The sequence below is a fragment of the Salmo salar genome, chromosome ssa09 (assembly GCF_905237065.1).
Source record: "Salmo salar chromosome ssa09, Ssal_v3.1, whole genome shotgun sequence".
Classification (NCBI taxonomy): Eukaryota; Metazoa; Chordata; class Actinopteri; order Salmoniformes; family Salmonidae; genus Salmo; species Salmo salar.
Window position 1 is genome coordinate 130,169,589 of NC_059450.1, and position 72,089 is coordinate 130,241,677.

General features: G+C 43.3%; 2 protein-coding genes and 2 pseudogenes across 2 annotated transcripts in view; all 4 read left to right on the forward strand.

Annotated features, from left to right (window-relative positions):
* The window catches only part of LOC106612753 (odorant receptor 131-2-like), a 1,114-nt gene extending 1,068 nt beyond the window's left edge, over positions 1-46 (forward strand). Inside the window, exon 1 of the mRNA XM_014214231.2 lies at positions 1-46. This exon is cut by the window's left edge and continues 1,068 nt beyond it. Coding sequence (XP_014069706.1) covers positions 1-46 — 46 coding nt within the window.
* Positions 47-27,561: 27,515 nt separating this feature from the next.
* On the forward strand, positions 27,562-28,581 carry LOC106612752 (odorant receptor 131-2-like). The gene has a single exon (XM_014214230.1). The coding sequence runs from the start codon at positions 27,562-27,564 to the stop codon at positions 28,579-28,581; it is 1,020 nt and encodes a 339-aa protein (XP_014069705.1).
* Positions 28,582-29,557: 976 nt separating this feature from the next.
* On the forward strand, positions 29,558-38,055 carry LOC106612751 (odorant receptor 131-2-like; annotated as a pseudogene).
* An 11,379-nt stretch (positions 38,056-49,434) lies between these two features.
* LOC106612750 (olfactory receptor 13C8-like) lies at positions 49,435-50,855 on the forward strand (annotated as a pseudogene).
* Positions 50,856-72,089: the final 21,234 nt, after the last annotated feature.

Genomic DNA, 72,089 nt, shown 5'->3' on the forward strand with positions numbered 1-72,089 from the left:
CCCAATACTTGTTGATAACTTAATTACTGGTCATATGAAAACATAACACTTGCTTAACAGGCAAGGCCATTGGTATTGTTATTATTTATCACATGATTTTGTGGTATTGAAATGCATTTTGGTTTTCAAAGACCACAGACAATGATATATTGTGTTAATCTTAAGGTATATTTCAATGAACAGCTATGTTACATATGCTTATGTGTTTAAGCTAATTATAGTATATGCATTGCAGCGTGTCTTCTAATTAGAAAAAATGTAAACGTCTCAAACAACATTAACCATGTGTGTAATTTCAAAGATGACCTGATTGAGAGAAATAAAACATTCCTTCCACCTCCCAAGCAAAGTTGCAAAAAAGATATTCTGTAATAAGTGGCTTTTGCAGTGAGTTACAGTTGTGATTAGCTCCAGGAAATGTACAGTAACTGTATCAATGACATGAACCTTGACTGTGGTGTGCCAGTAGATGCATCTAAACAGACCTGTGAAAACCTGCAGTGAGGAGCTATAGACAGGTTTGAAAGATTACAGTAACAAAGTATGAGCTGATACTCAACTCTGCCGATTCTGAAATTCACTCAACGGTTATTGTGAGAAACTCTTGGGGTTCTATTACTCACTGGGTCGTCTTCCCATTTCCCATCAAACTACATTAGTTTGTGAGAATTATGTCATAGGCCGTCATGTGTGTTCTCCAAATAACATTCCCACAAGGCTGTCATATCAATCCATTCAGAAGTGGAGAAGGCCTCACAGCAAGAAATATAACAGCAAGTTGGAATAGCCTATACTTTTAAAGCATATTGAGAATATCTATAGTTTGCACTTTTCTCATTAACCGTAAATCACACTTATCCTACAATACATTCTCCTTGAAAGGGACGAGAGCATGCATCTGTGTTTAAATGAGTCACAAAGTTTCAAGTTGTATTGTCCCATGCACAAGTACAGTGAAATGCCTTTCTTGTGAGCTCTTTTCCCAACAACGCAGTAATCAATATCAATATATATTACTATAAATAAAGTAAAGTAGAACAAAAACACATGAGAAATTGACATTAAGAAGAACATGAGAAAGCTAGTAAGCTATATACAGGATTAGTTCCAGGGTTAGTGCCAATACCATATTTATAATGTTCAGGTATACTGGAGTGGTAGGGGTAGATATGTACAGTGCATTTGGAAAGTATTCAGACCCATAGACTTTTTTCACATTTTGTTAGGTTACAGCCTTACTCTAAAATTGATTAAATTGTTTTTTTCATCAATCTATAAGGTGAATGCACCAATTTGTAAGTCGCTCTGGATAAGAGCGTCTGCTAAATGACTTAAATGTAAATGTAAATGTAATCTACACACAATACCCCATAATGACAAAGCAAAAACAGGTTGTTAAAAAAATGAAATAAACTGAAATCACATTTACATAGAGTACCAGTCAAAAGTTTGGACACACCTACTCACTCAAGGGTTTTTCTTTATTCTTACTATTTTCTACATTGTATAATAATATTGAAGACATCAAAACTATGAAATAACTCATATGGAATAATGTAGTAACAAAAAAGTCTTAAACAAAACAAAATATATTTTATATTTGAGATTCTTCCTTTGCCTTGATGATAGCTTTGCACACTCTTGGCATTCTCTCAACCAGCTTCACCTGGAATGCTTTTCCAACAGTCTTGAAGGATTTCCCACATATGCTGAGCATTTGCCTGCTTTTCCTTCACTCTCATCCCAAACCATCTCAATTGGATTAAGGTTGGGTGATTGTGGCAGCACTCCATCACTCTCCTTCTTGGTCAAATAGACCTTACACAGCCTGGAGATGTGTTGGTTCCACTGAGCGCAAACCAGAAGGGATGGTGTATTGCTGCAGAATAATGTGGTAGCCATGCTGGTTAAGTGGACCGTTGAATTCTGAATAAATCACAGACAGAGTCACCAGCAAAGCACCCCCACACCATAACACCTCCTCCTCCATGCTTCACGGTGGGAACCACACATGTGGAGATCATCCATTCACACACTCTGCGTCTCAGAAAGACACGGCGGTTGGAACCAAAAATATCACATTTGGACTCATCAGACCAAAGGACAGATTTCCACCGGTCTAATGTCCTTTGCTCGTGTTTCTTGGCCTCAACAAGTCTCTTCTTCTTACTGGTGTCCTTTAGTAGTGTTTTTTTTGCAGCAATTCGACCATGAAGGCCTGAAATTACGCAGTCTCCTCTGAACAGTTGATGTTGAGATGAGTCTGTTACTTGAACTCTGTAAAGCATTTATTTGGGCTGCAACCTGCTCAATTATGATGCTCATAGCAAAGGATCTGAATACTTATGTAAATTAGGTATTTTTGTTTTTCTAAAAAACGTTTTTCTCTTTGACATTATGGGATATTGTGCGTAGATTGCTGAGGATTTATTTTTAAAGTCAAGGGGTCTGAATACTTCCCGAAGGTACTGTATAGGGTTAAGGTGACTAGGCATCAGGATATATAATAAACAGAGTAGCAGCAGCGTATATGATGATTGTATTTGAGTGTGTGTGTGTGTGTAGAGTCAGTATAAATCTGTGAGCAAGTTAAGTGCGTATGTGTGAGGGTGTGTGTGTGAGTGAGTGTGTAGAGTTCTGTAAGTGTGCATAGAGTCAGTGCAAAAATACAAATAAAATAAAAGGATCATTACAGATAGTCCATGTCGCCATTTTGTTAGCTATTTGTTAGCTACAATTTTAGCTACAATTTTCCAGGCCTACCTTTCACACCGCCTGATATAGAGGTCCTGGATGGCAGGGAGCTCGGCCAAAGTTATGTGCTGTGCTGTTCGCACCACCCTCTATAGCGCCATGTGATCGAGGGTGGTGCAGTTACCATACCAAGCCATACCAAGCAGTGACGCAGCCAGTAAAGATGATCTCTATTGTGCAGCTGCAGAACTTTTTGAAGATTTGAGGGCCCGTGCCAAATATTTTCAACCTCCTGAGGGGGAATAGGCTCTTTTTCCCCTTCTTCACGACTGTGTGCGTATGGACCATTTTAAGTCCTTAGTGATTTGGACACAGAGGAACTTGAATCTCTCGACCAGCTCCACTACAGCCCCATCGATGTAGATGGGGGCATGCTCGCCTATTTCCTGTAGTCCAAATCAAATCAAAGTTTATTTGTCACGTGCGCCGAATACAACAGGCGAGCATGAACAAACCAACATTTGTTATTGAAGTAGCAGTCCTGGGAGTGCATTCTGACGAAGACAACAAAAGGTAATCAAACTTTTATAATAGTAAATATGATTATGGTGAGTGCTAAACTTGCCAGGTGTCTAAATAGCTAGCCCGTGATGCCTGGGCTATCTTACAGTGAAATGCTTATTAGGTGAACAATAGGTAAGTAAAGAAATAAAAACAACAGTAATAAGACAGTGAAACAGTAGCTAGGCTATATACAGTAGCGAGGCAATAAAAGTAGCAAGGTTACATACAGACACTGGTTAGTCAGGCTGATTGAGGTAGTATGTACATGCAGATATGGTTAAAGTGACTATGCATATATGATGAACAGAGAGTAGCAGTAGCGTAAAGAGGGGTTGGCGGGTGGTGGGTGACGGGACACCATCAGCTCCTTGGTCTTACTAATGTTCAGGTAGAGATTGTTGTCCTTGCACCATACTGCCAGGTCACTGACTTCCCCCCTGTAGGCTGTATCATCATCACCGGTGATCAGGCCTACCACTGACCTGTCGTCAGCAAACTTGATGATGATGTTGGAGTCGTGCGTACAGGAGGGGACTAAGCACACACCACTGTGGGGCCCCAGTGTTCAGGGTCAGCTGGCAGAGGTGATGTTGCTTACTCTCATCACGTCAGCCCGTCAGAAAGTCCAGGATCCAGTTGCAGAGGGAGATGTTCAGTCCCAGGGTCTCAAGCTTGGTGACGAGCTTGGAGGAGACTATGGTGTTGAACGCTGAGCTGTAGTCAATGAACAGTATTCTTATATAGGTACTCCTCTTATCTAGGTGGATGAGGCCAGTGTAGAGTGCAATTGAGATTGTGTTGTCTATGGATCTGTTGGGCGTTATGCAAATTGGAGTGGGTCTAGACCAGGGATGGGCAACTCCAGTACTCGGGGGCCAGAGTGGTGTCATACTTTTTCAACATCCTTAGCAAACACAGCTGATTAAATTAGTTGCATTCTCAACTGAAGATCATGATTAGTTTATTATTGGAGTCAGATGTATCAGCTGGAGCAAAAGTGTGACACCAATCAGGCCCCCGAGGACTGGAGTTGCCCATCCCTTGTCAAGGGTGTCTGGGATGATGGAGTTTATGTGTGCAATAACCAGCCTTTCAAAGCACTTTATGATTACAGATGTGAGTGCTATAGGGCAGTAGACATTGTGGAAGGTAGCCTTAGAGTTTTTGGGAACAGGAATGATGGTGGTCAGCTTGAGGCGTGGGGATTACAGACCGGGACAAGGAGAGGTTGAAAGTGACCGTGAATATGCCTGCCTGCTGTTCCGTGCATGCTCTAAGAACACGGCCCGGAATCCCGCCCGACCCCGCGGCCTTGCAAGTGTTTGCCTGATTAAAAACCTTACTCAAGTCAGCCATGGAGTGCGAGGTCACCCAGTCCTCTGGGTCGACGGGCGGCCTCATGCTTTTCTGTCAAGGTGTGCGTAAAATGCATTGAGTTTGTCTGGTAGAAAGGCATCTTTGGACAGTTCACATCTGGGTTTTCCTTTGTTATCCATAATGGACTGTAGCCCCTGCCACATGTGGCGGGCGGCGGAGCCTGTGTAATAGGATTCCACCTTGTTCCTATAGTTTCCTTTTGCTTGTTTGATGGCTCTGTGGAGGTCATAGAAGGACTTCTTGTACTTGTTCGTGTCCTCAGCTGTAGCCTCAATTCAATTCATAGGATTCATGCAATACATTTTATTAATATATTTTTTAACCCCACCCCCCCACCAGCAATCTGATAGCATGTAAAATAAATAATGAGAAAAACTTAAATATTACATAGTTAATCTACTGAACAATACATCATATAGTCTCAGAAATAGTGACAAATTATTGATACACATTCATGGATGTAAAGATGTAAAGGCCCATTGGTTAAGAGTTCAGAAATGTCCACTGCTTTTTTCCATGTGTCCAGAGTGGACACCTTGGCCCTGTAGATCCTGGCCGTGGAGAGCTCCATAACTACATTCCCTTAAATGTGAGCAGCCATTGTCGCAATGGTAACTGATGAGGTGGAATCCACCTTTGTACAATAATTTTCTTAGCAGCTGTAGTTCCTGTTACATACTTAATCTGTGGTCTCTTTCTCCCCCAAATTAACTTCTTTATGACAGAGTCAAGTTTATTCCAATAGTCTATAGGAGGAGGCAGTGGTAACATGGAACTCGTAAAATTGATACAAGGGAGAACATTAATTTTAATAATTGAGATTCTAGCATGCAAATAAGTGGCCATAATGGACCATCTTTTGAAAGGTTTCTTAGTAGTTCTTCCTGCAATTAGTGTAAATAAAGGGGATATGGTAATGCCAAAGTAGGGAATTTGTGTCTTCCCTGGTATCATGGGTGGTAGTTCCACGCTTCCCATAGCTGATTTAGACCAGTTGATCTTGTATCCAGACCATGAGCTGAATGCTGTGAAAATAGACATTATTAGCTGGAGGGATTTCTGAGAGTTTGCGATGTAGAGTGGTGTCATCTGCATACAGAGAAATTGCTTGTTCAGTTTGTTTGATTTTGACGTATATGCTTTGTGCCAGTGGCTCAACGGAGAGAGCAAATAGCATAGGTGAAGCGGGACAACCTTGTTTACATCCTCGTTGTATGGTAACTTGATTAGAATGGGTAGTGCCAGTCAATATAATAGAAGAAGGATTCACAAGAAGAAGGATGTATAGATCTAGCCCCAAAACCAAAATGTTGAAGAACAAGCCGTAAATATTCCCACTCTAAGCAGTCAAATGCTTTCTCTGCATCTAATGATAACACATCATACGGGGTATCCAGATTGGAAGCCTCCGAAACCACATTAAACAGGTGGCGCATGGTATCAGCAGCCTGACGACCGCTAATAAACCCTGTTTGGTCAGGATATATGAGCTTGTTAATAACTTTTCCAAGGCGCATGGTTAGAACTTTGGCATACATCTTAATTTCTGTTCCGTTTAAACTGATTGGCTTAAAATTAGCACCATTTGTGTGGTCTTTTCCTTTCATAGGGATTAGGGATATACAGTAATAGCTGTATTGATGTCTCTGTGGAATTGTACTTTTTCAATAGCAATGTTAAGTGATTCAAGAATAACTGGTCTTGGCTCATCCCAAAAGTTGAGAATGAGTTAAGGAGTTATTCCAACAATACCAGGCAATTTATAATTCTCCATATTTAAAAGAGAAGCTTTCAGTTCAGATAAAGTGACGGGTTCCTCTAATAAAATTGTTTCTTCTTGAGAGGGTTTTGGCAACGTAAGGTTCTCCAGGAACTGCCAACAAACAGAAGTATCAAAGCTATGTCAGGAACTGTGTAAATCTGCATAATATGCTCTAAAAGTTGTATTTATTTCTGAAGGATCAGATATCAGTTCCTTAACCTGTTGGGGGTAGGGGGCAGTATTTACACGGCCGGATAAAAAACGTACCCGATTTAATCTGGTTATTACTACTGCCCAGAAACTAGAATATGCATATAATTATTGGCTTTTGATAGAAAACACCCTAAAGTTTCTAAAACTGTTTGAATGGTGTCTGTGAGTATAACAGAACTCATATGGCAGGCAAAAACCTGAGAAGATTCCTTACAGGAAGTGCCCTCTCTGATCATTCCTTGAGCTTCTTGGCTCTGTTTATTGAAGACTGAGGATCTTTGCTGTAACGTGACACTTCCTACGGCTCCCATAGGCTCTCAGAAGGCGGGAAAAATGCTGAATGATGTAATTCCAGCCCCAGGATGAAAAACATTAGCGCTTTTGGCAAGTGCTCTATCAGAGGACAATGGGCTGAGGCGCGTGCACGAGGGGATCCCATGCTTTTATTTTATTTCGTCTTTGAACCTAAACACAGATTCCCGGTCGGAATATTATCGCTTTTTTACGAGAAAAATTGCATAAAAATGTATTTTAAACAGCGGTTGACATGCTTCGAAGTACGGTAATGGAATATTTAGATTTTTTTTGTCACGAAATGCATCGTGCGCGTCACCCTTCTTTACCATTCGGATAGTGTCTTGAACGCACGAACAAAACAGAGGATATTTGAACATAACTAGGGATTATTTTGAACCAAACCAACATTTGTTATTGAAGTAGAAGTCCTGGGAGTGCATTCTGACGAAGACAGCAAAGGTAATAACATTTTTCTTATAGTAAATCTGACTTTGGTTAGGGCTAAACTTGGTGGGTGTCTAAATAGCTAGCCCTGTGATGCCGGGCTATCTACTCAGAATATTGCAAAATGTGCTTTCACCGAAAAGCTATTTTAAAATCGGACATAGCGAGTGCATAGAGGAGTTCTGTATCTATAATTCGTAAAATAATTGTTATGTTTTTTGTGTACGTTTATCGTGAGTAATTTAGTAAATTCACCGGAAGTTTTCGGTGGGTATGCTAGTTCTGAACGTCACATGCTAATGTAAAAAGCTGGTTTTTGATATAAATATGAACTTGATTGAACAAAACATGCATGTATTGTATAACATAATGTCCTAGGGTTGTCATCTGATGAAGATCATCAAAGGTTAGTGCTGCATTTAGCTGTGGTTTGGGTTTATGTGACATTATATGCTAGCTTGAAAAATGGGTGTCTGATTATTTCTGGCTTGGTACTCTGCTGACATAATCTTATGTTTTGCTTTCGTTGTAAAGCCTTTTTGAAATCGGACAGTGTGGTTAGATTAACGAGAGTCTTGTCTTTAAATAGCTGTAAAATAGTCATATGTTTGAGAAATTGAAGTAATATGATTTTTAAGGTTTTGAAAATCGCGCCACAGGCTTCAAGTGGCTGTTACGTAGGCGGGACGAATTCATAAAACACCTCTTCATCTCACTGACAATAGATTGCATGGATGTACAATACCGTGTAGGGTTTGAGATTAAGATGGCTGCAATCTTCAAGTTCTAATGAAGTGCCATGTAGCGATCAATAACAGCTCGTTCAACAGAGTTTTAATAAAAAACCTAGCTAGGTCTCTGAGGAGGCCAAGGACTCATAGAGAATAGAGGGTGTTGTTGATGAAGTCCAACTGTGCTTAGCAACCCAAAAACTGTATGCATTTACACCATGCACATTTTTAAATTGGTGTGTGTGTTTGTGAGTGTTTATCTTTCTCTCTCTCGCTCTCTGTGTGTGTATGTGTAAACTGCATATGCGTGTGTAAATCCTAAACCCAGGACACAGCGGTGGATCAAAGTGGGCGACAAACAGTTGTTGCTAAGCAACCAAATGTAACCTATCAGACGAAGCATGCTCCTGGTTTTGAAATGAGAGGGGTGTGTTTTTTTTAAAGCGGGGAACGAGGGCTCCCCGTTGGTACAGGAAGGTGCAGTATGAATTCAGACGGCCTTGTTTAGAGTTTACAGGATATATGTTGGCCTATCTTGAGTAACCTTTCTTCTCCTTTTCCTCCTCTCCTTCAGGGGATGTGAGTCTAATGGAGGAGATAAGATAAAGAACTGGAGAAAGGGGCCATCGTATTGTACCTCTTGCATAAGACAATTAATGTACTGCCAAGTAGACGATGACCAGAAATGATGCTTCAATGTTGGTGATATAAATGTCTTATTGCACATTGGAGAGTGTCACGGGTACTTAGGGCAGGAGGAAGGAGTAGAGTCAAATGCAAGAGATATCGTCCAGTAGCTCGAAGTTTATTCACACCCAAACACTAGGTGATTAAAAGGCACTGGGAGTGCACAATACCCAAAAGGGAAACAGGTAATCCACAAAGGGAAAATCACGCACAGGGCGCAGTCCGGCGAGAAAATAAATCCTCCAATATAAAAACGATAGAGAAGACACGGCCACAGCGTAAACCCGCTGACAAACAAACAATCCCGCACAACACACAACCCCAAAGGAACAAACTAAATACCCCCCCACTAAAGACAGAAATGACAACAGGTGCGGACCTAGACAGACAAAACACAATGAACACAGAAACACAGATCGGCGGCAGCTAGTAGACCGGCGACGACGACCTGCGAGCGCCGCCCGGCCGAGGAGGGGCACCATTTTCTGTGACAGTACCCATCCCCTGACGCGCGGCTCCCGCAGCGCACCGACGCCAGCCTCGGGGACGACCTGGAGGGCGAGGCGCCGGCCGGTCCGGACGGAGACGATGGAACTCCTGGAGCATAGTGGGATCCAAAATGTCCTCCACCGGAACCCAGCACCTCTCCTCCGGGCCGTACCCCTCCCAGTCCACGAGGTACTGCAGGCCCCCTACCCGACGTTGGGAGTCCAGGATGGCCCGGACTGTGTACGCCGGGGCCCCCCGATGTCCAGGGGTAGCGGAGGGACCTCCCGCACCTCAGCGTCCTGCAGTGGACCAGCTACCACCGGCCTGAGGAGAGACACATGAAACGAGGGGTTAATGCGGTAATATGAAGGGAGTTGTAACCTATAACACACCTCGTTTATTCTCCTCAGGACTTTGAACGGCCCCACAAATCGCGGACCCAGCTTCCGGCAGGGCAGGCGGAGGGGCAGGTTCCGGGTCGAGAGCCAGACTCTATCCCCTGGATTGTATACGGGAGCCTCCCTGCGGCGGCGGTCAGCGCTCTCCTTCTGTCGCCCGATAGCCCGCTTCAGGCACTCCTGGACAGCCCTCCAGGTCTCCTGAGAGCGCTGTACCCATTCCTCCACCGCAGGGGCCTCCGTCTGGCTCTGCTGCCAAGGCACCAGGACCGGCTGATAACCTAATACAACTTGAAAAGGTGACAAGTTAGTGGAGGAGTGGCGTTGAGAGTTCTGGGCCATCTCGGCCCATGGCACGAACCTCGACCACTCCCCTGGCCGGTCCTGGCAATATGACCGCAGAAACCTGCCCACATCCTGGTTGATGCGTTCTACCTGCCCATTACTCTCGGGGTGGAAACCCGAGGTCAGGCTGACCGAGACCCCCAGCATCTCCATAAACGACCTCCACACTCTGGAGGTGAACTGGGGACCCCGATCAGATACGATGTCCTCGGGCACCCCGTAGTGCCGGAAGACATGGGTGAATAGGGCCTCCGCGGTCTGTAGGGCCGTAGGAAGACCGGGCAACGGGAGCAGACGGCAGGACTTAAAGAACCGATCCACAACAACCAGGATCGTCGTGTTCCCCTGAGATGGCGGGAGATCAGTTAGGAAATCCACCGAGAGGTGAGACCAAGGTCGCTGTGGAACGGGGAGGGGCTGTAGTTTCCCTCGAGGCAGGTGCCTAGGAGCCTTGCACTGGGCGCACACTGAACAGGAAGAGACATAGTGTCTTACATCCTCAGCCAAGGTGGGCCACCAGTACTTCCCTTTCAGGCCTCGCACTGTCCGTTCCACCCCAGGATGACCCGAGGAGGGTAAAGTGTGGGCCCATCGGATCAGGCGATCGCGAACACCAAGCGGAACGAACCTCAGACCCGCGGGACATTGAGGCGGAATGGGTTCTGACTGAACCGCCCACTCGATGTCCGCATCCACCTCCCATACTACCGGCGCCACTAGACAGGATGCAGGGAGTATGGGAGCGGGATCGATGGTCCTCTCCTCGGTGTCATAGAGACGCGACAGTGCGTCGGCCTTCCGGTTCCGAGAACCCGGAATGTATGAAAGGGTGAACTGAAACCTAGTAAAGAACATAGCCCACCTGGCTTGACGAGGATTCAGTCTCCTCGCTGCCCGGATGTACTCCAGGTTACGGTGGTCGGTCCAGATGAGAAAAGGGTGACGTGCCCCCTCAAGCCAATGTCTCCACACTGTCAAAGCCTTGACCACAGCTAACAACTCCCTGTCCCCCACATCGTAGTTGCGCTCCGCCGGGCTTAGCTTCCTAGAAAAGAAAGCGCAGGGGCGGAGCTTCAGAGGAGCCCCCGAACGCTGTGACAGAACTGCTCCTACCCCAGCTTCGGACGCATCCACCTCCACTACGAATGGTAAAGAGGGATCCGGATGCGCCAGCACCGGAGCGTCAGTAAACAGAACCTTCAGATGACGGAAGGCCCTGTCCGCCTCCGCCGACCACCGCAGCCGCACCGGACCCCCCTTCAGCAGTGAGGTAATGGGAGCTGCCACCTGACCAAAACCCCGGATAAACCTCTGGTAATAATTGGCGAACCCCAAAAACCGTTGCACCTCCTTCACCGTGGTAGGGGTAGGCCAATTACGCACAGCCGTAACGCGGTCATATACCATCACCACCCCTGTGGTGGAAATGCGATATCCTAGGAAAGAGACGGCTCGTTTGGAGAACTCACATTTCTCAGCCTTGACGTATAGGTTATGCTCCAGCAGCCGCCCAAGCACTCTGCGCACCAAAGCCACATGCTCGGCACGGGTGGCGGAGTAGATCAAGATGTCATCGATGTACACCACCACCCCCTGTCCGAGCATGTCTCGGAGAACCTCGTCCACAAAGGATTGGAAGACAGCGGGAGCATTTTTGAACCCATACGGCATGACGAGGTACTCATAATGGCCAGATGTGGTACTAAATGAGGTTTTCCACTCGTCTCCCCCTCGGATACGTACCAGATTATACGCACTCCTGAGATCTAGTTTGGTTAAGAAGCGCGCCCCGTGGAATGACTCCACTGCCGTAGCAATGAGAGGTAGTGGGTAACTGAACCCCACTGTGATGGAATTTAGACCTCTATAGTCAATGCACGGGCGCAGGCCTCCCCCCTTCTTCTTCACAAAAAAGAAACTCGAGGAGACGGGTGATTTAGATGGCCGTATGAATCCCTATCTCAAGGACTCTGTGACGTATGTCTCCATACACACCTACCTGAGCACTCCCTTGACCACCCCTTAAGAGCCCTCTGTCTCCACGAAATCTGAGGGTTGTGAGTGGCTAGCCAGGGGAGTCCCAGTACCACCGGAAACGCCGGGGAGTCGATGAGGTATAGGCTGATACGTTCCACATGACCCCCCCACGTCGTCATAACCAATGGCACAGTAACCTCCCCCACTTGGCCGGACCCTAGCGGTCGACTATCTAGGGCGTGCACAGGGAAGGGGTGGTCCAGCTGAACCAGGGGAATCCCTAACCTATTAGCGACCCCACGGTCCATAAAACTCCCAGCTGCACCTGAATCGACTAGTGCCTTATACTGGGAGTGAGGGGAAAAATCGGGAAAACAAACAGAAGTGTACATGTGGTCAACAGGGGGCTCTGGGTGTGTCTGGTGCTGACTCACCTGGGGGGTTGAGGTAGTGCTCTGCCTGCCCTCCGGACTCCTGGGGGGACCCCTCCAGCACCGGTCCGCAGTGTGTCCTCTGCGTCCACAGTGGGTGCAGGAGAGGCCCCCTCCTCCGGTCTTCCTCGGAGCAGCTCCTCCTATCTCCATGGGCAGTGGAGCAGGAGGGCTGGGATTTCAAAAAGGCTTTACAACGAAAGCAAAACATTAGATTATGTCAGCAGAGTACCAAGCCAGAAATAATCAGACACCCATTTTTCAAGCCAGCATATAATGTCACCAAAACCCAGAAGACAGCTAAATGCAGCACTCACCTTTGATGATCTTCATCAGATGACAACCCTAGGACATTATGTTAAACAATACATGCATGTTTTGTTCAATCAAGTTCATATTTATATCAAAAACCAGCTTTTTACATTAGCATGTGACGTTCAGAACTAGCATACCCCCCGCAAACTTCCGGGGAATTCGCTAACATTTTACTAAATTACTCACGATAAACGTTCACAAAAAGCATAACAATTATTTTAAGAATTATAGATACAGACCTCCTCTATGCACTCGATATGTCTGATTTTAAAATAGCTTTTTGGTGAAAGCACATTTTGCAATATTCTAAGTACATAGCCCAGGCATCACGGGCTCGCTATTTAGACACCCGGCAAGTTTAGCACTCACCATAATCATATTTACTATTATAAAAGTTTGATTACCTTTTGTTGTCTTCGTCAGAATGCACACCCAGGACTGCTACTTCAATAACAAATGTTGGTTTGGTCCAAAATAATCCATCGTTATATCCGAATAGCGGCGTTTTGTTCGTGCGTTCCAGACACTATCCGAAATGGTAAAGAAGTGTCGCGTGCATGGCGCAATTCGTGACAATAAAATTCTAAATATTCCATTACCGTACTTCGAAGCATGTCAACCGCTGTTTAAAATCAATTTTTACGCCATTTTTCTCGTAGAAAAGCGATAATATTCCGACAGGGAATCTCCTTTTCGGCAAACAGAGGAAAAAATCACAAAGGCGGGGGCGGTCGGGTCACGCGCATAAGCACAGAGTCCCTTGATCGGCCACTTGAGAAAGGCGATAATGTGTTTCAGCCTGGGGCTGGAATGACGACATTCTGTTTTTTCCCGGGCTCTGAGAGCCTATGGAAGACGTGGGAAGTGTCACGTTAGAGCAGAGATCCTTAGTAAAAGATAGAGATGGAAAAGAAGTTCAAGAAATGGTCAGACAGGCCACTTCCTGTAAAGGAATCTCTCAGGTTTTGACCTGCCATTTGAGTTCTGTTATACTCACAGACACCATTCAAACAGTTTTAGAAACTTTAGGGTGTTTTCTATCCATATGTAATAAGTATATGCATATTCTAGTTACTGGGTAGGAGTGGTAACCAGATTAAATCGGGTATGTTTTTTATCCAGCCGTGTCAATACTGCCCCCTAGCCCTAACAGGTTAACCTCTATGGGCTAGGCGGGACGAATTCGTCCCGCCTACGTAACAGCCACTTGAAGCCTGTGGCGCGATTTTCAAAACCTTAAAAATCCTATTACTTCAATTTCTCAAACATATGACTATTTTACAGCTATTTAAAGACAAGACTCTCGTTAATCTAACCACACTGTCCGACTTCAAAAAGGCTTTACAACGAAAGCAAAACATTAGATTATGTCAGCAGAGTACCAAGCCAGAAATAATCAGACACCCATTTTTCAAGCCAGCATATAATGTCACCAAAACCCAGAAGACAGCTAAATGCAGCACTCACCTTTGATGATCTTCATCAGATGACAACCCTAGGACATTATGTTATACAATACATGCATGTTTTGTTCAATCAAGTTCATATTTATATCAAAAACCAGCTTTTTACATTAGCATGTGACGTTCAGAACTAGCATACCCCCCGCAAACTTCCGGGGAATTCGCTAACATTTTACTAAATTACTCACGATAAACGTTCACAAAAAGCATAACAATTATTTTAAGAATTATAGATACAGACCTCCTCTATGCACTCGATATGTCCGATTTTAAAATAGCTTTTTGGTGAAAGCACATTTTGCAATATTCTAAGTACATAGCCCAGCCATCACGGGCTAGCTATTTAGACACCCGGCAAGTTTAGCACTCACCATAATCATATTTACTATAACAAAAATGTTATTACCTTTGTTGTCTTTGTCAGAATGCACTCCCAGGACTGCTACTTCAATAACAAATGTTGGTTTGGTCCCAAATAATCCATCGTTATATCCGAATAGCGGCGTTTTGTTCGTGCGTTCCAGAAACGATCCGAAATGGTAAATCAGGGTCGCGCGCATGGCGCAATTCGTGACAAAAGAATTCTAAACATTCCATTACCGTACTTCGAAGCATGTCAACCGCTGTTTAAAATCAATTTTTATGCAATTTATCTCGTAAAAAAGCGATAATATTCCGACCGGGAATCTCCTTTTCGGCAAACAGAGGAAAAATCACAAAGACGGGGGCGGCCAGGGCATGCGCCTAAGCCCACAGTCCCTTGATCGGCCACTTGACAAAGGCGATAATGTGTTTCAGCCTGGGGCTGGGATGACGACATTCTGTTTTTTCCCGGGCTCTGAGAGCCTATGGAAGACGTAGGAAGTGTCACGTTAGAGCAGAGATCCTTTGTAATTGAATGAGATGGCAAAGAAGTTCAAGAAATGGTCAGACAGGCCACTTCCTGTAAAGGAATCGCTCAGGTTTTGACCTGCCATTTGAGTTCTGTTATACTCACAGACACCATTCAAACAGTTTTAGAAACTTTGGAGTGTTTTCTATCCAAAACCAATAATTATATGCATATTCTAGTTACTGGGCAGGAGTAGTAACCAGATTAAATCGGGTACGTTTTTTATCCAGCCGTGAAAATACGGCCCCCTAGCCATAACAGGTTAAACACATGAATAAAGGAAAAATACCTCATTGGCTGCTTATAACAGAAGGGAGGAAATCAAAAACTTCACCCTTATTATTCCTGGCATGAATTCACGCTTCATCCTTAATTATTATAACATTACCATCCTAACATACACACTTCAACCTTTACGAACTACACCCGAAGACATGAAAACTTAGCTAACACAGCGCGGGATTGCCTTCACTCCAAAGGTGTGTTGCTACAATAATGATCCCCGTTACAACAGTTATTAGCCACGTAGTTCCGCTTGTCTTATTATTTCCCCCACATAGCGAACACGTAAACAATTCAAACAAAAAAACAACGACATAGATTTACAGGTTAATTGTCAGTTACATCATTCCCCATGGTTTACAATTACTCCTTTGTTTGATCCAGTTCTGGTGTCCTATGATATAATTAGCTATAATGAAGATCAATTTGAATCTGTTTATTCAGCTTATGTTATTTTTATTCTTGCCCCTTGATTAAGGGATACGGATTGTGTGGTGGTTATGAAATATTATGCCCTGTTTGGATATTCAAAAAAAGTATTTATATGTAATATGGACAAGCCTAATCGTAAATGAAGACAAAAAACTCCCAGGGCCTGCAGATTGATTTCACTCCTGTAAAATCAAAGTACATTTTTATTTATTTAGTTTAATAGTTTTTTCCACTGATATTTGCCCTTCATAATCTCTGCTCTACCAGAAATTGCATTTTACACCTGTCACGACTCCTACCGAAGGTAGCTCCCCTTCCTGCTCGGGTGGTGCTCGGCGACGCGGCCTACTAGCTGCCACTGATTCCTTTTTTTCCCCCTTTCTATTTATTGTTTGCACCTGTTTTGTGTTGGGCTGATTAGTTGGGCTATTTTAGCCAGTAGGCCCGCCTGCTCTGTGTGCGGGATTGTTTATCTGTATTTTGCTTCTGTGCACGCTCATGTTTGAAGTGCTGGTACGTGGTTTGCTCGGACTGCTTCAGTCCCCTGTGTTAGGGGCACTTTGTTTTTGTGTGCGCCCTGTATCTCCGTGGGGTGGCTTGTGTTTGCCGTTGTGTTCATTAAAACACTACCCTGTACTCTCTGCTTCCTGCGCCTGACTTCGCACCCACTACGCCCAAGCCTTACAACACCCCTATTTTACTCCCGCTTACTGAGTGACAGACGTTTCTTTTAAACTTCAATAATTTCTGTCCTACATTTGTCATGGTCCCTTGATTCTATAAAAATGTAGTGTACATTTTCAGTAACATATTGTTTCAAACCCAATCTCTGTTGTTTCAGAAGTTGATGTCAGTGGCCATTTTTTCATGATAGAGACCCAGGGAGAACACACTGATTGGACCTGGCCCCAGCTTTCTTCATTACTGATGCATGACTTCTGTCAAGAGCAGACCAAGCCCTGGTGTGCTACTCTCAATAGAGTCATCTTGTTTGCCAAACAAAATAAAACATACGGTTGCACAATTAGGCTCTACTCAGAAGCGCTCTGTTAATAATCAACCAGTCTGTTAATTACTAATCAGGGAACAGGGGACCCGCTCTCTCCCTAACTGTACTCTGGAGATCTCTGGCAACACAGTGAACACGCCTCCCTGTTCATCAAATGCAATCCATGCAAGTTCCCTCACAAACAACCCCATCCCAATGTTTCCTTTACGGTTTCATCATTCTCTCTGAAAACAATAACAAACGCTGGTTGAAGGACATGCCTTTTACTCTAGGCCCTGGTCTGCATGCATTTCACCCAAGGTTGATAGAACACCCATTAAACAAAGAACAAGGTTTTAGACATATAAATGATACTTTATTACATATACTGATATCACAGTATTGAGGACAATAAACACATTTGAAGAAATGTTGATGCAAATTCATAAATAGCAGGCCTCCTTTTCAGCCTTAAACACCCACACCAGTAGAAATCCACTTTTTCAAGCTGAAAGACGATGGCCAGAGCTTTCCCAATGTTTTGCACAGTGATTTAAGTTGTTGTTTTAGACAAAGTATGATATATTTGGCCTTGAAGTGACAAATCGGAAGTGCCCACTTCATGCAAATCCATGTGAATGTGATGTCTTTTCCTATGAAATGACATGGATTGTGTATGTGTGCCATTCAGATTGAAATGCTTTTGAACGGGGTATAGTATAGTGGAGGCTCCTCAGAGGAGGAAGGGGAGGACCATCCTCCAGCGTGAATTTCCTACAAATATAAATAGTTATCCTTTAGATAAAACTAGACTAAATACAGTTGAAGTCGGAAGTTTACATACACCTTAACCAAATACATTTAAACTCAGTTTTTCACAATTCCTGATATTTAATCCTAGTAAAATTCCCTGTCTAAGGTCAGTTAGGATCACCACTTTATTTGAAGAATGTGAAATGGTATAGAATAATAGTAGAGAGAATGTTTTATTTCAGCTTTTATTTTTTTCATCACATTCCCAGTGGGTCAGAAGTTTACATACACTCAAATAGTATTTGGTAGCATTGCCTTTAAATTGTTTAACTTGGATCAAACGTTTCGGGTAGCCTTCCACAAGCTTCTCACAATAAGTTGGGTGAATTTTGTCCCACTCCTCCTGACAGAGCTGGTGTAACTGAATCAGGTTTGTAGGACTCCTTGCTCGCACACACTTTTTCTGTTCTGCCCACAAATTTTCCAAGCTTTATGATGGCCACTCCAACACCTTGACTTTGTTGTCCTTAAGCCATTTTGTCACAACTTTGGAAATATGCTTGGGGTCAATGTCCATTTGGAAGACCCATTTGCGACCAAGCTTTAACTTTCTGACGGATGTCTTGAAATGTTGCTTCAATATATCCACATAATTTTCCTGCTTCATGATGCCATCTATTTTGTGAAGTGCACCAGTCCCTCCTGCAGCAAAGCACCCCCACAACATGATGCTGCCACCCCCATGCTTCATGGTTGGGATGGTGTTCTTCGGCTTGCAAGCATCCCCCTTTTTCCTCCAAACATAACGATGGTCATTATGGCCAAACCGTTCTATTTTTGTTTCATCAGACCAGAGGACATTTGTCCAAAAAGTATGATCTTTGTCCCCATGTGCAGTTGCAAACCGTAGTCTGGCTTTTTTATGGCGGTTTTGGAGCACTGGCTTCTTCCTTGCTGAGCGGCCTTTCAGGTTATGTCAATATAGGACGCGTTTTACTGTGGATATAGATACTTTTGTACCTGTTTCCTCCAGCATCTTCACAAGGTCCTTTGCTGTTCTGGGATTGATTTGCACTTTTCGTACCAAAGTACGTTCATCTCTAGGAGACAGCATGCGTCTCCTTCCTGAGCGGTATGACGGCTGCGTGGTCCCATGGTGTTTATACTTGCATACTATTGTTTGTACAGATGAACGTGGTACCTTCAGGCGTTTGGAAATTGCTCCCAAGGATGAACCAGACTTGTGGAGGTCTACAATTTTTTTTCTGAGGTCTTGGCTGATTTCTTCTGATTTTCCCATGATGTCAAGCAAAGAGGCACTGAGTTTGAAGGTAGGGCTTGAAATACAGCCACAGGTATGCCTCCAATTGACTCAAATGATGTCAATTAGCCTATCAGAAGCTTCTAAAGACATGACATCGTTTTCTGGAATTTTCCAAGCTGTTGAAAGGCACAGTCAACTTAGTGTATGTAATCTTCTGACCCACTTGAATTGTGATACAGCGAATTATAGGTGAAATTATCTGTCTGTAAAAATGTTTTGGAAAAATTACTTGTGTCATGCACAAAGTAGATGTCCTAACCGACTTGCCAAAACTATATTTTGTTAACAAGAAATTTGTGGAGTGGTTGAAAAACGAGTTTTAATGACTCCAACCTAAGTGTATGTAAATTTCCCTACTTCAACTGTATATTCACGTCACCAAATAATTGTTTAAAACACACTGTTGCAATGAATGTCTATAGTAGCCTCAACAGCACTCCGTAGGGTAGCCCCATGGTGTCGCCAGAGGACAGCTCCTCTGGGTACATTGACTTCAATACATAATCTAGGAGGCTCATGGTTCTCATCCCCTTCCATAGACTTACACAGCCTTCCGTTCTGCTAGCTGACGTTCAATCGCTGGAAAATAAATGGGACGAACTGAAAGCATGTATGTCCTACCAACTGGACATTAAAAACTGTAATACCTTATGTTTCACCGAGTCGTGGCTGAACGTCAACAATAAGAACATACAGCTGGCAGGTTATACACTCTATCGGCAGGACAGAAAAGCAGCCTCTGGTAAGACATGGGACGGGGGCCTATGCATATTTGTAAACAATAGCTGGTGCACGATATCTAAGGAAGTCTCAAGGTTTTGCTCGCCTGAGGTAGAGTATCTCATGATAAGCTGTAGACCACACTATCTACCTAGATAGTTTTCATCTGTATTCTTCATAGCTGTCTACATGCCACCACAGACCGAGGCTGGCACTTAAACTGCACTCAATGAGCTGTGTTCCGCCATAAGCAAACAGGAAAACGCTCATCCAGAGGTGGCGCTCCTAGTGGCCGGGGACTTTAATGCAGGGAAACTTAAATCAGTTTTACCTAATTTCTATCAGCATGTTAAATGTGCAACCAGAGGGGAATACATTCTAGACAACCTTTACTCCACACACAGAGACGCGTACAAAGCTCTCCCTCGCCTCCTTTTGGCAAAACTGACCATAACTCTATCCTCCTGATTCCTGCATACAAGCAAAAATTAAAGCAGGAAGCACCAGTGACTCGGTCAATAAAAAAGTGGTCAGATGAAGCAGATGCTAAGCTACAGGACTGTTTTGCAAGAACAGACTGGAATATGTTCTGGGATTCTTCTAATGGCATTGAGGAGTACACCACATCAGTCACTGGCTTTATCAATAAGTGCATCGAGGACGTTGTCCCCACGGTGACTGTACATACATAGCTCAACCAGAAGCTATGGATTTCAGGCAACATTCACACTGAGCTAAAGGGTAGAGCTGCCGCTTTCAAGGAGAGGGACTCTATCTTGGAAGCTTATAAGAAATCCTGCTATGCCCTCCGACGAACCATCAAACAGGCAAAGCGTCAATACAGAACTAAGATCGAATCGTACTACACTGGCTCTGACACTCTTCGGATGTGGCAGGGCTTACAAATTATTACAGACTACAAAAGGAAGCACAGCCGAGAGCTGCCCAGTGACACGACCCTACCAGACGAGCTAAATAACTTCTAAATAACTTCTCTTCGAGGCAAATAACAATGAAACATGCATGAGAGCATCAGCTGTTCTGGATGACTGTGTGATCACGCTCTCCACAGCCGATGTGAGTAAGACCTTTAAACAGGTCAACATTCACAAGGCCACTGGGCCAGACGGATTAGGACGTAAGCACGACAAAACCTATTCCCCCTCAGGAGACTGAAAATATTTGTCATGGGTCCTCAGATCCTCAAAAGGTTTTACAGCTGCACCATAAAGTGCATCCTGATGGGTTTCATCACCTCCTGGTATGGCAACTGCTCTGCCTCTGGCCGCAAGGCACTATAGAGGGTAGTGTGTACTGCCCATCACTGGGGCCAAGCTTCCTGCCATCCAGGACCTCTATACCAGGCGGGGTCAGAGGAAGGCCCTAAAAATTGTCAAAGACTCCAGCCACCCAAGTCATAGACTGTTCTCTCTGCTACCACATTGCAAGCAATACCAGAGCGCCAAGTCTAGGTCCAAGAGGCTTCTAAACAGCTTATACCTCCAAGCCATAAGACTCCTGAACAGCTAATCAAATGGCTACCCAGGCTATTTGCATTAACCCCCCCCCCCACGCTGCTGCTACTCTCTGTTATTATCTATGCATAGCCACTTTAATAATTCTACCTACATGTACATAATTACCTCAATTGCCTCGACACCGGTGCCCCCACACATTGACTCTGTAACGGTACCCCCTGTATATAGCCCCGCTATTGTTATTTGCTGCTGCTCTTTAATTATTTGTTATTCTTATCTCTTACTTTTTGGTATTTTCTTAAAACGGCATTGTTAGTTAAGGGCTTGTAAGTAAGCATTACACTGTAAGGTAATGTTGTATTTGGCGCATTTGACAAATACAATTTGATTTGATTTGAACAACTTCCGGAGGACGTCCTTCAACCTATCAGCGCTCTTGCAGCATGAACTGACATGTTGTCCACCCAATCAAAGGATCAGAGAATTAATCTAGTAGCATAAGCTACAGCTAGCTAGCACTGCAGTGCATAAAATGTGGTAAGCAGTTGATTCAAAGGATGAGAAAGACTATGGTTGAACAGTTTTGAACAAATACATTTTTCAAAAATGAAGGACAAACAAGAGAGAGATATTTTGTCATTTTTTTTTTCAATTTCTCTTTTATTTACTTAGCTAGTAAATCAGCTAACTAGTTTAACCTGGCTCAAACACCCTGCTCAAACAGAGGGATGCTACATTAGCTAGCTGGCTATGACTTATCAACACTGGAACTCTTCCAAGTCAAGTTAAGCTTTTGGTTTGACAAATGTATTTTGCCACTGGGGCCCGCCAGTATAACTGCTAAACTGCTTACTGACTGTACACTGTACTGCTTGACTGTAGCGGGTTTACTAATGCGTTAGTTCTATTAGCTATGTAGACTATGAGGTTACTTTAGCTAATTCGATGTAGGCTGTGTGTAGCGGTCAGCGGTTAGGATATAGTTCGGTTTGGAAAGTTTTTTTTGCCTGGTCAGAGATGGCTGATGAGTTGTGTATTGAAGTCTACATGTGAAAGGAAAACGTGAGAGGAGGAGAGCGCGTAGATGCGAGAAGGAATACAATATGGCTGCTATGAAAGGGAACTGTGTTCACGTGTAATCAGGGGTGTATTCATTCCGCCGATTCTGTTGGAAAACGTTTCTTAAACGGAAGCAAACGGAACGAAACGTGGATATACGTACCTGAATTTGGCTAGTAGAAACTCTAATTTGCAACTGTTGGACTAATGATTACACTGTCTGTCACCTCAACATTTTCTCTTGACCTGTGTGCACCTATGTTGTAAACTTTAATTCATAGGCTAGGTTGTAGCAACCTCATGATGGGTATAGGGAAAAATTTTGTATCATGTATACTGCTCAAAAAAATAAAGGGAACACTTAAACAACACAATGTAACTCCAAGTCAATCACACTTCTGTGAAATCAAACTGTCCACTTAGGAAGCAACACTGATTGACAATAAATTTCACATGCTGTTGTGCAAATGGAATAGACAACAGGTGGAAATTATAGGCAATTAGCAAGACACCCCCAATAAAGGAGTGGTTCTGCAGGTGGGGACCACAGACCACTTCTCAGTTCCTATGCTTCCTAGCTGATGTTTTGGTCACTTTTGAATGCTGGCGGTGCCTTCACTCTAGTGGTAGCATGAGACGGAGTCTACAACCCACACAAGTGGCTCAGGTAGTGCAGCTCATCCACGATGGCACATCAATGCGAGCTGTGGCAAGAAGGTATGCTGTGTCTGTCAGCGTAGTGTCCAGAGCATGGAGGCGCTACCAGGAGACAGGCCAGTACATCAGGAGACGTGGAGGAGGCCGTAGGAGGGCAACAACCCAGCAGCAGGACCGCTACCTCCGCCTTTGTGCAAGGAGGAGCAGGAGGAGCACTGCCAGAGCCCTGCAAAATGACCTCCAGCAGGCCACAAATGTGCATGTGTCTGCTCAAACGGTCAGAAACAGACTCCATGAGGGTGGTATGAGGGCCCGACATCCACAGGTGGGGGTTGTGCTTACAGCCCAACACCGTGCAGGACGTTTGGCATTTGCCAGAGAACACCAAGATTGGCAAATTCGCCACTGGCGCCCTGTGCTCTTCACAGATGAAAGCAGGTTCACACTGAGCACGTGACAGACGTGACAGAGTCTGGAGACGCCGTGGAGAACGTTCTGCTGCCTGCAACATCCTCCAGCATGACCGGTTTGGCGGTGGGTCAGTCATGGTGTGGGGTGGCATTTCTTTGGGGGGGCCACACAGCCCTCCATGTGCTCGCCAGAGGTAGCCTGACTGCCATTAGGTACCGAGATGAGATCCTCTGACCCCTTGTGAGACCATATGCTGGTGCGGTTGGCCCTGGGTTCCTCCTAATGCAAGACAATGCTAGACCTCATGTGGCTGGAGTGTGTCAGCAGTTCCTGCAAGAGGAAGGCATTGATGCTATGGACTGGCCCGCCCGTTCCCCAGACCTGAATCCAATTGAGCACATCTGGGACATCATGTCTCGCTCCATCCACCAACGCCACGTTGCACCACAGACTGTCCAGGAGTTGGCGGATGCTTTAGTCCAGGTCTGGGAGGAGATCCCCCAGGAGACCATCCGCCACCTCTTCAGGAGCATGCCCAGGCGCTGTAGGGAGGTCATACAGGCACGTGGAGGCCACACACACTACTGAGCCTCATTTTGACTTGTGTTAAGGACATTACATCAAAGTTGGATCAGCCTGTAGTGTGGTTTTCCACTTTAATTTTGAGTGTGACTCCAAATCCAGACCTCCATGGGATGATAAATTGGATTTCCATTGATTATTTTTGTGTGATTTTGTTGTCAGCACATTCAACTATGTAAAGAAAAAAGTATTTAATAAGATTATTTCATTCATTCAGATCTAGGATGTGTTATTTTAGTGTTCCCTTTATTTTTTTGAGCAGTGTAGTTGCCTAAACCTATCGATGTTACATTGAATGGGGTGTATGAAATATGAATGAAAATCATCCAATATGCTGTAATAGAAATAAGGCCATGTTCCTAAAAAAATATATAATCCTCCCTCATCTTAAACAGCACCGACCACTACTGGTATGGTAGTAGGTGCCAGGCGCACTGATTGATTTGAGTGTGTCAAGAACTGCAACGCTACTGGGTTTATCATGCTCAACAGTTTCCCGTGTGTATCAAGAATGGTCCGAAACCAAAGGACATCCAGCAAACTTGACACAACTGAGGGAAACGTTGGAGTGTCCATTGGCCAGCATCCCTGTGGAATGCTTTCAACACCTTGTAGAGTCCATCCCCCCACGAATTGAGGCTGTTCTGAGGGCAAAAGGGAGCGCAACTCAATATTAGGAAGGTGTTCCTAATGTGTTGTCCAATCAGTGTATATTTGGCCTTGTGTTTTATGTTATTGCCCTGCTGAAAGGTGAATTTGTCTCACAGTTTCTGTTGGAAAGCAGATTGAACCCAGTTTCCCTCTCTACATGCCATCAAAGCCACTACACAACACTAAACAATACGTTAATTGCACTATAATGGTGACAAAACGGTGCCCACAAACTGTTAGGGCCTACATAAAGCTGTCACAACAGCAGTGCCAACACCATACTACTGCTACACCTGGCTATCAGTAGAGCCTTGTCTGGCTGTGAAACAGTTCATTCAGCCTCATTTACTGCCTTTAAAAAAAACATAGCTGATATGGCTGACTTGCTTCAACAAATGTGGATTCTACTGACAGTTGAGATGTACAAACTATGGCATAAGGGGACGACAAGCGGATAAGAGGCAATCCGTAATTTCGAATAAGACATTCATGAATGAGCTAGGACAGACATAGTCAATATAACTATTTCTTCACTTTTGAAATGTACAGAGACAGAATTCAGAACATGGGCTGTTCTTTCATTGTTCTCCCTGTACACCAAGTCAAAACCGTGTGATAAACAAAGGGGCCATATAAAGACACAATGAAAGTTCTTACAATGTTTGATGATTACATTTCTCTAAAACAGACTGTAGGCTACATGTACACCACCAAGTCAGAACAGTAGCCGAAATTAAGTGGGGAAAACAGACCAAATTATTAGGGTGAGGCACATGGGCTACTAACAGCTTATTACACAACATACACTTAGTATTACTTTCTTAGCAACAGTATACAGTGCATATTTCCCTGGCATATTACATAATTTATGCAACAGCATACAAGACATTTTTGGACTCACCTTGTTGTGCTGTGCTCACTTGAACAGGAAGGTGGCGCGGCAGTCCTTCATGGGCACATTTTGTCATCAAACTTTATCATCAAAGTCTGGCATTCTCTGGATTTATGGTGCTTTCAAGACAACTGGGAACTCGGAAAAAAACAAGGTCGAATCTTGATGACGTCAGTGATCTTCAGGTCGTAGCTGTAGGATGCCCGAGTTCCCAACTTACAATTCTAAGTTGGATGACCGTTCAAAACGTATTTTCCCAGTCGGAGCTCGTTTTTTCCCGAGTTCCCATTTGTCTTGAACTCACTGAAGACAGATTTCCCAGTTCCGAGTTAGTTCCAGAGTTTTATCTATAATTTCTCTTCATTATTTCTCTTCTTTTGACAAGGATTAAAAAGGATTTGCCAGTAGATTGTCGACTTCATTAATAATGAAGACTGCTAGCTAAGATTTTGAAAGTATGATGTTGACATGATCAGTCCAGTCAAAGCTACTGTACATGTCACGTGATTTGACGTCATTTTATCTGTGGCCAATGACCTTGAGCCTTTTTGGAATGGCACTTCTAATGTAACTCTATGGCAGCACCCAAGGGGCTTGAATTTTCGAGCTCTATCCTTAAATTTGGCAGTGATGTTCTGTCCCCATGAGTGACACAACCCCTACGCTTCGTATTTTGCCCCACCACCACAGAAAGCACTGAGCTAGGCTGAAACACCTGCATTTTGGAGATGCCTTACTCAAGAAAGCAAAAAAGAGACCATGTTTGTATGGAGGCTTTATTAACTCAATTATTAAAAATCTATTTTATTACATTGTTTGCAAACTGATATGTGACCGGTATTAATGTCAAAATAACATGCAAAAAAATGTTTATTTGCTCTGCCCCACATGTCCTGAATGGCAGATCATCACTGTTCAGGACATAACGTTTTTTTTTTTACAATGTTTTTTATCAGTTTTACTTAGTGCCTTATTGCAAACAGAATGCATGTTTTGGAATATTTTTATTCTGTACAGGCTGAGTGTATTGATACGCCATCCATTCTGTCAGAAGGGTGAGTGTAGCTGGTGCATGAAGTCAGGCGTAGGAGAGCAGAATGAGTGAGCAATGTACTTTACTCAAAAAGGCACAAGGTAACAATTACACTTCACCAATAAGGTAAATATATTACGCACGGGTGAACACAGCACCAGTCGAAAACCCAGCCATCATAAACCGAACTGAACAATAAATAATCCCGCACAAAACCATGGGGGAAACAGAGGGTTTAAATATAGTAACAAATAATTGTGAAATTAAAAACAGGTGTGTGAAAACAAAGACAAAACCAAAGGAAAAAGAAAAGTGGATCGGCGATGGCTAGTAGACTGGCGACGCCGACCGCCGAGCGCCGCCCGAACAAGGAGAGGAACCAACTTCGGTGGAAGTCGTGACATATTATTGCATACTGAGTGACTCCATGAAACGTATTATGTGACTTGTTAAGTACATTATTACTCCTGAACTTATTTAGGCTTGCCATAACAAAGGAGTTGAATACTTATTGACTCAAGACATTTCAGCTTTTCATTCTCTATTCATTTGTAAAAAATGTGAAAATCAGAATTACACTTTGACATGATGTGGTATTGTGTGTAAGCCAGTGACACAAAATCTAAATTGAATAAATGTTTAATTCAGGCTATAACACAACAAAATGTAAAAAAAAGTAAACAGGTGTAAATACTTTCTGAAGGCAATGTATATGATTTTGCACAAATTACTTAAACTGAGTGAAGATGGCTCTGTTAGCTCAGTTGGTTGGAGCAAAGTGTTTGCTTCTTGCATGGGCCACATAATTGCTCAAAGCATCAAATGAATGACTATACTATGTTATTATTACTTCTAATGAGTTCCCTAAGTAAAAGTTAAGCACTAGACCTTTTCTCTGTTGAGGAATAAGCAATAATTATGAACATGATGCGTTATGACAATGGCATGAAATTAATTTATCCCTTGAGAAATTTGGAAAAAGGAAATGCCTCTGTTTTGCATCATGGAGAAAAATGTATAAAAATCCACAACCCATCCCTCCCAAACCTTTACATTCTCCATCAGAGGACAGGTTGAGGTTAGTTCATGACTTCTTATTCATCTTTGGGATCCAGTATATTGTCATGAATTGTTGTTCTGTGTGCATATCAAGTCTTTGTTTTCTTCAACATTTCAGATTTGCAAACATTGACCATTCCTCAAGCAGGCCACACTGAAAAATGCAGAATCTGACCGAACTTCCAGGCAATGCAATCAACTCACAAACGAGCCTGTCTGTAATAATCAAGGTGTGTGTGGTGATCTCTTTCTTCTGCATCTTTCTCTACTGCATCATCATCATGCTGCACACCTTCGCCTCCCACAGACAGTTCCTGGACAACTCCCGATACATCCTGTTTGCCTACATGCTGATCAATGACACTCTGCAGCTCCTCTCCTCTGTCCTCCTCTTCCTCTTCATTGTTGGCAAAGTGAAGTTTGCCATCGTCTACTGTGCCCCTCTACTCTTCTTCTCCACCGCTACCTTCCACAACACCCCTCTGATCCTGGCAGCTATGTCCCTGGAGCGCTACGTGGCCATCTTCTATCCTCTGCAGCGTCCAGCTGCCTGGCACGCTGACCGTATCTGGATCATCATCCTGAGCCTGTGGCTGGTCAGCTGCATCCTGCCCATTGTGGACTTCTCTCTGGGAAAGCCACAGCCTGGCGTCAATGTCATCTCAACCCCAGTGATCTGCAGAACCACGGTCCTCAACTCGTCCCCTGTCCAGACACTGTTTAAGGTGTCCCTGAATGGGCTGTTCTTCGCGGCGGTATTGGCCATCATCATGTTCACCTACATGAGGATCCTGCTGGAGACCAGGAAGATGCGTCAGGACCGGGCGTCGGTGGCCAAGGCCATGCATACAGTGCTGCTCCACGGCTTTCAGCTGCTTCTGTGCATGATTGCCTTCACCCAACCGGTCTTGGAGAGCCTCATCAGTATGCACGCTGGCTGGCTGGCCGAGCACATCTCCTTCTTCATCTACTTCTGCTTCATACTGCTGCCGCGCTTCCTTAGCCCGCTCATCTATGGTCTGAGAGATGAGAGCTTGAGGAGCTACGTGATGGGAGATGTACTGTGCTGCTCGCACAAACACAGGTTCAGGGTCAAGGTCAGGGTCAGCCCCAGAGCCCCGGCCACCACACAGACACTGGGTCAGGGTCAGCCCCAGAGCCAAATCCATATTTTTATTTGAGTCTGTATATTAGTCAATTAAAATATCTCAAAAGAGTAAAACCCTGGCTGGATGAAAGGGGTGTCTTTAAAAAAAAAAAATCTTCAAACACAGAAGCTTACTTTGGGATTGAGAAGATTGCTTTACAAACAGTAAACTGGAACACTAGATGTCACTATAATTCCAAACTTGTCAAGTTGTGGACATGTTGCTGGTGCACAGATACTGTAACTTGAGCCACCGGGCTAGATGACTGTGCGCCCATAGGAAGACATGCAGTTTCTTTGGCAAAATAAAAATATTGATTATTTGATATTCAGAGAGTTATTATAAAACCAGTTAATGAGACTAATATATGTAGAGTGGAAAGCCGGAGGGACTGAGCAAATTAACACATAATAATTCCAAAGTGCAAACTGTTGCTATAAAGTTAGAGCAAAACCAGTTTTCCTAATTACTATACCTACCTACTGTAACATGAATGTTCATTAATCATGCAACTTCATGTATGAGATTGTTATTAATAAATTAACAAGCATTCTCAAACATTCCTCCTGATGACAGATGATGTGAAGTAATGACTGCTCATATCTCAGCTGTCAGAGCGGCTCGTGCTCTGCTGAGATAGAACATTGGGGGAGAATCACACAGAATGGCAGGACCGGTCAAGCACAGCTTTCCTAACGTAGGACAGATTTGAGTCAATTTAAGAAACTGACATCAATGTCATAATTTTACAGCAAGACCACGATGGAGATTAGAGTCGACCAAAAATCTGCTGCAAGTTTAGGCAACATTTACATTTTAAACTTCATCCAGGACATAATGTGCGTGCAAAATGCTATATTATTTCAAATCCATTTACAAAGTCTGTGTTATAATCAATATGATTTCAATTCCATTATCTTTGGTGAGATGTATACGTCCTTATTGAACGTCAAACAAGCCATGAATGTTGAAAGCCAATGTATTGATAATTTAGAAACTTATATCGAACATGATTCGGAGAGACTTTGAACCCATCAAAAGGTGAGTGACAGTTGGATAGATACAGTGGTGTAAAGTACTTAAGTAAAATACTTTAAAGTACTACTTAAGTCGTTTTTTGGGTATCTGTAATTACTATTTATCTTTTTGACAACTTTTAATTTTGCTCCACTATATTCCTAGAGCGGACACACTAAACACTAATGCATTGTTTGTAAATTATGTCTCTGTGTTGGAGTGTGCCCCTCACTATCCGTAAATTAAATGAACAAGAAATCATACAGTCTGGTTTGCTTAATATAAAGAATGTGAAATGATTGATACTTTTACTTTTAATACTTAAGTATACTGTATATTAGCAATTACATTTACTTTTGATACTTAAGTATATTTAAAACCAAATACTTTTAGACTTTTACTCAAGTAGTATTTTACTGGGTGACTTTCACTTTTACTTGAGTAATTTTCTATTAAAGTATCTTTACTTTTACTGTAGTATGACAATTGGTTACTTTTTCCACCACTGACAGACATGTATGTTGTCATGATGCACATGCGCTTCATAGCCTATCACTCATTTGTAATAGAGTCAGTGATTTTAGAGAGAGAGAGAGAGAGAGAGAGAGAGAGAAAACGCATCAAGATAATTGTGTCTAACAATTAGTAAGCCATATGTTGGGGCTGTGTCCTTTATTATATTCTGCTCCATACAATTTCATTATACTATTATCTTCTAGGTAACTCTAGAACTTAACATTAGTAATCAATAAAATATACTATTAGCCTATCATGAACTCAAAATGCATTCTAGCAGGTTGATTTCCATGGAAAGCCTCATGCATATATCATTGCTTGGTTGTCTCCCCCTTAACCATCTATCATGGTATTACCGTAGGGTGAAGTATTCTCTCTAACTTATAACACAGAGCCTTACTCTTTCTGCAAGTTTTCTGCAAAGGTTTCAGACTTGCACAGTGAGGTGTACAATGGACCATCAGCTGTTATGGCAAACCCTTTGGTGGCATTCACTCTTATCAAGCTCTTGCAGTCCGTGTGGCTGAATCTAGTCTACAGTGATGAAGCACAAGAGAACACCAAATGCTATGCCCCTTTTAAAAACATCCCTTGTCATTATAACTGATATCCCCACTTGGTGCCTGAGGGGCTACATGAGGGGAGATGTTCTGCGCTGCTCACACAGACACAGGGTCAGTGTCAGCCCCAGAGCCCTGGCCACCAAGCCCAGGGTCAAATGAACTGGTACACAAGCAGAGCCACTGGTCAAATCAATGACTTTATTTGAGTCTATACAGACTAGTAGCCTAGATAAGTTACCTACTGTAATGCACAACCTCAACCTTTTGTATGTTAGTCAATTAAAATATATCAAAAGAGTCAAAGCCTGTCTGGATGACAAACATTATATAATTATAAAGCGTGTGTATTTTCATTCTTAGATGTTAAGTCCCCTTTATGGGGGACTTTGAGTGGTTCTGGACTGGTTCCGTCTGAATTTCTGGTGTACAAAGTGCTCTGTGAAAGTCATACAGTGCTAGAAAGTCCTATTTGTCAGCTTTCTGCTACCACTCTCTCAGTGGAGCTGGCTTAAATTGTCACATTTTCTGGCCTATCCAGACAAAGAATCGATTTGCTCTCCCTCTGAGTGATGGAGCCCAGACTGGGAGACGGCAATTGAAATGTGACAGTTCTGCAAATCCAACAGTTGTGGTTTCATCTTTCTGCGATATTCTCAGCCGGATTTACGGCTCTCAACATAAAAGAATGCTGAGCAATTTCATAGAATTTAAACAAGACCACTTTCTCTTGGTCACAGAGGAATGAAATCACACTGGGCCCGATTCCGACCTGAGTTAATCGCGCTTAAATGAAACGTAATTCCGTTTTTATTCCATTCTCTCTATGAGTATTCTGACCTTGAACTTAAGCATGAGAATAGCATGCTATTCACCCGCTATTCATTTGGGGTGGAGATCGAATAAATGAAGGTGTGGCCAGGTGTGTCTGATACGCCGTATTCTGACCTTGACTTAATTCCCTAATTAAAGCCTTGATGTTCATCAGTCCACGGTAAGACAAATTGTCTATAAATGGAGAAAGTTCAGCACTGTTGCTACTCTCCCTAGGAGTGGCTGTCCTGCAAAGACGACTGTAAGAGCACAGTGCAGAATGCTTAATGAGGTTAAGAAGAATCCTAGAGTGTCAGTTAAAGACTTACAGAAATCTCTGGAACATGTTAACATCTCTGTTGATGAGTCTACGATAACTAAAACACTGAACAAGAATGGTGTTCATGGGAGGACACCACAGAAGAAGCCACTGCTGTCCAAAAAAACATTGCTGCACGTCTGAAGTTCGCAAAAGAGCACCTGGACAGATTCAACTAAAGTTGAGTTGTTTGGAAGGCACAGCACACCAACATCAAAACCTCAACCCAACTGTAAAGTATGGTGGAGGGAGCATCATGGTTTGAGGCTGCTTTGCTGCCCCAGGGCCTGGACAGCTTGCTATCATCGACAGAAAAATGAATTCCCAAGTTTATCAAGACATTTTGCAGGAGAATGTAAGGTTATCTGTCCGCCAGTTGAAGCTCAACAGAAGTTGGGTGATGCAACAGAACAACCACCCAAAACACAGAAGTAAATCAACAACAGAAGAAAATACACCTTCTGGAGTGGCCCAGTCAGAGTCCTGACCTCAACCCGATTTAAAATGCTGTGGCATGACCTCGAGAGCGGTTCACACCAGACATCCTAAGAATATTGCTGAATTGAAACAGTTTTGTAAAGATGAATGGTCCAAAATTCTTCCTGACCATTGTGCAGGTCTGATCCGCAACTACAGAAAACGTTTGGTTGAGTTTATTGCTGCCAAAGGAGGGTCAACCAGATATTAAATCCAAGGGTTCACATATTTACCCACCCTACACTGTAAATGTTTACACGGTGTGTTCAATAAAGACATGAAAACGTATAATTGTTTGTGTGTTATTAGTTTAAGCAGACAGTGTCTGTCTGTTGTTGTGACTTAGATGAAGATCAGATAAAATTTTATGACCAATTTATGAAGAAATCCATACTTTTCTTGCCACTGTATATCATACTAAATGGGTCAAATGTGATCAAAATGTAGGATACTATACGTCTTACAATTCTTATTGTATTGTACGATCACTATTATATTTAGTACGATTCGTAAAGAAACATATCATACCAATTAAAGTGGTACGATTCTCGTAAATTATAATACGTTTTTCTCTGTGACCAGGTTGTTTTCCCCATTTCATCATAGAGTTATCCAGAGGGCACTCCTTACATGAATTCCCTTTCTCCACATTTATGCCCTAGACGGGGAATTCTGAACAGTGCGGCATCACAATGTTTGAAGTTCACATTTTGCCTTCAATCTAAACATTTGTCTTCTGACATGGGTGCCCAGGCTTGAACTCAATTCGATTCACAAGCTCCTCACATGACATGTGGAGATGTGGTTGAGTGGGTCACATTACAAATAAATGTGTCACTCTTTCTGCCCTAAAACTCAGGATTTTAATTCCTTTCCCACTTTCACTCCTTCTCTGTATTCTCGGTATAATTCTAATCTGTCTAAATAAAGCATTTACAAATAAAGTTGAAATTCCACACAGGAGAAGGTAGAATTCCTATTCAGACTTGAGATAAGTTGATTTAACATAGACTTAAGTAAAATAAATGTCCATGTTTTATTGACTTAAGTCTAGGTATCGCAAGTCTGAATCGGGCCCCATGTGCTCAGTGTAACATGGGTGGTTCAGCAGGCCAGTTAAGACTGAAGACTGGCTGAGTGGAGTAAGGCAGTGTTTTGAAAAGCAGGAGACCCAGGTTCAAATCCACATAGTCACACTAGTACTAGCTTTATACTGTACATATTACCTCTGCTATGACTTACATAACTCTAAACATTTTGATTGTAACATCATTTATAATCTCACAATTAGCCTAGCAACTGTAGTAGCCTATAATTGTCATGCCTGCTCCCGCTCTGGTGCTCGAGGGTGCCAGGTTGCCCTTCATTACGCACACCTGTCACCATCATTACGTGCAGCAGTACTCACCTGGACTCCTTCCCTTTGTTGATTGCCTCGTCTATAATTGTCTGCTCACCCGTTAGTTCCCTGTGTCAGCATCGATGTCGTTATTTTGTCCCTTGTCCAGACGCTGTTCCTGTCCTGTTTCATGTCCGTTGTCTATTAAATGTTCTCCCTGTACCTGCTTCCTGTCTCCAGTGTCGATCCTCACAGAATGCTGACACCAAAATTGGAAGCATCAGGGTGGGTATGTTTTTTGTTGGTGACGTCGGGCCCGGATGCCGTCACCGATGGAACCGGGGGTGCCTCAGCTAGCTCGTCGGGCTTCCATGCCGGCTTGAGAGGTTTTCTTGCCCCGGTGGGCTCGGCAGGCGCCCACCCCACATCATGTTGCAGCCGGCCATCAGGCTCCCATGCCTCAGCCGGTTTGTCAGGCTCCCACGTCGCAGCGGGATCGTCAGGCTTTCACACCTCAACTGGATCGTCAGGCTCCCACGCCTCAGCCGGTTCGCCAGGCTCCCACACCTCTGCAGGTTCGTCAGGCTTCTAAGCCCCATCCGGCTTGTCCAGCGCCCATGCCTCGGCCGGCCCATCATGCTCGCCCAGGTGGGACGCCGGGTGGCGCCCCTAGGAGGGGAGGGTACTTCCCTTTGTTGACTGCCCCATCTATAATTGTCTGCTCCCCCATTTGTTCCCTGTGTCAGCATTGATGTCGTTATTTTGTCCCCTGTCCAGACCCTGTGCCTGTCCTGTTTCATGTCCGTTGTCTATTAAATGTTCTCCCTGTACCTGCTTTCTGTCTTCAGCGTTGATCCTCACAATAATTAGTGCCACGTTCTACCCTAGGAACATTATTCAAATAACCTCAATACATTTTTTTAAAATGGTCACTCGAAATTAATGTATGAGAGAGACCGTGTTTTGATGCTGCCTTTTATATGCAGGCCAACTTTTGGGATTTACTATTATTAAGAGAACACTAGCTATAGTTTCCAATTTTCTCATTAAATATAAAGCACATTTAGCCTACAATTCACACAGTACTTCATGAAAGGGACGAGAGCATGCATCTGTGTTTGAATGTGTAACCTAATTAAGAGCCCGGGGTATCCACTACTGCGTTACACACTACTACACCAAACACTGCTCACAGGTAGACAGATATCCATACTTCTTGGTCAGATTACCAAAATATTTACACACAATACATAATGTTTACTGTAATGTGTGTTTTACTCGTAGTGAATGCCACACAGTCCCCTGTGAACATTATGGAAAAAGTGATATAATCCCAGGAGATTAGTGTTCGTGAATTACGTAGTTATATGGTTAGTTTAAATATAGGGATGAGGTGTTTTGGAAGATTCACGACAACATTCCTTTGAGAAACCCTTCATAAATGAATTTCTCTATAAAGACTTCATGCATAGCTCTCTGTCAGTAGATCTTTGCTTGAGGACTGAAGAGGAGAATGACCATTTAGCAGTGTGCTGCTGCTAAGCTATGAAAGTAATCTGCCGTATTTAAACTTGTATCCTATAACCAACAAGACACAATGCATCTGTCACGTCCTGACCAGTAAAGGGGCTGTTTGTTATTGTAGTTTGGTCAGGGCGTGGCAGGGGGTGTTTGTTTAGGGTGTTTTGGGGTTGTTTGGGTTATGTTCTATGTTAGTGTATTTCTATGTTATTTCTAGTTGGTCTATTTCTATGTGGTGTTTATTGGGTTGACCTTCAATTGGAGGCAGCTGCTTCTCGTTGCCTCTGATTGAAGGTCCTATTTATAGGGGTGTTTGTTCTATGGGGGTTTGTGGGTAGTTATTTCCTGGTTTAGTGTTTGTTGCACCTGACGGGACTGTTTGGAGTCGTTTGTTTTGTATACGTGTTTATTTTGTTTTTCGTTCTTCAAATAAAAAAAGAAGATGAGTATACATTTTCCCGCTGCGTTTTGGTCCACTCCTTACGACAATCATGACAGCATCAGATTCTGACAAAATTGAATTTATTTTCCTGGAACAGAGGTTTTAGATTTTATCTAAGATTTGAAATGTATTAAAGATGTCAATATTTGACACTTAAATGTAAACGTTTATATTGTTTCTATGAAATACTGTATAATTCATTTTCATTCTTTTTTACAGATATGTCTGACAACGTTACAGCTACAGGTGGTTGCAGCTCCTTTCTGTGACAGGGGATCGAGGGTAACCTAATCCCACTGACGGGATTGCTAGCAAGGCGGGAAATTCAAAACATCAAAAATCTAAAATTTCAATTTCTCAAACAATCAACTATTTTACACCATTTAAAAGATAAACATCTCCTTAATCGAACCACATTGTCCGATTTTCAAAGAGGCTTCACGGCGAAAGCATAAAGTTAGATTATGTTAGGAGAGTACATAGCCAAAAAAGTACACACATCCATTTTCAATTCAAGGACAGGCATCACCAAAAGCAGAAAACCAGCTAAAATTATGCACTAACCTTTGACAATCTTCATCAGATGACACTCCTAGGACATTATGTTAGACAATACATGCATTTTTGTTCTATCAAGTTCATATTTATATCCAAAAACAGCATTTTACATCAGCGCGTGTCGTTGAGAAAATGTGTCTCCCCCAAAACTGCCAGTGAATTTACAAAAAAATACTCATTATAAAACATGGTTAAAGTATTAAACTGTTATTCAAAGAATAACGGTTGCATTCTGAATGCAACCGCATTGACAGATTTCAAAATAACTTTACTGGGAAAGCATAATTTGCAATAATCTGAGTACTCTGGTCAGAAAAATACACTAGGCTATACAGCTAGCCGCTATGTTGGAATCATCTAAAACCATCAATAACATTAGCAATATTCCCTTACCTTTAATAATCTTCATCAGAATGCACTTCCAGGAATCTCAGGTCCACAACAAATGTTGTTTTTTTCGATGAAGTTCATAATTTATGTCCAAATAACTCCATGCTGTTCCGTGTTGTTAGCGCGTTCGATAGGCTACTCAAAATGGGAGGGAAAAGTCACGACGAAAAGTTAAAAAAAAAATCTATTTACGTTCGTTCAAACATGTCAAACGTTGTTTAGCATCAATCTTTTGGTCCATTTTTAACGTGAAACATCAGTAATATTTCAACCCGATCTCTCCTGTGTCTTGAAACAAGTTTTGAAAAATGTCTCGCCTCACATGTGCGCGCAATAATGAAGTGACGACCTCCCAGGGATGTCAACTTCCCTTCCTTCTCATTCGGTCTCTGTTCATCATAGACGCTTCAAACAACTTTATAAAGATCGTTGACATCTAGTGGAAGCCATAGGAAGTGCAAAATGAATCCTTTGTCACTGTGTGTTTTATTACCAATGACTTGAAAATAGTACAGCCACAAAATTTTCATTTTCAATTTTTTCTCAGGTTTTTGCCTGCCATATGAGTTCTGTTATACTTAGAGACACCATTCAGAGTGTTTTCTATCCAAATCTACTAATAATATGCATATTCTATTTTCTGGGCCGGAGTAGTAACCTGTTTAAATTGGGTACGTTTATCATCCGGCTGTGAAAATACTGCCCCCTAGCCCCTAGAGGTTAATGAGAGGGTTGTAATAATCCAGGTCGTAATAGTCCAGGTCCTGAATGCCATCTTTATTTACATCATCTGCTTGATCATCTTCACCGTCTTCAAAAAGGACAAACACACGCTATATCTTCTTCGCTCACACACTGCTGGTTGACTGCCTGTACTTAATAGTGGCTAACATCTTGCTCCTACTTAGTTTCTTTGCAGTCCCCATGCCAGTTGCAGTGTGTATTATCATCTGTGTGTTTATGAGTGTATTGACCTTTGCCACGCCACTGACAGCCATGAGCCTATGTGGCCATCTGCATGCCCCTGCGCCACGGAGAGCTCTCCACTGTACGCAGAGCCATTCACTGCATCCTACTCATCCACAGCATCAGCGCCATACAGTCCATCATAATGGTCTCCATCTTCCTTGCCTCAGTAACTCTGGGCTTTTACACTCCGGACAAGCAGTGCTCAGTGGAGATGCTTGTTGTACATAGGTGGCAGGGTCACATTATATCAGCAGTAAGTCAGTTCTACTTTCTGGTCATGTCCATCACCATTGTGTTTACCTATGCTAGAATAATAGCAGTTGCTAAAGAGGCATCATCAGACAGTAAGAAATCTTCCTCTAAAAGTCATAAAATGGTGATCCTCCACGCCATCCAGCTGTTCCTCTGTTTGATCCAGCTGTGGTGCCCATTCATCCAGGCGGCTGTCTTGCAGATTAATTTCAGAATTTTTATTAATGTAAGGTACTTTGATTACATTGTTTTTATTCTGGATCCACGATGTCTGAGTCCACTTGTCTATGGCCTAAGGGATGAAATGTTTTTATGTATTTTGTGGATTGAATAAGAGAATATTTGTTAATATTTAAATTGCTGATTATATGAAAAGACATCACTTACTGGAACAGGTTAACATAGATTTTTTGTTGTATTGCAAGATGTACTCACTAATAATGGCTTAATGTTTCAGATTTGGATATATAAAACATGATTTGCTACAGCATGTAACAAGGTATTGGATTTATTTATCACATGATCTTGTGGTATTGAAATGCACTTTTCTTTGTCAAGTCCTCAGACAATGATGTACTGTGTTAATGTCTTGGTATATATGCACAGCTCTGTTAAATGCACTTATGTATGTTTTTAGGTCTACAGCATCAATAATTATATGCATTGCAGTGAAATGTGTTCTTCCCCCCCCAAAAAATGTCATAACATAAACCGTGTACAGTGCCTTCGGAAAGAATTCAGAACCCTTGACTTTTTCCACGTTGTTACGTTACAGCCTTATTCTAAAATTGATTCAATTGTTTTTTTCCCTCATCAATCTACACACAATACCTCCTAATGATAGAGCAAAAACAGGTTTTTAGACATTTTTCAAATGTATTAAAAACAAAAAACTTAAATATTCCATTAACATAAATATTCAGACCCTTTACTCAGTACTTTGTTGAAGCACCTTTTGCAGCGATTACAGCATTGAGTCTTCTTGGGTATGATGCTACAAGCTTGGCACACCTGTATTTGGGGAGTTTCATCCATTCTTCTCCGCAGATCCTCTCAAGCTCTGTCAGCTTGGATGGGGAGCGTTGCAGCACAGCTATTTTCAGGTCTCTCCAGAGATGTTCGATGGGGTTCAAGTCCGGGCTCTGGCTGGGCCCCTCAAGGACATTCAGAGACTTATCCCGAAGCCATTCCTGCATTCTCTTGGCTGTGTGCTTAGGGTCGTTGTCCTGTTGGAAGGTGAACCTTCACCCCAGTCTGAGGTCCTGAGCGCTCTGGAGCAGGTTTTCATCAAGGATCTCTCTGTTCTTTGCTCCGTTCAACTTTCCCTCGATCCTGACTAGTCTCCAAGTCCCTGCCGCTGAAAAACATCCCCACAGCATGACGCTGCCACCACCATGTTTCACCGTAGGGATGATGCCAGGTTTCCTCTAAACGTGACGCTTGGCCTTCAGGCCAAAGAGTTACATCTTGGTTTCATCAGACCAGAGAATCTTGTTTCTCATGGTCTGAGATTCTTTAGCTGCCTTTTGGCAAAATCCAAGCAGATGTCATCTGCCTTTTACTGAGGAGTGACTTCCGTTTGGCCACTCTACAATACAGGCCTGATTGGTGGAGTGCTGCAGAGATGATTGTCCTTCTGGAAGTTTCTCCATAGAGGAACTCTAGAGCTCTGTCAGAGTGGCCATCGGGTTCTTGGTCACCTCCCTGACCAAGGCCCTTCTCCCCCGATTGCTCAGTTTGGCTGGGCAGCCAGCTCTAGGAAGAGTATTGGTCGTTCCAAACTTCTTTCATCTAAGAATGATGGAGGCCACTGTGTTCTTGGGGACCTTCAATGCTGCAGACATATTTTGGTACCCTTCCCCAGATCTGTGCCTCGACAAAATCCTGCCTTGGAGCTTCTATGGACAATTCCTTCAACCTTGTGACTTGGTTTTTGCTGTGACATGCACTGTAATTGCAGGACTTTATATAGACATGTGTGTGCCTTTCCAAATCATGTCCAATCAATAGAATTTACCACAGGTTATCGCGACTCAGGATATGACCCAGATCCAGACACGGGAGGCTGTTCTCAGTTCTCAGATGATTTATTAGAAACACGAGGCAGGCAGAGGTTTGTGATCAGGTCCAAGTCAGGCAGGTACAGGACAGCAGGCAGGCTCGGGGTCAGGGCTGGCAGAATGGTCAGAACCGGGAAAAACTAGGAAACAGAACTAGAGAAACAGGAAGGCGGGAGAGAACGCTGGTAAGACCTGACAAGACAAGACAAACTGGAAACAGACAAACAGAGAACACAGGTATAAATACACAGGGGATAATGGGAAGATGGGCGACACCTGGAGGGGGGTGGAGACAGGCACAAAGACAGGTGAAACAGATCAGGGTGTGACACAGGTGGGCTCCAATCAAGTTGTAGAAACATCTCAAGGATGATCAATGGAAACAGGCTGCGCCTGTGCTCAGTATTGAGTCTCATAGCAAAGGGTCTCAATACTTACGTAAATAAGGTACAGTATTTCTGTTTTTTATTTTTAATACATTTGCTAAAATAAACAAATAAAAACAGGTTTCGCTTTGTCAAGATGGGGTATTGTGTGTAGATTGTTCAGTTTCGATTTTTTTTTAATCCATTTTAGAATAAGGCTGTAACGTAACAAATTATGGAAAAAGTCTAGGGGTCGGAATACTTTCCGAAAGCACTGCATGTTATGATGACTTGATCAGGAGAATAATAAAATACCCCAGTTCCTCCCAAGAAAACCTACAAGGAAATCAAATATTTCCTCTACTAGCTTCTCATAAAGTGCACTTGATTTGATCTTTAGGCCAGTAACCCCACCAGGCCTCTACAGTGGTAGGGGAAACACTAACATGTCTTAATTAACCTGTTTCCCGGTTAGAGGCCCCATCCGGCACAATTGTGTAATAAGTGAAGAGTACCATCAACTGTTATTGGAATGTTTTCATGTCTACAGTCCTACAGTATTACTACTCATATAATGTCCTCTTTCTCTAATCGTCTGAGGTGGGTGTCTTTTGTTATTCAAACTTTTTTATTGATTAATAAGGCAGCCCCAACATTTTTCAGGTGTGTTCCCTTACAAAAAAGTCACAAACCTTTTTGGGCTGTTAAAATTTTCACGAGTCAGACATGGTTTTCGGACACATATGTGAAGTTTCACAGTTTAATTCTACACATGTTTTACCCTCATGATTTATTTTCCCTTCACATATTTATTTTTCACTACTTCCAGCTACATCTGATCTCCCATAGAGGGACTGACCAAAACTGACCATGCTTAACTTCAGAGGCAATCCAGCAGTGGGATGCAGGGTGAGATCAGGGCCATTTCTAGGATTTTAAGACATTTGGGCTTTGCCCAAAGCCAGTAGGCGATCTGGGGTTATCCTCCCCTGGCATAAAAAATAAGGAATTTTAACAGCTAAGTGCATGAATTTGATGGGCTTTGATTTGAACATTGAGAGATTAGAACATTGAGAGATTAGATATTTTTCAGGTAACTTGTCTCTTGTGTATCCTCCTCTCTCATCCTGTCCTGTTTGTAAAAAGTGTAAAAAGCAAACAATTGTTTTAATAGTAATTTCACAGGCTTTTTCACCTCACCTGCAAATGTTTTGTAAACCATGTTTTACGTTTTCACTGTATTTCACCTGTTATAATTTGGGCAAATAAATAAAACTGTCTCAGCCTCCAGTATTTATGCTGCAGTAGTTTATGTGTCGGGGGGCTAGGGTCAGTCTGTTACATCTGGAGTATTTCTCTTGTCTTATCCGGTGTCCTGTGTGAATTTAAATATGCTCTCTCTAATTCTCTCTTTCTCTCTTTCTTTCTTTCTCTCGGAGGACCTGAGCCCTAGGACCATGCCTCAGGACTACCTGGCATGATGACTCCTTGCTGTCCCCAGTCCACCTGGCCGTGCTGCTGCTCCAGTTTCAACTGTTCTGCCTGCGGCTATGGAACCCTGACCTGTTCACCGGACGTGCTTGTTGCACCCTCGACAACTACTATGATTATTATTATTTGACCATGCTGGTCATTTATGAACATTTTAACATCTTGACCATGTTCTGTTATAATATCCACCCGGCACAGCCAGAAGAGGACTGGCCACCCCTCATAGCCTGGTTCCTCTCTAGGTTTCTTCCTAGGTTTTTGGCCTTTCTAGGGAGTTTTTCCTAGGGAGTTTTTCCTAGCCACCGTGCTTCTTTCACATGCATTGCTTGCTGTTTGGGGTTTTAGGCTGGGTTTCTGTACAGCACTTTGAGATATCAGCTGATGTACGAAGGGCTATATAAATAAATTTGATTTGATTTGATTTGAAAACTAATTAGAATCTATAGAGCAGCTTGAAGTGATATAGTCTACTCTGTGCTCATCAAACCTCTGTTCTCTCTCCATCTCTTCTGTCACTTTCTCGGTGTCTTGTCTTTTGCTGTCTTGTGTCTTGTCTGTTGCTGTCTCAGGTTCTTGTTTGTTAGTGTCTCCTTTGTCTATCCTCTTCTGTTAAGGCCTTTTTTGTTCTTCTGGTGTCACTCTCCATCATATCCTATTCTTCTGTTGCTGTCTCTGTGTCTTGCCTGTTGTCTCTCTCCATCATATCCTACTCTTCTGTTGCTATTTCTGTGTCTTGTCTCGTATGTCTCTTTAGTTTTGCAATCCACAATGTTCAAGGGGATACTCCTAGGTTTTTTCTTATGCATGCCAATATATATTGCTAGTACTGTAGAATGTCATCCCAAGTCAAATCAAATGTGAGACCATACTTGCCTAGATGATTGGCATAAAAATATTGGTTGACTGCATATTAGGCCTATCAACCGCGTAGGCTACGTATTCGTTATATATCAGGGAATCTAATGGAATAAACTCCAATTTAGTTCAAAGTATCCAAAAGATATATCATGGCGGGATCATCATTTACCCTAGAGCTAAATAATATTTAACAATCTACATTCGATAAACCTTACTATCTGACTCCATTACATATTAAAGTAAAACCATATGCAATCAACTATTATGCATTTAGCTGCCTAAGATCAAGGAATGGTCATGAGAAGCGAATATCAAATCAAGTATTATTTAATAACTGTCAAATGAATGGGTTCACATACAAGGCATAAAGATTAAGTTACAAGGAAATACTGACATTAACAAAGCATCATTCTACGCATATACTGTAGATCCTCAACTCCCAGCCTTTCATATAAATGATAAGGTTAACTTACAAGACCAAGCAGGAACAAAGAGATGCCTACTAGACCAGAGACCTAGAAAACTAGGAAATGAGAATTGTTCATACAGCCTTCCTCCATGGACAGGATAAGAGACAGGACAAAGGGATTTCATTCCATTTATAACATCTGAAGCTGTAACTTTTTCAAAACAAAATCAACCACCATTGAACAATCAAACGATACCAACTTTAGAGTAACGTGTTCAACCAGGCCCAATCTCCACAGGATGTCACAGCATCTAAAGGTTTGTGTGGGAGACTACACTTACCACCTGGGGGCGGACCCCTCAGGAAGTCCAGGATCCAGTTGCAGAGGCAGGTGTTTCATCCCAGGGTCCTTAGCTTAGTGATGAGCTTTGAGGACACTATGGTGTTGAACGCTGAGCTGTAGTCAATGAATAGCACTCTCACGTAGGTGTTCCTTTTGTCCAGGTGGGAAAGGGCAGTGTGGAGTGTGATTGAGATTGCATCATCTGTGGATCTGTTGGGCGTTATGCAAATTGGAGTGGGTCTAGGGTTTCTGGGATAACGGTATTGATGTGAGCCATGACCAGCCTTTCAAAGCATTTCATGGCTATAGACGTGAGTGCTACAGGTCAGTAGTCATTTAGGCAGGTTACCTTGGGAACAGGGAATATGGTGGTCCCATTTAAGCATGTTGGTATTACAGACTCGGTCAGGGACAGGTTAAAAATGTCAGTGAAGACACTTGCCAGTTGGTCAGCGCATGCTCGGAGTACACATCCTGGTAATCCATCTGGCCCTGTGGCCTTGTGAATGTTGACCTGTTTAAAGGTCTTACTCACATCGGCTATGGAGAGCGTGATCACACAGTTGTCCGGAACAGCTGATGCTCTCATGCATGCTTCAGTATTGCTTGCCTCAAAGCGAGCATATAACTTATTTAGCTCGTCTGGTAGGCTCGTGTCACTGAGCAGCTCGCTGCTGTGCTTCCCTTTGTAGTCCGTAATAGGGTTGCACAATTAGGCTTGACTCAGAAGCTCTCATTATTAATCAGGGAACAGGGGACATGTTCTCTTTCTAACTGTACTCTGGAGATATCCATCCAGCAACACAGTGAACACGCCTCCCTGTTCATCAAATGCAGTCCATGAAAGTCCCCTCACTAACAACCCATGCCAATGTTTACTTTACGGTTTCATCATTCTCTCTGAAAACAATAACGAACACTAGTAGACGGACATGCCTTTTTATTTTTCTATCCTACTCTGCCTTGTTGGCCTCTGTAGTTAGCGTCTGCAAGAGCAGAAAGAGACTCTTAACAACAAGGAACTTTGGTCCCAAATGAGGACCCAGCCGAGAAGAGATCAACATCCGACGAGCTTCTCCTTCACGTCTCTATGGATTAAAATGACAATGACAATTAAAATGTCGTTTGTCCATTGAACACTACAGGAGGGGACGATGGAGAATTGAATTGGAGACATGTCTCTTGTCCAACCTATGCGAAGCATTAACGGAAGATTTTTCGTGGTATCCAATTAGTAGTTACAGTCTTGTCCCATCGCTGCAACTCCGGTACGGACTCGGGAGAAGCAAAGGTCGAGAGCCGTGCATTCTCTAAAACACAACCCAGCCAAGCCGCATTGCTTCTTGACTTAATGCCCGTTTAACCCAGAAGCACCAATGTGTCAGAGGAAACACTGTGCACCCGGCGACCGTGTCAGCGTGCATTGCACCCGGCCCGCCACATGAGTCACTAGTGCATGATGAGACAAGAACTTCCTTGCCGGCCAAACCCTCCCCTAACCCGGACGATGCTGGGCCAATTGTGCGCCGCCCCATTGGTCTCCCGGTCACGGCCAGCTGCGACAGAGCCTGGACTCGAACCAGGATCTCTAGTGGCACAGATAGCACTGTGATGCAGTCCCTTAAACCACTGCACCACTCGGGAGGCCCAACGGACATGCCTTTTACTCTAGGCCCTGGTCTGCATGCATTTCACTCATGGGTTGAGAGAACACCCTTTAAAAATAGAACAAGGTTTTATAGATATTGTAGTGAACCACGGGACAGGGAAGCCTAACTGGGTCGCTGGCGTGAAAGGTAAACACCCATCGCATCGCACCAATAGGGTTAACGCACTTGCTGGGAATTGAAAAGTAGCTCATATAGAGAGGATCGTTACATGGCCCACTCTGAATGGGAAGGCACGTCCCAGTGCTTCGACTACTCAGCCCCCTCACACGTCCGTGTGTTCCATTGCCTCACGTCTGCCGTCTCACTTCAGACACAAATGTAGCGAACGACAGGACAGGGAGGAGAGCCCGGGTTGCTGGCATGAAAGGCAAACACCCTACGCATTGCACCAATAGGGTTTTGTGACATTCCTCATATAGCAAGGATTGCTCCAATATACACTGCTCAAAAAAATAAAGGGAACACTTAAACACATTGTAACTCCAAGTCAATCACACTTCTGTGAAATCAAACTGTCCATTTAGGAAGCAACACTGATTGACAATAAATTTCACATGCTGTTGTGCAAATGGAATAGACAACAGGTGGAAATTATAGGCAATTAGCAAGACACCCCCAATAAAGGAGTGGTTCTGCAGGTGGGGACCACAGACCACTTCTCAGTTCCTATGCTTCCTGGCTGATGTTTTGGTCACTTTTGAATGCTGGCGGTGCTTTCACTCTAGTGGTAGCATGAGACGGAGTCTACAACCCACACAAGTGGCTCAGGTAGTGCAGCTCATCCAGGATGGCACATCAATGCGAGCTGTGGCAAGAAGGTTTGCTGTGTCTGTCAGCGTAGTGTCCAGAGCATGGATGCGCTACCAGGAGACAGTCCAGTACATCAGGAGACATGGAGGAGGCCGTAGGAGGGCAACAACCCAGCAGCAGGACCGCTACCTCCGCCTTTGTGCAAAGAGGAGCAGGAGAAGCACTGCCAGAGCCCTGCAAAATGACCTCCAGCAGGCCACAAATGTGCATGTGTCTGCTCAAACGGTCAGAAACAGACTCCATGAGGGTGGTATGAGGGCCCGACGTCCACAGGTGGGGGTTGTGCATACAGCCCAACACCGTGCAGGACGTTTGGCATTTGCCAGAGAACACCAAGATTGGCAAATTCGCCACTGGCGCCCTGTGCTCTTCACAGATGAAAGCAGGTTCACACTGAGCACGTGACAGACGTGGCAGAGTCTGGAGACGCTGTGGAGAACGTTCTGCTGCCTGCAACATCCTCCAGCATGACCGGTTTGGCGGTGGGTCAGTCATGGTGTGGGGTGGCATTTCTTTGGGGGGCCGCACAGCCCTCCATGTGCTCGCCAGAGGTAGCCTGACTGCCATTAGGTACCGAGATGAGATCCTCAGACTCCTTGTGAGACCATATGCTGGTGCGGCTGGCCCTGGGTTCCTCCTAATGCAAGACAATGCTAGACCTCATGTGGCTGGAGTGTGTCAGCAGTTCCTGCAAGAGGAAGGCATTGATGCTATGGACTGGCCCGCCCGTTCCCCAGACCTGAATCCAATTGAGCACATCTGGGACATCATGTCTCGCTCCATCCACCAACGCCACGTTGCACCACAGACTGTCCAGGAGTTGGCGGATGCTTTAGTCCAGGTCTGGGAGGAGATCCCTCAGGAGACCATCCGCCACCTCATCAGGAGCATGCCCAGGCATTGTAGGGAGGTCATACAGGCACGTGGAGGCCACACACACTACTGAGCCTTATTTTGACTTGTTTTAAGGACATTACATCAAAGTTGGATCAGCCTATAGTGTGGTTTTCCACTTTAATTTTGAGTGTGACTCCAAATCCAGACCTCCATGGGTTGATAAATTGGATTTCCATTGATTATTTTTGTGTGATTTTGTTGTCAGCACATTCAACTATGTAAAGAAAAAAGTATTTAATAAGATTATTTCTTTCATTCAGATCTAGGATGTGTTGTTTAAAAAATAAAGTGTTCCCTTTCTTTTTTTGAGCAGTATAGTTTATACTGCATTACAAATACTGGCATAACAGTAATGAGGAAAATAAACACATTTGAAGAAACATTGATTGGTCTAAGTTAAATTTCATAAATAGCAGGCCTCCAGTTGAGCCTTCATTTCAAAACATAAAGCCCTTTCAAAACGTAACCATTTTCCAAATTCAAAACGAAAGAAACTCGCCTGCAAGTGAATTCAGACATGATTTCTTTCTGCACAGAGATAATGTGCTTGACTTTTCCAGGAAAAATGTTAACTGCTGAGCCCATAGTTTATCAGATGTGATCATCATTTTAAAGTGACAAAATGGGCTATATGATTTTGCACAGCTGTTTTTTTAAATCAGTTAATCTGAGTGAAGATGGCTCTAATAGATAAATTGGTTGGAACATGATGCATGCAAAACCGCAGATGTGGGTTTGATTCTTGCATGGGACATATAACGTCTCAAAGTGTCAGACCATACTATTATTCATTCTAATTACTTCTAATAACCACTTAGTTATTCTAATTAGTTATTTTGAAGAGTTCCCTAAGTAAAAGTTAAGCACCTATTAGACCTTTTCCCTGTTGAGGAACTTGAGCAATACTTATGAGCATGATGCATTTTGAGAATGGCATGAAATTAATTTATCCCTTGAGAAATCAAGACTATCAAAAAATGTAGAATAAGGAAATGCCTCTTCCTGGAGATGTTTTGTGTCATAGTGGTTTATGGTGAAATATGTATTAAAAATCCACAACCCATCCCTCCCAAACCTTTACGTTCTCCATCAGAGGACAAGTTGAGGTTAGTTCATGATATCTTATTCATCTTAGGGATCATGTACAGTGCATTCGGAAAGTATTCAGACCCCTTGACGTTTTCCACATTTTGTTACGTTACAGCATTATTCTAAAATTGATTTTTTTTCTCCAAAATCATCAATCTCCACACAATACCCCATAATGACAAAGCAAAAACAGGTTTTTAGAAATGTTATCAAATTGATTAAAAATATATATATATATTTACTTAAGTATTCAGACCCTTTGCTATGACACTTGTTTCCAATGATTGTCCTTGAGATGTTTCTAAAACTTTATTGGAGTTCACCTGCGGTAAATTAAATTGTTTCCATTGATTGTCCTTGAGATGTTTCTAAAACTTTATTGGAGTTCACCTGCGGTAAATTAAATTGATTGGACATGATTTGGAAAGGCACACACCTGTCTATATAAGGTCCCACAGCTGACAGTGTATGTCACAGCAAAAACCAAGTCATGAGGTCGAAGGAATTGTCCGTAGAGCTCCGAGACAGGATTGTGTCGAGGCACAGATCTGGGTAAGTGTACCAAAACATTTCTGCAGCATTGAAGGTCCCGAAGAACACAGTGGCCTCCATCATTCTTAAATGGAAGAAGTTTGGAACCATCAAGACTTCATAGAGCTGGCCTCCCAGCCGAACTGAGCAATCGGGGGAGAAGGGCCTTGGCCTGGGAGGTGAACAAGAACCTGATGGTCACTCTGATAGAGCTCCAGAGTTCCTCTGTAGAGATGGGATAACCTTCCAGAAGGATAACCATCTCTGCAGCACTCCACCAATCAGGCCTTTATGGTAGAGTGGCCAGACAGAAACCACTCCTCAGTAGAAGGTACATGACAGCCCGCTTGTAGTTTGCCAAAAGATTCTCTGGTTTGATGAAACTAAGATTGAACTCTTTGGCCTGAAAGCCAAGCGTCACGTCTGGAGGAAACCTGGCACCATCCCTACGGTGAAGCATGGTGGTGGCAGCATCATACTGTGGGGATGTTTTTCAGAGGCAGGGACTGGGAGAGATCGAGGGAAAGATTATCGGCACAATGTACAGAGAGATCCTTGATGAAAACCTGCTCAGGACCTCAGACTGGGGCAAAGGTTCACCTTCCAACAGGACAACAACCCTAAACACACAGCCAAGACAATGCAGGAGTGGCTTCGGGACGAGTCTCTGAATGTTCTTGAGTGGCACAGCCAGTGCCTGGACTTGAACCCGATCTAACATCTCTGGAGAAACCTGAAAATATCAGTGCAGTGACGCTCCTCATTCAAGCTGACAGAGCTTGAGAGGATCTGCAGAGAAGAATGGGAGAAACTCTCCAAATACAGGTTTGCCAAGCTTTTAGCATCATACCCAAGAAGACTCGAGGCTGTAATTGCTGCCAAAGGTGATTCAACAAAGTACTGAGTAAAGGGTCTGAATACTTATGTAAATGTGATAGTTACATTTTTTTTTTATCCATTTGCAAAAATTTTGAAAAAACTGTTTTTGCTTCGTCATAATGAATTGTGTGTAGATTGATGAGGAAAAATAACTATTTAATCAATTTTAGAATACATCAGTAACATAACAAAATGTGGAAAAAGTAAATGGGTCTGAATACTTTCTGAATGTGTGCATATCAAGGCTTTGTTTTCCTCAACATTTCAGATTTGCAGACATAGACCATTCCTCAAGCAGGCCACACTGAAAAATGCAGAATCTGACCGACCTTCCAGGCAATGCGACCAACTCACAAAAGAGCCTGTCTGTGATAATTACATTTACATTACATTTAAGTCATTTAGCAGACGCTCTTATCCAGAGCGACTTACAAAATGGTGCATTAACCTTATGATATCCAGTGGAACAACCACTTTACAATAGTGCATCTAAATCTTTTAAGGGGGGGGGGTTAGAAGGATTACTTTATCCTATCCTAGGTATTCCTTAAAGAGGTGGGGTTTCAGGTGTCTCCGGAAGGTGGTGATTGACTCCGCTGTCCTGGCGTCGTGAGGGAGCTTGTTCCACCATTGGGGTGCCAGAGCAGCGAACAGTTTTGACTGGGCTGAGCGGGAACTGTGCTTCCTCAGAGGTAGGGGGGCCAGCAGGCCAGTGGTGGATGAACGCAGTGCCCTTGTTTGGGTGTAGGGCCTGATCAGAGCCTGAAGGTATGGAGGTGCCGTTCCCTTCACAGCTCCGTAGGCAATCACCATGGTCTTGTAGCGGATGCGAGCTTCAACTGGAAGCCAGTGGAGAGAGCGGAGGTCAATAATCAAGGTGTGTGTGGTGATCCCTTTCTTCTGCATCTTTCTCTACTGCATCATCATCATGCTGCACAGCTTCGCCTCCCACAGACAGTTCCTGGACAACTCCCGATATATCCTGTTTGCCTACATGCTGATCAATGACACTCTGCAGCTCCTCTCCTCTGTCCTCCTCTTCCTCCTTATTGTGGGCAAAGTGAAGTTTGCCATCGTCTATTGTTCCCCTCCACTCTTCTTCTCCAACGCTACCTTCCACAACACCCCTCTGATCCTGGCAGCTATGTCCCTGGAGCGCTACGTGGCCATCTTCTATCCTCTGCAGCGTCCAGCTGGCTGGCACGCTGACCGTATCTGAATCATCATCCTGAGCCTGTGGCTGGTCAGCTGCATCCTGCCCATTGTGGACTTCTCTCTGGGAGAGCCTCAGCCTGGAGTGAACGTCCTCTCCACCCTGGTTCTCTGCAAAACCCTGGTCCTCAACTCATCCCCAATCCAGACGCTGTTCAAGGTGTTGCTCAACGGGCTGTTCTTCGCTGTGTTGGTGGCCATCATCATGTTCACCTACATGAGGATCCTGCTGGAGACCAGAAAGATGCGACAGTACCAGGCGTCAGTGGCCAAGGCCATGCATACAGTGCTGCTCCAAGGTTTTCAGCTGCTTCTGTGCATGATTGCCTTCACCCACTCGGTCTTGGAGAGCCTCATCAGTATGCACGCTGGCTGGCTGGCCGAGCACATCACCTTCAACCACTTCTGCTTCCTCAGCCCGCTCATCTACAGCCTGAGAGATGAGAGCCTGTCCTGTGCTGCTCGCACAAACACAGGATCAGCCCCAGAGGCCCGGCCACCAAGCCCAGGGTTAAAATAACTGGTCCCGAAGTGGAACCACTGGTCAAATCAATGTTTTTATTTGAATCTGTACAGACTAGTAGCCTGTTTTATGTTAAAAAGAGTAAAACCCTGGCTGGATGACAGCCATAATGTCATTATAATCAAATCAATCAATCAAATTTATTTTTATATAGCCCTTCATACATCAGCTGATATCTCAAAGTGCTGTACAGAAACCCAGCCTAAAACCCCAAACAGCAAGCAAAGCATGTGAAAGAAGCACGGTGGCTAGGAAAAACTCCCTAGAAAGGCCAAAAACCTAGGAAGAAACCTAGAGAGGAACCAGGCTATGAGGGGTGGCCAGTCCTCTTCTGGCTGTGCAGGGTGGATATTATAACAGAACATGGTCAAGATGTTAAAATGTTAAAATGTTCATAAATGACCAGCATGGTCAAATAATAATAATCATAGTAGTTGTCGAGGGTGCAACAAGCACGTCCGGTGAACAGGTCAGGGTTCCATAGCCGCAGGCAGAACAGTTGAAACTGGAGCAGCAGCACGGCCAGGTGGACTGGGGACAGCAAGGAGTCATCATACCAGGTAGTCCTGAGGCATGGTCCTAGGGCTCAGGTCCTCCGAGAGAAAGACAGAAAGAGAGAAAGAGAGAATTAGAGAGAGCATATTTAAATTCACACAGGACACCGGATAAGACAAGAGAAATACTCCAGATGTAACAGACTGACCCTAGCCCCCGACACATAAACTACTGCAGCATAAATACTGGAGGCTGAGACAGGAGGGATCAGAAGACACTGTGGCCCCGTCCAATGATACCCCCGGACAGGGCCAAACAGGCAGGATATAACCCCACCCACTTCGCCAAAGCACAGCCCCCACACCACTAGAGGGATGTCTCCAACCACCAACTTACCGTCCTAAGACAAGGCCGAGTATAGCCCACAACGATCTCCGCCATGGCACAACCCAAGGGGGGGGCGCCAACCCAGACAGGAAGACCACGTCAGTGACTCAACCCACTCAAGTGACGCACCCCTCCCATGGACGGCATGGAAGAACACCAGTAAGCCAGTGACTCAGCCCCTGTAAAAGGGTTAGAGGCAGAGAATCCCAGTGGAAAGAGGGGAACCGGCAAGGCAGAGAAAGCAAGGGCGGTTCGTTGCTCCAGCCTTTCCGTTCACCTTCACACTCCTGGGCCAGACTATACTTAATCATAGGACCTACTGAAGAGATAAGTCTTCAGTAAAGACTTAAAGGTTGAGACTGAGTCTGCGTCTCTCACATTGGTAGGCAGACCATTCCATAAAAATGGAGCTCTATAGGAGAAAGCCCTACCTCCAGCCGTTTGCTTAGAAATTCTAGGGACAATTAGGAGGCCTGCGTCTTGTGACCGTAGCGTACGTGTAGGTATGTACGGCAGGACCAAATCGGAAAGATAGGTAGGAGCAAGCCCATGTAATGCTTTGTAGGTTAGCAGTAAAACCTTGAAATCAGCCCTTGCCTTAACAGGAAGCCAGTGTAGGGAGGCTAGCACTGGAGTAATATGATCTAATTTTTTGGTTCTAGTCAGGATTCTAGCAGCCGTATTTAGCACTAACTGAAGTTTATTTAGTGCTTTATCCGGGTAGCCGGAAAGTAGAGCATTGCAGTAGTCCAGCCTAGAAGTAACAAAAGCATGGATTAATTTTTCTGCGTCATTATAAAGCGGGTGTCTTTTAACAGTTATATTTGTTGGTTGCTATCTAATAAAACTTTACATTTTTCTTGAAACAGAGAGGCTTGCTTTGGAATAGAGACGATTTCTTTACAATTTGAAAAGACTTTCAGAAACCGTAAACTTGTACGCTAGGTGTCCCTATTATTCCAAATGTATCAAGAGGTGCAGCTTGGGTCACCGCACTGGCATTGGTGGAGAAAGTACTAAATTGTCATACTTGAGTAAAAGTAAAGATACCTTAATAGAAAATGACTCAAGTAAAAGTAAATGACCCAGGAAAATACTCCTTGAGTAAAAGTCTAAAAGTATATGGTTTTAAATATACTTAACTATCAAAAGTAAATGGAATTGCTCAAATGTACTTAAGTATCAAAAGTAAAAGTAGAAATCATTTCAAATTCCTTAAATTAGGCAAACCAGAAGGCACAAAAAAAAAAATATTGACAGATGGCCAGGGGCACACTACAACACTCAGACATAATTTACAAACAAAGCATTTGTTTTTAGTGAGTCAACCAAATCAGAGGCAGTAGCGATGACCAGGGATGTTCTCTTGATAAGTGTGTGAATTGGACCATTTTCCTGTCAAAATGTAACGAGTACTTTTGGGTGTCAGGGAAAATGCATGGAGTAAAAAGTACATTATTTTCTTTAGGAATGTAGTGAAGTAAAAGTTGCCAAAAATCTAAATAGTAAAGTACAGATACACAAAAAAACTACTTAACTCTTACATCTAGATGTGCCGCTAGCGGAACGCCTCGCCAATATCCAATGATAGAGCGTGGCGCGAATTACAAACTCCTCAAATCCCAAAACTTCCATTTTTCAAACATATGACTATTTTACACCATTTTAAAGACAAGACTCTCCTTTATCTAACCACATTGTCCGATTTCAAAAAGGCTTTAGAACGAAAGCAAAACATTAGATTATGTCAGGAGAGTACCCAGCCAGAAATAATCACACACCCATTTTTCAAGCTTGCATATAATGTCACAAAAACCAAAACCACAGCTAAATGCAGCACTAACCTTTGATGATCTTCATCAGATGACACTCCTAGGACATTATGTTATACAATACATGCATGTTTTGTTCAATCAAGTTCATATTTATATCAAAAACCAGCTTTTTACATTAGCATGTGACGTTCAGAACTAGCATACCCACCAAAAACTTCCGGTGAATTTACTAAATTACTCACGATAAACGTTCACAAAAAACATAACACTTATTTTAAGAATTATAGATACAGAACTCCTTTATGCAATCGCAGTGTCCGATTTTAAAATAGCTTTTCGGTGAAAGCACATTTTGCAATATTCTGAGTAGATAGCCCGGCCATCATGGCTAGCTATTTTGACACCCACCAAGTTTGGCACTCACAAAACTCAGATTTACTATAAAAGAAAATGGATTACCTTTGCTGTTCTTCGTCAGAATGCACTCCCAGGACTTCTACTTCAACACCCAATGTTGTTTTGGTTCCAAATAATGCATAGTTATATCCAAATAGCTCAGTTTTGTTCTTGCGTTCAAGACACTATCCGAAGGGTGACCCGCCGGCGTGTATCGTGACAAAAAAATGCAAAATATTCCATTACCGTACTTCGAAGCATGTCAAACGCTGTTTAAAATCATTTTTTATGCAATTTTTCTCGTAAAATAGCGATCATATTCCGACCGGGAGACCTTGTTTTCGTTCAAACACTGAAAATAGAAAATGGAGTCTTCACATGCACGCGCGCCCCCGTGTCATTGTTCTCAGAACTACCACTTTCCAAAAGCCCTACTGTTTTTCGCCCAGGGACTGCAGAGTCATCATTCCTCGTTCTGGCGCCTTCTGAGAGCCTATGGGAGCCTTAGAAAATGTCACGTTACAGCAGAGATCCTCTGTTTTCGATAAAGAGGCTATAGAAGGCCAAGAAATGGTCAGAGAGGGCACTTCCTGTATGGAATCTTCTCAGGTTTTGGCCTGCCATATGAGTTCTGTTATACTCACAGACACCATTCAAACAGTTTTAGAAACTTTAGGGTGTTTTCTATCCAAGTCAAACAATTATATGCATATTCTAGTTTCTGGGCAGGAGTAATAACCAGATTAAATCGGCTTCGTTTTCTATCCGGCTGTGAAAATACTGCCCCCTATCCTAAACAGGTTAAATATGACTTTATAGTACTTTTACATAAGTACTTTACACCACTGCGCACTGGATGAATGTATGCCCATAGGAAGACGTTCAGTTTATTTGGCGAAATAAGAACACTGATATCTAAAGCAGTAAGGGTTAGATTATTTGATATTCAGAGTTGTTATAAAATCATTTAATTAGACGAATATATGTTGAGTAGAATGTAGGGACTGGGCACATTTACGCATGACAATTCCAAAGGGAAACTGTTGCAATACATTTTTAGCAAATCCAAATCCTAAAATACCTAATGTAATACGATTGTTCATTAATCATGCAACTTCATATATGAGATTGTTATTGTTGAACCATTCCTCTTGATGACAGATGATGTGAAGTGGTGAAAGCTGATCTCTCAGGTGTGAGCAGCACTACAAAAGTAGCACACTATATAGGGAATAGGGTGCCATTTGGGACTCGCAGCTGGAGTATTAGTCATTTGGAGCCTGGAGCACATGCAGTACTCCTTGCCCTGAGCACATAGACAAATACATCATTGCCTGAGCATTGGTATTCAGGTGTTCATGCTTGGCTCCAAGGGTTTAGTATTAGCTGTCTAGTTCAAAGTATTTAGAGAGGGTGTAGATAGAAATGGCAGTCAAATATTTCCGTCAGACACGGCTTCATTGGAAAATTACTGCCGTTGAGTTTTGACGTTCATTTTTGTATGTTATTTACTGTGCTCTTTTGGATGTTCTCTTCTCTGTCCTCACATCATTCATGTTTCTCTTGTCAGACAGAGCCCTGCAATTTGATCCTAAAAAGTTACTGCTGTATAAAATGATTGAGTATTGAAAGTTTTCTTTCTTTTTGTGCCATAAGTTAAGGAGATCTGTGGTGGCATCTGGAGAGGAACAGGCTACTGCAAAGTATCGCATCAGCAAGAGGTACTACTATCAGAAACATGTCACTATTAAATGTATACTTCACAGTTCCTTCTCATGTGGCTCAGTTGGTAGAGCATGGTGTTTGCAACGCCAGGGTTGTGGGTTTGATTCCCACGGGGGACCAGTATGAAAAAAAATTATTATGAAATGTATGCATTCACTACTGTAAGTTGCGCTGGATAAGAGTGTCTGCTAAATAACTAAAATGTAAAAAATAACACTGAAAGCAGTAATAAAAGCACCAGCAGAACAATGCACCCTCACAGCAACCAGTGAATATACTGTATTACACTATAAAATGCTTGGGCTAATTTTATGGTGCACACTTAATTTTCAGGCTTATTAGTTATAACATGTAATGTATGATAGTTAACTGTGGGATAAACTTTAACCTTTGAATGGAAAGTAGCTGAACACCTCTGGAACCTACAGTATCAGTGGAAGGTGAAGTGTACATTATTGTTTTACATCAGGTGGCACGACGAGTCAATCTGCATTGATCGGTTGAGGACTGCACATCAAGTAGGAATGACGCCACCTGTCAGAAGACAGAGTGTACATAACATCAGGTCGAGCTCAAACCAAAACAGTAACATTATCTGTATTATGAGAGTTTGTGTTTTGTTTTTCAGTGCATTGCTAAAGGACACAGCCCACCCTATCATTGGGAGGCTGGACCAGAGAATCACCTTGCTCTCAGATCAATGTGCAGCCTCCGGTTGCAGAGTACCTCCAAGTGGTGAACTATGGGATTGGAGGACACTATGAACCTCATTTTGACCATGCAACGGTGAGTGTGTTTCCCTATCTTTAGAACAGTACATCTTGAATAAACCCTACATTTACTAAATTAATAAACACTTGATGCAATAGTGAACCCTCATTTTGTGTGTTAGTGTTGAGTGATGCTATGTGTCCCAAACGTCACCCTATTTCCTAGTACAGGGGTTCCTAAACTTTTACACTTCACCCTTCCAGCATTTTATTTTCATTTATTCTTTATTTAACTAGGCAAGTCAGTTAAAAACCAAATTCTTATTTACAATGACAGCCTAGGAACAATGGGTTAACTGCCTTGTTCAGGGACAGAACGACAGACTTTTACCTTGTCAGCTTGGGGATTCGATCTAGCAACCTTTCGGTTACTGACCCAATGCTCTAACCACTAGGTTACCTGTCACCCCCCCCCTGCATTGGGGAACGCCCCCCCACCCTGTGCGCGCCACGTCTATTTCTATGGGCACAAGCCATGTTCATTCCACAAACTGCTGCGGAGAGAACATTTTGCAGGTTTAAAGCTTATTTCCTGTAATTATACACATTTTGTCATGGCTGTGGAGAAAATGTTGCCGTTTTAAAGGACATAATCTGGCAATTCTATAGATTTTGCCATGTCTAATGTGTATTCGTGTGATATTTGAGTGACTCGAACATTAATCCAAAATCTATGGGCTAAAAAACCTAGCTACAAAACGTTACCTGACATGAGCTAGTTGATCTGAACATTTCTGACAAGATATAAATAGCTCTCTAAGGTCTGCAATAATTGACATGACAAGAGGAAAGCTACTCAATTTCGAAATTGCACCTTTTGCATTCTAGTATTACAACTTATTTGGACAAACTCCACACTCCGTATTCCGGCACGGATGGCTTTTTTATGACGTGCGCACAGTGGCTAGACTTGACACAACTCAGTGAGAATGTTGTCATCCTCCACAGCTCAGCTCTGTGGACGCAGGTGGGTCCACAGCATTCATCAACGCTAACTTTAGCCTTCCTGTTGGGGAGGTAAATGCACTGCTCACATCAGCTACTGCCTAAACTTGTGCTGTGTCCCAAATGGCACCCTATTCCCTACAGAGCGCACTACTTGTTACCAGTCTGTTTGTCAAAAGTAGTGCACTATATTGGTAATAGGATTCTATTTTGGACATGACCTTTATCTTCTTGTTTACCCATCAAAATTGCTTCAAGCCAGAACACATACCCTCATAACCCTTCACTCTGTGCAGGTGTTAAAATGCCATCAAGAATAATACGAGATTCTTTCTTCAGAAAGGTCACATAATTTCTTAAGATGTTTTGAGTAGGACTGACAGTAGGCCTGATGAGTAAAGAGGAGTCATAGGCAGTGTCCCAAATGGCACCCAATTCTCTTTATAGTGTACTAATTTTGACCAGGGTCCTGGTCAAAAGTAGTACATTATATTGGGAATCTGATGCCATTTGGGATGCATCCACAGTGCAGTGTTTGGTTTAATAAATGAGCTGCTGTTGAAAAGACACAGGACCTCACCAGGTTTTAACCTATCAACCTGGATTGTATTGAGGTTTCACTTCCTTTCCTCAAGTGTTGGAAAAAATCTCTCCCACTGGGCACCCTTTCCCTCATATCAATGTCAAAGATGTTGTACTTGGAGCCCAGCTATGCACTTGGGATTTTAACATACATGTATACAACATTTCATTTTCATTGAGGAACAATGGCTTAGGATTGTCAAGTAGAGGAGGAGACCATACAAATTACAGGCACGACAGTGGCCCACAAAATCCAGGCATGATTTAAAATGTTTTGCTCCAATGTTTTTAGTGGCACATTTCCAATGTCTCTTGTGTTCCAGAATGCTGCCCTATTCTGGTGGAACCTCCATAGGAACGGTCAAGGAGATGGGGACACTCTGCATGCTGGCTGCCTCTCCTTGTTGGGGACAAATGGGGTAAGAGGCTTTAATGAGACAACCGTGAACGCCGCATAGTTCCTATAAAAAAACACACAGGTACAGTGAGCAGTGTCAGATGTGGAAAGCTAAGGACCCTACGTCTATTCCAGTAGCCCCTGCCTGTCATACTGAAGTCACAGCAGGAGCCCGGGGCCACATCTGCACTGCATTATACAGATAGAATTGGGGACGATATAGAGAAGAGGTCAGGCACTGAGCTCTGCTCTGGGATGCTAAACGTGTGGGCCTCCATTCCACATCATTTAACTCCATCCTGGATCCCACAGTCAGTGACAAGGCTAAAGGAAACACAGAGGGGTATTTATTTTTTTATTTTATTTATTTCACCTTTATTTAACCAGGTAGGCAAGTTGAGAACAAGTTCTCATTTACAATTACGACCTGGCCAAGATAAAGCAAAGAAGTTCGACAACATACAAAAACACAGAGTTACACATGGAGTAAAACAACATACAATCAATGATGCAGTAGACAAAAAGAAGACTATATACAATGTGAGCAAATGATGTGAGATAAGGGAGGTAAAGGCAAAAAAGGCCATGGTGGCAAAGTAAATAAAGTATAGCAAGTAAAACACTGGAATGGTAGATTTGTAATTTGAAGAAAGTTCAAAGTTAAAATATAAATAATATGGTGCAAAGGAGCAAAATAATAAATAAAATAAATAAATACAGTAGGGGAAGAGGTAGTAGTTTGGGCTAAATTATAGATGGGCTATGTACAGGTGCAGTGATCTGGGAGCTGCTCTGATAGCTGGTGCTTAAAGCTAGTGAGGGAGATAAGTGTTTCCAGTTTCAGAGATTTTTGTAGTTCGTTCCAGTCATTGGCAGCAGAGAACTGGAAGGAGAGACGACCAAAGGAGGAGTTGGCTTTAGGGGTGACCAGAGAGATATACCTGCTGGAGCGCGTGCTACAGGTGGGTGCTGCTATGGTGACCAGTGAGCGGAGATAAGGGGGACTTTACCTAGCAGGGTCTTGTAGATGACCTGGAGCCAATGTGTTTGGCGACGATTATGAAGCGAAGGCCAGCCAACGAGAGCGTACAGGTCGCAGTGGTGGGTAGTATATGGGGCTTTGGTGACAAAACGGATGGCACTGTGATAGACTGCATCCAGCTTGTTGAGTAGGGTATTGGATGCTATTTTGTAAATGACATCGCCGAAGTTGAGGATTGGTAGGATGGTCAGTTTTACGAGGGTATGTTTGGCAGCATGAGTGAAGGATGCTTTGTTGCGAAATAGGAAGCCAATTCTAGATTTAACTTTGGATTGGAGATGATTGATGTGAGTCTGGAAGGAGAGTTTACAGTCTAACCAGACACCTAGGTATTTGTAGTTGTCCACAAATTCTAAGTCAGAACCGTCCAGAGAAGTGATGCTGGACAGGCGGGCAGGTGCAGGCAGCGATCGGTTGAAGAGCATGCATTTAGTTTTACTTGTATTTAGGAGCAGTTGGAGACCACGGAAGGAGAGTTGTAGTCTCGCCTGGTTCACTAACTACTTCTCAGATAGAGTTCAGTGTGTCAAATCGGAGGGCCTGTTGTCCGGACCTCTGGCAGTCTCTATGGGGGTGCCACAGGGTTCAACTCTCGGGCCGACTCAATTCTCTGTATATATCAATGATGTCGCTGTTGCTGCGGGTGATTCTTTGATCCACTTCTACGCAGATGACACCATTCTGTATACATCTGGTCCTTCTTTGGACACTGTATTAACAAACCTCCAAACGAGCTTCAACGCCATACAACACTCTTTCCGTCGCCTCCAACTGCTCTTAAGTGCTAGTAAAACGAAATGTATGCTCTTCAACCGTTTGCTGCCCGCACCCGCCCGCCCGTCTAGCATCACTACTCTGGACGGTTCTGACTTAGAATATGTGGACAACTATAAATACCTATGTGTCTGGCTAGACTGTAAACTCTCCTACCGGACTCACATTAAGCATCTCCAATCCAAAGTTAAATATAGAATCGGCTTCCTATTTCGCAACAAAGCATCCTTCACTCATGCTGCCAAACATACCCTCGTAAAACTGACTATCCTACCGATCCTTGACTTCGCGATGTCATTTACAAAATAGCCTCCAACACTTTACTCAGCAAATTGGATGCAGTCTATCACAGTGCCATCCGTTTTGTCACCAAAGCCCCATATACTACCCACCACTGCGACCTGTATGCTCATGTTGGCTGGTCCTCGCTAGATATTCATCTCCAAACCCACTGGCTCCAGGTCATCTATAAGTCTTTGCGAGGTAAAGCTCCGCCTTATCTCAGCTCATTGGTCACCATAGCAACACCCACCCGTAGCACGCGCTCCAGCAGGTATATTTCACTGGTCATCCCCAAAGCCAACACCTACTTTGGCTGCCTTTCCTTCCAGTTCTCTGCTGCCAATGACTGGAACGAATTGCAAAAATCACTGAAGTTGGAGACTTGTATCTCCCTCACTAACTTTAAGCGTCAGCTGTCAGAGTAGCTTACCGAAATCGCTGCAGCTGTACACAGCCCATCAGTAAATTGCCCATCCAACCAACTACCTACCTCATCCCCATATTTGTTTTTGTTTTTCTGCTCTTTTGCACACTAGTATTTCTACTTGCACATCCTCATCTGCACATATTTCACTCCAGTGTAAATTGCTCAATTGTATTGGCCAATTTATTGCCTTACCTCCTTACTTCATTTGCTCACACTGTATACAGATTTTTTTCTATTGTGTTATTGACTCTATGTTTGTTTATGTGTAACTCTGTGTTGTTTTTGTCGCACTGCTTTGCTTTATCTTAGCCAGGTCATAGTTGTAAATGAGAACTTGTTCTCAACTGGCCTACCTGGTTAAATAAATGTGAAATAAAATAAAAAATAAAATAAAAAAGTTGATGGCTCTATACAAGGGATCTATATAAATATAAAAATGTTTGTCTACACTTTTTGGGGATTTTAATGTCAGTGAATATTTAACAACTCTTTTTTACACACCTGTATATTATATTTTCTTTTTGTTTGACTACTCTGTGACATACACCACTAACACATACTTTCTGTTGTCCATGCCCTGTTCCAGTGGCTAACAAATGGATCCATGAGCATGGCCAGGAGTTCCAGAGACGCTGCAGCCCAAATCCTGAGGAGTGAGATGGGAGAAAGCAACTGCTGGGACCACTTGGAGTTCGAGAACCAGCCTCCACAATGGAGCCGTGCATGCCACGCAGGCAGAGAGGGAGGAAACGAGAGAGGGAGCAAGAGAAGGTATGCAAGAGCACTTGAGGCTGGGGAAGGGGAAGGCAGCCAAAGAGCAGCCTGCATCTGTGATTGGAGCTTCAGGCACAAGGGAATGAAGAGCACAGACACTGCTGGAGGGGGCTGGAATGGCAGGGGGCTGACTTGGTTTTGGGAAGGAGGAGGTGGTGGGGGTGGAGGAGGGTATTTGGCAATCAGCCCCAAAGACAGAGTGGCCTCTTGTTCCTACTCCCCAGTCAGTCCCTGCTGGAGCAGAGAGAGAGAGAGAGGCCTCTACTCTCACACACTGGGCTGATTTCAGTTAACTCTGCTAGGCTGTTTGCCTCCGGTGTCAGTTTGTAAAAAAAAATAAGTATAATACAGCCTTTTGAAAACTGATGCACTGAATCTGGCAGGATACGCTTCACACGGACTGATCTCATTAGCACAGCGCTGATCTTTACCATCAGAATTTAGTTTGAATTATATTTCTCTAACCATCTCACATCTTAAGAATGTAGTTAAGAGCGGCGCTGTGATTCAGAGGAAAAGGGTTATTGTGACTTTTTCCCATTCATGCTGTCAGTTCAGGAAACCAAAGGAGATGAGGTAGTCGTCTCTTCCACTGAGGGGCTTGATGACATTTGGTGTGCTCTCTATTGCTCATCTCCTTGTAGCTAATGGGTCGTGTGAGTCAAACCTGTTTAGTCTTCTAGCTCCCATTCAGAGGTATAATTCATTAGTCATGGTCTGTAAACCAGATGATTGGGAAGTGGGAATGCATCTGCTTTAGTACAGAGTCTCTGACCTCACTACAAATCCTGGGTATCTAGCTGCATATCAGCCAGCCAAAATATGTGTTTCTATGTAGGTCTAAACACCTCTGAAAAGAGTGCATACCAGCTTTCACACCTAGTCTATGAGAGAGTGAGGAGTGAAATGTACTGTAGGCTCCCAGGGGCTTCACTGTCAGTATGATTCTTTGGGCTGGCTGCTGCCTTTTGAGTGACAGGGAGTGTTGAAGGGAGAGGGGTTCAACAAGGATAATATCTCTGCCTGCTGGAATGTAAGGAAGTATTCCCTCCAGTGCACAACCCCGTACCACCCCTACCCTTTAGACACACACACCACACATAGATACAAACACAGAGGTCATATATTACAGGAACGCTACATGCTCCCAGCTGCATTCCTTAACAGTAGACCTTGATTGTTCCCCCTGCAGTGGATTGACAGGAGGCCCATGTTTGATAAAATGCATGGAGGGTGGAGGTTATGCCTTCGGAGTTTGTCCAACCAAGAATATTTGTATTCTATGGAATACTCAAACTTTATATGATTTCAAAATAAATAACTTCAACAAAAATGTGTATGTCTGCCTCATTACTAAGCAGTTAAAGCAAAACATACACAAAATAATATTTACTATGCGTACATTCCGCAGACTATTTATAGTTGACCTGTCTAATATGCGAGCACAGGACACGTACAGTTGAAGTCGGAAGTTTACATACACCTTAGCCAAATACACTTAAACTCAGTATTTCACATTTCCTGACATTTAATCCTAGTAAAAATTCCCTGTCTTAGGTCAGTTAGAATCACCATTTATTTTAAGAATGTGAAATGTCAGAATAATAGCAGAGAGAATTATTTATTTCAGATTTTATTTATTTTATCACATTCCCAGTGGGTCAGAAGTTTACATACACTCAATTAGTATTTGATAGCATTGCCTTAAAATTGTTTAACTTGGGTCAAACTTTTCAGGTAGCCTTCCACAAGCCTCCCACAATAAGTTGGGTGAATTTTGGCCCATTCCTCCTGACAGAGCTGGTGTAACTGAGTCAGGTTTGTAGGCCTCCTTGTTAGTACACACTTTTTCAGTTCTGCCCACACATTTTCTATAGGATTGAGGTCAGGGCTTTGTGATGGTCACTCCAATACCTTGATTTTGTTGTCCTTTAGCCATTTTGCCACAACTTTGGAAGTATGCTTGGGGTCATTGTCTATTTGGAAGACCCATTTGCTACCAAGCTTTAACTTCCTGACTGATGTCTTGAGATGTTTCTTCAATATATCCACATCATTTTCATACCTCATGATGCCATCTCTTTTGTGAAGTGCACCAATCCCTCCTGCAGCAAAGCACCCCCATGCTTCACGGTTGGGATGGTGTTCTTCGGCTTGCAAGCGTCCCCCTTTTTCCTCCAAACATAACGAGGGTCATTGTGGCCAAACAGTTCTATTTTTGTTTCATCAGACCAGAGGACATTTCTCCAAAAAGTACGATCTTTGTCCCCATGTGCAGTTGCAAACCGTAGTCTGGCTTTAGTACTAATTTTACTGTTTACTCCAGCATCTTCACAAGGTCCTTTGCTATTGTTCTGGGATTGATTTGCACTTTTCGCACTGAAGTACGTTCATCTCTAGGAGACAGAACGCTTCTCCTTCCTGAGCGGTATGATGGCTGCGTAGTCCCATGGTGTTTATACTTGCATACTATTGTTTGTACAGATGAACGTGGTACCTTCAGGCCTTTGGAAATTGCTCCCAAGGATGAACCAGACTTGTGGAGGTCTACAATTGTTTTTCTGAGGTCTTGGCTGATTTCTTTTGATTTTCCCATGATGTCATGCAAAGAGGGACTGAGTTTGAAGATAGGCCTTGAAATACATCCACAGGTACACCTCCAATTGACTCAACTGATGTCAATTAGCCTATCAGAAGCTTCTAAAGCCATGACATCATTAGCACGTGCTGTCATCATTGCTTTGCACAAAAAGGGTTTCACAGGCAAGGATATTGCTGCCAGTAAGATTGCACCTAAATCAACCATTTATCGGATCATCAAGAACTTCCAGGAGAGCGGTTCAATTGTTGTGAAGAAGGCTTCAGGGCACCCAAGAAAGTCCAGCAAGCGCCAGGACCGTCTCCTAAAGGTGATTCAGCTGCGGGATCGGGGCACCACCAGTACAAATCAAATCAAATCAAATGTATTTATATAGCCCTTCTTACATCAGCTGATATCTCAAAGTGCTGTACAGAAACCCAGCCTAAAACCCCAAACAGCAAGCAATGCAGGTGTAGAAGCACGGTGGCTAGGAAAAACTCCCTAGAAAGGCCAAAACCTAGGAAGAAACCTAGAGAGGAACCAGGCTATGAGGGGTGGCCAGTCCTCTTCTGGCTGTGCCGGGTGGAGATTATAACAGCACATGGCCAAGATGTTCAAATGTTCCTAAATGACCAGCATGGTCAAATAATAATAATCATCATAGTAGTTGTCGAGGGTGCAACAAGTCAGTAACACAAGAGTAAGTGTCAGTTAGCCGTACAGAGCTTGCTCAGGAATGGCAGCAGGCAGGTGTGAGTGCATCTGCACGCACAGTGAGGCAAAGACTTTTGGAGGATGGCCTGGTGTCAAGAAGGGCAGCAAAGAAGCCACTTCTCTCCAGGAAAAACATCAGGGACAGACTGATATTCTGCAAAAGGTACAGGGATTGGACTGCTGAGGACTGGGGTAAAGTCATTTTCTCTGATGAATCCCCTTTCCGATTGTTTGGGGCATCTGGAAAAAAGCTTGTCCGGAGAAGACAAGGTGAGCGCTACCATTAGTCCTGTGTCATGCCAAAAGTAAAGCATCCTGAGACCATTCATGTGTGGGGTTGCTTCTCAGCCAAGGGAGTGGGCTCACTCACAATTTTGCCTAAGGACACAGCCATGAATAAAGAATGGTACCAACACATCCTCTGAGAGCAACTTCTCCCAACCATCCAGGAACAGTTTGGTGACGAACAATGCCTTTTCCAGCATGATGGAGCACCTTGCCATAAGGCAAAAGTGATAACTAAGTGGCTCGGGGAACAAAACATTGATATTTTGGGTCCATGGCCAGGAAACTCCCCAGACCTTAATCCCATTGAGACCTTGCGGTCAATCCTCAAGAGGCGGGTGGAAAAACAAAACCCCACAAATTCTGACAAATTCCAAGCATTGATTATGCAAGAATGGGCTGCCATCAGTCAGGATGTGGCCCAGAAGTGAATTGACAGCATGCCAGGGCGGATTGCAGAGGTCTTGAAAAAGAAATATATTGACTCTTTGCATCAACTTCATGTGATTGTCAATAAACGCCTTTGACACTTATGAAATGCTTGTAATTATACTTCAGTATTCCATAGTAACATCTGACAAAAATATCTAAAGACACTGAGGCAGCAGACTTTGTGAACATTTCTATTTGTGTCATTCTCAAAACGTTTTACAGGTACAAATGACCTCGACTAACCTGTACCCCCGAACATTGACTTGTACCGGTACCCCCTGTATATAACCTCGTTATTGTTATTTTATTGTGTTACTTTTCAATTTTTATTTTACTTTAGTTTATTTAGTCAATTTCTTGACTCTATTTCTTTAACTGCATTCTGGGTTAAAGGCTTGTAAGTAAGCATTTCAAGGTGAGGTCTGTTTCAAGGTAAGGTCTGAATACCTGTTGTATTCAGCGCATGTGACAAATAACATTTGATTTTATTTTAAAAGGTTTATCTATTACTGCATCTTTGACAACAAGGTAGTTCAACAAGTGCATGGTAATAGTGTTCCCTCTGAGACGTCTGGTATTGGAGAACTAAGACTACAGCTGGATTCCCAGACTGCAGTTGGAAAGGAGAAGTGGTCGTCATATTAGGTCAATGCAGAATTTCACAGTTGGGAGGAGTTGATTTGATGTGGTACATAGAAATTGCAAACAGTCTTCAAGTGGGCAGACTAAAGCAGGAGGTAATTTTACTTTTAATGTGACTAAATGCCATCATACTCCACCTGGCATAAAACTTTTAAAAAGATGCACTGACCAACCCTACTGACAAAGGTGTGGAACAGGCTTACTTCACAGAAACACTGATGGTGCTTAACTCAATTTTGGTGACCAAAATATAATAGAATATGAACACTGAATAGTGTCTTAAACTACCATGTAACTGACAAAATGGGAAATGCTGAAGTACTGCACCAATCTGTTGCATAAATGTAAACTATTGCAACTGTAGTACTTACAGTGGCAGATAGAATAAGTGTTTCTTCTAAAACTGGTGGCTTTCTTCTACACTATACTTGCAATTTCCTCAGTTCACAGGGCACAGGCCTTTACTTTCCTCTGTGGGAATTCCTATCCACCCTTGGCACTCAGCGTTGCCCCCATCACCACAACACACATGGCTTCTGAGGTCCTAGTTGCTAGGCACTTTAGAGTTTCCTCCTCGGTTGTTTGCGGACCGCCATAATACCATAGAAGAAGACACCTAAGTGTCTCTATTTGAGGCATGTGACTTGTATCAGGAGAGGAAATGTTGTATCATCAACCTACAACCTCTATCATGACCAGAAGAACACACTGTATTGTAGAGAAGTAGTAGTCTAATTGTATGTTACCACCAAAGTCTGGTAGATCACATTTTAAGTCATTTAGCAGAAGCTCTTATTCAGAGCAACTTACAGTAGTGAGTGCATACATTTTCATGCTTTCTTCTTACTGGTCCCCCATGGGAATCGAACCCTCACATTGCAAGCACCATTCTCTACCAATTGAGCAGCACGGGACTATATCAAGTGAATATAAACTTGAATAAATGGGATATTAAAATGTGGATTGTTGATGCCATGTGGTACCAGAACTTTATATCAGTAAGCTACTGTGTACAACAGGGGTGACTACTGGGTGCATGTGTGCAGGGTTTTGTTTCAGCCCAGCTCTAGCCTCTAGCACAGGGGTATCCAAATCTTACCCTACAAAGTCCATACTACTGCTGGTTTTCTATTCTACTACCTGATAATGAATTGCATCCACCTGGTGTCCCAGGTCTAAATCAGTCCTGATTAGAGTGGAAGCATGAAACAAAGCAGTAAAACTGACTTTGAGGTCCAGATTTTAATTTGAGGGCTCAAGCAAATCTGGATTTATGTATAAACTGCTCATCAGGACCTTGATTTGCTGAAGTAGGTGTGTTAGAGCAGGGTTTGGAACAAAAGCCTGCAAACCCAGTAGTTCTCCAGGAGGCGATTCCACAAATAATTGATGACTAGAATTTGTGAACGTTGATTTTAGTTTCACCCTCTATGACGATGGTGGATCTAAAAATTACTGTATTGTACAGAACAGTGCAGCACTGCTGCTCTCTGGTGGTGACTGGTGCTGGTAATGAGTTGGGGTGGAGCAGGGTTGCCATGTCTGCAGTTTTCTGACAAAATTGTGTACTTTGAAAACGACGTCGCGGGTGAAAATGTATTGGTCGAGGGTTACAGGTTTTTGAGCTACTTCTAAATTGCACCGTTGCCGCCATCGCATTATTTTCACTTTGACTTGCTGCTGTTGACTATCAGTAACAGGCAGTGAGGCAGCCTGTTACTGAGTCGGAGGGGTGTGTGTGCATTGAGACTGAGCGCTGCAGCAGGCAGCCGAGTCACGTGAGTGAAAGGAGTAAGAGTGGCGCGCACACACGCTCATCATGACAACTTTTTACCAGACGTAGGTCAAAACAAATCAAATCAAATCGTATTTGTCACATGCTTTAATACAACACGTGTAGACATTGAAATGGTTACTTACAAACCCTTTACCAACGATGCAGTTTTAAGAAAAGTAAGAGTTAAGAAAATGTTTACTAAATAAACTAAAGTAACAATTAGGGATGCACGATATATCGGTAAGCATATCGGAATCAGACGATATTAGCAAAAAATGTCAACATCGGCATCGGCCCGATGTCTAGTTTAATGGCGATGTGCAAAACCGATGTCAAAGCTGACATGCATACCTATATAACGTAGGTAGATGACGTAATGACACCACGAAAAATACAGCTCTACACGTGCATTCCTAACCTAGCCCACAATGTCTGCTGTGTGGATCTATTTTGAAGTTTCAAAGGAAGATAACAAAAAGGCTGTTTGTGCTGCTATTATTTCCAGAGGAGAGGAGAAAGTGAAATCTTTCAATTAGGGATGCACCGATATGACATGTTTGGCCGATACTGATATCCAATATTTTCCTTGCCAAAAAACTCGATACCGATACGATAACCGATATTTAAAAAAATTGCGGCCTTTTAAGCATTTTAGTACAGATAGTTGAAACACACACACACACACACTTCCCAAAAAGTTATTTTGTTGGCATTTACGTATGTCCCCATTACCAGTAAAACATAATCAAAATGTATTTCTTTCACTTACTTGCTGTACTGTTTCGTTGTTCATTTGTTCAGTCATTTCATTCTCAACCAGGGTTTCATCATACATGTCAAGCAGTGAAGTTTCAGCTCTGACAGGCCTCCTGTTGTGGGTCCTCTTCCTCGGTGCACACTGTCATTGTGTCTGTTTTATCTTGTCCAGCTGTGTCTGTAACATTTCATGTAAACCCTGTTTCTTGTCTGCATCGAAGTAGCGGTCCTTGTACCTAGCATTGAGCATGGTGGCGACACAGTAAAGAGGCTCAGAGAGAATTCCACCGAATTGCTTGTTCACAGCCTCTAGTAGATTACTTTTGCAAGTTTTAACCCCACAGTCTGTGGGCAGTTTTGTTGAGCAGGCGTTTCAATGCCATGACAGAGGGTGTCACGTCTGCTGCAGACGCAGTTGATGAGCTTATTTCTTGAGTCAGTTGTTCGAATGGAGCTAGGAGTGTGTTCATGTTTCCAAGTTTCAAACATGTTCTCAAATGCTATTAAAATGGCAGCAGCAGTATGAGAGCCAGCACATTCTTGAGCATGCAATACGGCTTTCCTCAGTACAAAATCCTTGTCGACCCACTGTGCTGTCAGACTCAGCATGCTCATGGGGCTGACATCGCTGGTCCAAATGTCAGTCGTGAAGCTAATAGCAGTGACGCCCATAGCAAGTAGCTCATGGATGTGCGCTTCAACAATACTGTGTAACTCCGCTAGGGCAACATCTGAAAAATAGCGCCTACTTGGAAGTGGTCCTGGTGCTCGAGGTGCTCGACCAGTCGGCGAAAGCCAACATCATCCACTACAGAGAACGATTGATTGTCAAGGGCAATGAATCCCATTATCTTGGCCTTAATGGATTTCGCCTTTAAGTTGTCTCGCTGAAATGATCTTACTCTTTCAAATGACTGCTCGGCTTGAACTTGTTTAGTTGTTGGAAGTGTGTGCTTAGTTTTTTTCTGCTTTTGTTCTAAGTAGTCGCTAAACGTCTGTGGGTGATGCACTTTCAAATTAGTAATTAGGTTTGTGGTATTTTTTTATCAAGTTGTTTCAAGATTTTGCTGCTCAATGTTATTCATACAAGTCCAGGATTTCAGGGCCCATAGGGCTCTGGTCAAAAGCAGTGCACTATATAGGGAATAGGGTGCCATTTGGGATGTATCCTTCCAGTAGGGTCATCCATTTTGACTGTGCCCTTTAACACCTTGTTGATGATTGATGGTTTTGAGTCCTGTGTTGTCTCCTTGGGAGGCTGTCCTCTAGCTGAGCGTAGTGGAGGGCTGCTTAGATGTTGTGTGTCCTACGGCATGGCGGACTCTGCTGAACCAGTCACCACAGCTCTCATAGCAGACAGTCACTGCCCCGTCTGGGACCGCCAGCATGAGTACAGGTAGACTACCTTTGTACCATCTATATAGCTTACTCCTATATAGCTTACTATATACAACACATACTGTTTATTTAATATTCCATTTTAATGGGCCCAAAGATTCAATGGTTAACAGTTCATATTATTGATTGTTTGGATGATTATGAACAAATGTGCTGATGAGATTATTGGAACCAGCTTAGTTGAGAATGCCCTCTGTTAGACCATGTCATGATGAACTCTACTGTTTGATAATCACAGGCAACTTCTTTCGGATCCACAACAATCCCTGTGTTCAAAGTCTGGCACAAAGGAAGAACAGTACAGCAATGTAGTAACACACAATAAAACTCTAGCTAACAGACAACAATTCTTGATGTTTTAATATGTGGAATGCCCTTCTTCATTGGGGCTGTGTCTTGCCTTTTTAGATGTGGAGCGGGTGATTGGGTTTGCCTCAGTGGACCTGTCCCCTCTCCTGTCAGGCTTCCAGTCAGTGTGTGGCTGGCACAACATCACTGTCTTCAATAGCCAGTGACAGCTCAAAATGTCCCCCCTGAAGGGAGTCCAGGAGCTGCGGCGTCAGAGACAGGCTGTGTGTGACGACTGCAACAAAGATACCTCAGTGAGTACAGCAGTGGCTTTCACTGTTAGTCTGACCGTGAGATGGGCAAAACTGTATTAGGTTCTTCCTAAAGCATCTTAGCATTTAGTAAGTAGCCTTGTCTGAGCCAGAACGGCTCATAGTAATCACAAAAGGATTTGAGTGCATCAATGTTTTGTACTACTTGAAGATCTGTGTGGGTTTAACAGCTGTGGTGTGTGTGTTTATTTGTCAGGCTCTGTTCCAGACCCTCCTCCTCTAGTACCACACCACAGCCACATACTGCAGCTTCCCCTCCCACGTCAGCCACTACACAGAGCAGAGTATCAACTCCACACCCCAACAATCTCGACAGGTTGCTGTCAGAAAGGTACTGTAGGGCTCGTCTCTCTAGCTCTGTCCCTCACAATTCTTTCTTTAACATGTAAGAAATGCTTTTCAATGAGAAGCAATATAAAGTGTATGGTATCATACACACCTGCCTGAAATTCACTTTGGAGAACCATTTTAACAAATGTAATGGTGGGGGGGGGCACCCATCCATCCATCCATCCCTCCAGCTCAGTTCTGTTCTCAGCACTCAGGTACTGTACCTCCTTCCACACCTCACAAGTTCTGTCCCAAATGTAATCCTATTCCCTATGTAGATGTAGTGCACTACTTTTGACCAGGGCCCATAGGGCAGGGCAGGACTGTGTTTACTGTATACCCACACAGAAAGTTTCACCAATGTAACTTTTCAGTAAGGAATGTGCTTGTTGTGTTTTTGGATGACATCCAGAGGTACTTCAGCTGTAAGTTGTCCACCCATACCTTCCCCTCTCCAGACTGGACGAGCACAGGGACACAGATTCCTCTCAGCTCCTCCTCAAGTCCACCCGCCTGGTTGGGGATGTTATTAACAACCTCATCAGTGGTGAGATGCTTTCACATCTCCTAATCGGTCCCAAATGGCACCTTATTCCCATAGGGCTCTGTTCAAAAGTAGTGCACTATATAGGGAATAGGGTGCGATTTGGGACATATATCTTGTGACGAAATCCCGCACGGAGCCTTCACCGTGCGCTGCCACTTTAAGAGCGCATCAGCAGTAAGGAAGGAGGAAATAAAGACAGCTCTTTCAGCTCTCTGGGAGGGAGCTCTTGGTTGGCGCGACAGTTTGATTGGGTGTGCTATGCTGCAGATGTCCTTGTTTATTTTCAGCGTGTGTAGTTTATAAAGTATTTAACTCAATCATCGGTGTGGCCTCTCTAGGTCGTGGTTGTTATCGTTTGGGACCGCACCGGTTATGGAT

What these genes read in the sequence shown, in the direction of transcription:
- LOC106612752 (XM_014214230.1), top strand. Translation starts at nt 27,562, where the DNA reads ATGCAGAATCTGACCGAACTTCCAGGCAATGCAATCAACTCACAAACG.